General features: G+C 37.7%; 3 protein-coding genes and 1 long non-coding RNA gene across 11 annotated transcripts; 2 read left to right on the forward strand and 2 right to left on the reverse strand.

The window, feature by feature from the left end:
- The first annotated feature begins 3,567 nt into the window (after nucleotides 1-3,567).
- On the forward strand, nucleotides 3,568-5,622 carry LOC307170630. Its single transcript, XR_013823416.1, has 3 exons — nucleotides 3,568-3,610; nucleotides 4,619-4,844; nucleotides 5,567-5,622. It is a non-coding gene; the product is annotated as an uncharacterized lncRNA (long non-coding RNA).
- Nucleotides 5,623-21,985: 16,363 nt separating this feature from the next.
- brd8b (bromodomain containing 8b) lies at nucleotides 21,986-39,248 on the forward strand. Of its 8 annotated transcripts, XM_079892001.1 has the most exons (20): nucleotides 22,023-22,096; nucleotides 22,512-22,608; nucleotides 23,682-23,751; nucleotides 23,833-23,882; nucleotides 24,211-24,333; nucleotides 24,411-24,491; nucleotides 25,192-25,256; nucleotides 25,507-25,649; nucleotides 25,732-25,923; nucleotides 26,826-26,925; nucleotides 27,177-27,302; nucleotides 27,988-28,172; nucleotides 29,071-29,556; nucleotides 30,518-30,720; nucleotides 30,817-30,909; nucleotides 31,022-31,090; nucleotides 32,017-32,299; nucleotides 34,048-34,140; nucleotides 36,648-36,692; nucleotides 38,842-39,248. In XM_079892001.1, exons 1-20 carry the CDS (start codon nucleotides 22,078-22,080, stop codon nucleotides 38,899-38,901), a joined length of 2,583 nt encoding a protein of 860 aa, XP_079748127.1. In that variant the 5' UTR covers nucleotides 22,023-22,077; the 3' UTR covers nucleotides 38,902-39,248. The 8 variants fall into 8 exon arrangements, with proteins under 8 accessions (XP_079748129.1, XP_079748127.1, XP_079748128.1 ...); XM_079892003.1 differs by lacking the exon at nucleotides 34,048-34,140 and having other exon boundaries at nucleotides 21,986-22,096; XM_079892002.1 differs by lacking the exon at nucleotides 36,648-36,692.
- Nucleotides 39,249-39,661: 413 nt separating this feature from the next.
- Nucleotides 39,662-42,028, reverse strand: LOC307170760 (DNA damage-inducible transcript 4-like protein). The gene is made up of 2 exons (XM_079892022.1): nucleotides 41,748-42,028; nucleotides 39,662-40,804 (listed from the first exon to the last, which is right to left on the reverse strand). Exons 1-2 carry the CDS (start codon nucleotides 41,899-41,901, stop codon nucleotides 40,353-40,355), a joined length of 606 nt encoding a protein of 201 aa, XP_079748148.1. The 5' UTR covers nucleotides 41,902-42,028; the 3' UTR covers nucleotides 39,662-40,352.
- Nucleotides 42,029-46,168: 4,140 nt separating this feature from the next.
- On the reverse strand, nucleotides 46,169-58,495 carry sting1 (stimulator of interferon response cGAMP interactor 1). Its single transcript, XM_079892014.1, has 7 exons — nucleotides 58,416-58,495; nucleotides 54,467-54,693; nucleotides 54,209-54,386; nucleotides 50,128-50,236; nucleotides 49,234-49,457; nucleotides 47,064-47,250; nucleotides 46,169-46,672 (listed from the first exon to the last, which is right to left on the reverse strand). The coding sequence occupies exons 2-7, from the start codon at nucleotides 54,691-54,693 to the stop codon at nucleotides 46,425-46,427; spliced, it is 1,173 nt and encodes a 390-aa protein (XP_079748140.1). The 5' UTR covers nucleotides 58,416-58,495; the 3' UTR covers nucleotides 46,169-46,424.
- Between the last annotated feature and the right edge of the window lie 3,208 nt (nucleotides 58,496-61,703).

Raw genomic sequence — 61,703 nt, forward strand, 5'->3', positions numbered from 1 at the left:
ATCATGCAGCCCTAGTTTCTTCGGCTGGGTGGGGTTTTGGAGACTGTATGGTTGTAATTTAGTGGCCAAGTCTAGCAGAAGTTAGCAAAGTGGCATTAATCGCGTCTGGGTTTTGGGGTGAAATATGACTCAGATTTGTTCTTGACAGCTTTTGTGAGATTCTTTTAGATATTGCAGATGGAATAAAGGATAGCTGAGCAGAGAAGGAGAAAATGTGGTGGTGAATGTATGAACAACCGAGAGAGAAAGAGAGAGAGAGAGAGAGAGATAATCAGGAAGAAAGAGAGTAAAAGATGAAGTGATGAGCCAAAGGAGAGAAATGAAAGATGGAGGGTGAATAATGAAGGCCAGAGGACCAGGACAGGATGCTGAGCAAGAGAACCAGACATGAATGAGGGATGAGGAAGGATATAGGTGAAGGAAATAAGGAGAATGTTGCCGAACTGAACCATGCTGCAAATTAGGAATGAGGGGAACGCGAGGGAGAGAGACGGAGATGGAGAGAGAGGAGAAGAAAGCCCTCAGCGATGAGACCATTACATTGGGGATAATGAAGAGGTTCCACTCTGTCACACTGAGCATTAGGCCTCTGTCAAACTGACCCCAAAGTGTCAACAAGTTAATAGCCTGGGTATCAGCTGTATTATGACATGCCACCATACATAGACGCTGACACACTCATCATTTACACACACCGACAACCACATGCAAGACTCATTCAAACACAAACAAACACTGTCTGGCACACTCACCAGAACGAGCTGGGAAAAGCAAACACAAACGAGGGAGGAAAGACAAGCGAACGCAGGTCTCGCAGTGAAAGAGTCCGCGCATGAGATGAAGAATATTAGCTGCTCTGAAGGCGTACATTATTTAAAAGGTGTTGTTGCTCTTATGCACATTGTTAATGTATTGTCTTTGCGATCCGCAGAACGCGCCGGAGCTTTGTTGAATAAATAAAGGCCGAATCTCCTGGGGAATGCCAACTACAGAAAGGCACACGGCATCGAGTGAACATTATTTCATTTTTTTTTTTAAGCTGGAACGAATAAAGCTTTAAAGAAAATGTCTTTTGAAAAGACTCACTCTCACCTTGTTTCGCTCTCTCTCTCTCTCTCTCTCTCTCTCTGTGCCTCTTCTTTACTGTACAGAGTTCATACTGCTGACTGTCTTCAGCTAATGCTCGAGTTCAGAGTAAACAGAAGTGTTATTTACAGTGTTAGTGTACAATAGAAGTCCAAAGAGAAGAATAACAGACAGCTCTAAAGTGAATCATAATGCACCATATGGAGCCTTTTCACGAACTGTGATGACGCGTTTCCAAAGTTTTTAATATTTTCATTTTTTTTAACACTATACTTTGTGTTATATTACCTTGGCAGTAAATGACAAAAAAAAAAAAATAATTGTCAGCTGTGAGGGTGTTTTTAATCTCTCGTTTCCACCGAGCGGTACGGTACAGCACAGTTCAGTTCGGTATGCAAATTTTACCGTTTCCATTGTCAAAAGTTGTGAATGGCACCCTAATTCCGAACCATACCGTACAACTTTTTTGGGACCCTTCCATTGGTTTACCATCCTGAATCGCACTTTACTGTACTGTATTGTACCGTACCCCCTCTCTCTCTCTCTCTCTCTCTCTCTATATATGGTTTGCTCTTGTTTATATATTATTTGTTATTATTACTGTTTTTTATTATTATTGTAAATGCTTGCCATTGTTGGTTTTTGCCATTGTTTGTTAAGCAAAAAGGACATTTTGTTTGTTGTTAATAGTTAAAGCTGCAGTCCACAGTTTTTCCTCTCTGTTCGAAATCTGCAATTGCAGTTATTCACGGAATTATCAACTTTACGTGGGTTGTGCCTCGGCACGGCACAGCGCGGATGAATCCAATGTTTTGAGGAGAATGTGCGGCTGTTAGTCACCGGGCCGGTGTGGATACTGTCATTCACAATCACAGATTCTACTTTTTGGAAGTATGACCAACATAAGAATTTTCACCGGAAAATGTCATCTGAACAAGTAAGTAACATCCACTTTTGTTCTGACCAACTAAGGGGAAAAAAGCATTGCAGAAAATCGCGCTGATTAAATCTAACGATCGCTTATCATCACGTCAAACCGTGCAAATTATACTTTGTTCTCAAATTGTTAATGTTAACAACATCAGCATTGATTGACTACATTTAATGCCCTTCTGATATTTATCCTTGTTTTTGCATGGGCCCGGTTGCAGTCTCTTTTTTTCTCTTTCGCATTTTACAACGGGTGAATCTAGTTGTCACTGGTGATTGTCGTTTGAACCTTTCTGGATCCGCGATCAAATTAATAAGTTTAATTATATCAAGTGCTGTGAGAAAAGGCTATAAATCTCCAACACCAACATCCTCACACGCAATATAGCCTATACTAGCCGAGACTCTTTATGTGTACAGATGTGACGTAATGACGCAAAGACATGCTCGAATTTCCCGCGGAAATCCACCAGTACCACTGGAATTAAAAAACATTATTACAAGCTTACCGTTTAGAATCGAGAAGGCAAGCAGATAGTTTTGAACACTGGCTGGTTATGTACTTGCTCAAAAAATTATTTTGGATCATTTTTAACCCAAAAAAGTTACGGACTGCAGCTTTAAAATGATAATAAAAAAGATCAAATGAATGACAGTTTAATAAAATAGGTTTAATAATAATTAAAGGCTACTTTATATAAACATTATACTTTGTAATATACTTATATTTCATCCAATAATGTTTTGAATATTTTACTCATATTTGTGTGTGCTTTGTGTTTTTAGATTAGTTAAAGGAGAACTCCGGTCAATTTTAACATTGAGCTCATTTTTTTTGTACATTTGGAGTGCTGTCAATACAGAGAACAACGACAAAAATCGGTGTTGCCTACACCGTGTTATCCTCTTTTTAAAATTTGCACCCTGTTGACTTCAATGGGGCAAGTATTAAACCTGCTTTTAGCCTCTTAACATCCTTGATGTGTCATTACAAGTGCCCAGCCCTCTGAGTGATTCCTTCAGAGTGAACACGGGTGAATCTGACTGCAGTAGATGTGAAAGATATGAATAAAAATTAAGTTAATTCGGCCAGCGCACATACCTGTATTTATTTCCTGTTTTAGGTCGAAGTCCATAGTAATCGATTGTCGAGTTCACGCGCGTGATCATAGGTAACTAAGCAACAGTGGAGAACTCGACAATCGATTACTGTGGACTTCGACCGAAAACAGGAAGTAAATACAGGTATGTGCGCTGGCCGAATTAACTTAATTTTTATTCATTTCTTTCACATCTACTGCAGTCAGATTCACCGTGTTCACTCTGAAGGAATCACTCACATGGCTGGGCACTTGTAATGACACATCAAGGATGTTAAGAGGCTAAAAGCAGGTTTAAAACTTGCCCCATTGAAGTCAACAGGGTGCAAATTTTAAAAAGAGGATAACACGGTGTAGGCAACACCGATTTTTGTCGTTGTTCTCTGTATTGTCAGCACTCCAAATGTACAAAAAAATGAGCTCAATGTTAAAATTGACCGGAGTTCTCCGTTAACTCAGCAACATGCCAACAACACCATACTCTGGAATCAATTGTGAGTCAAATCGTCTGTGTTGGAAAGGTTTTTGTTAGGGCCTGTGGGGTTGCACACAACAAAATCAAGTCACTTATCATTCCATTTCAGTTAGGAAGCTGTCTATGTAGGCAGCAGACAGAAAGGCAGCTCACTAGTTTATGAGTTCAGAGAACTCCCAGCACAATCATAACATTTCTCTTAAAACACTTCTGATTTGCACCAGGGGACCATAAGAGCACTGCGCGTCCAGCTGTCCCCGACTAATATTTCTCTAGGCTTTTGTTTAGGCTTGGTTGTCTTGTGTAGCCCACTGCATTTAATGTGCTGCATTGTTTTTGAGTTACTGGTCATTAAAAATTTAGAAACGACATATCAAAACTCTTAATCGAATCTAAAACCCCTCCCTCAGCAGCGACGGGCTCCTATCTGGACCAATTAGAGGCAGGCGAGGCTGACAGTAATGGGTGCTATCTGCAGGTCCCCCGGGGGCGGATGGAGGGAGATAGATAGCAGGAGGGCAGGTACTGTGTACAGTACCCCCCCGCAGCAGTACCTCCCTCCTTCCACCCCATCCCAGGAGAGCTAATGCTCCCTAATGCACAAGACGGACGGAGATAATACCTCCCGATTACAAACGCATCCCTCTCTAATCCAATCAACTGTCAGCGCACACACAAACACACACACATACACGCGTCCTTCTCCGCTGTCCCTTATACCTGACTCAGAATAGAGAAGGACTGAGAAAGAGAGAAACGGTGAGTGGCAGAAAAAGGAATAGCGGGGAAACGAGAGGGATAGTGACAGGAATGAGGAAAAATCATTGACACCTGGGATGAATAGTAGCATTAAAAAAAAAATGGGCGGCTTTTGTGGCGATTATGACATCGTTTTGAGCGCTATGATGTCATTAAAGAATTATGAGGGGAAACCAACTGAAGCGCTTCAACAATGCTCAGTCAGGCAAACAGTTTCCACTCTTATTTCAGAACAAAACCCCATTCATTTCTGTCTGTCCCCACTCAGCCACAAAACCCCCTGCACTCTCGCTCCCTATGATCCAATCAGCAAAGAGATCAATGCGGCAGAGGGCACAGAGGTCAAAGGTAATGCCACTCACCCTGTGGCATTCTGAGGTCAGATCTCAATGCCTCGTTTTATGCAGTGGGCAGGCCCACATTGAATCTGTATCCAGAGAAATCGCAGCTGATGGAATTTAGAACGCTGACTATTCCCAGAGTTCCCCTTGAGGGTTTGTTTATTAAATATTTGGGATCATTTGATAATGCTTTCAGTTGCTCTCTGCTCTGTTTAAAGAGATTCACTGTAACTCCACTATGGCTCTTAAATGCATATTCAAATTTGGTACATCATGATGAATTACAAGATCAATGACAAAACTAATTATGTGTGGCATCATGGATACGATAAATGGACCATATTTGAATATGCACTACCGTTCAAAAGATCCAAAAAATTAATGATTATGAAAAATGTATAATACAAAAGATTTATTTTTTCAAATAAACTGTTCTTTTGAACTTTCTATTCATCAAAGAATCCTGAAAAGAAATTATCAGTTACCATGAATATATTAAGAAGCACAACTGTTTTCAGCATTGATAATAATAAATATTTCTTGATCATCAAATCAGCATATTAGAATGATTTCTGAAGGAACACTAAAGACTGGAGTAATGATGCTGAAAATTCAGAAAATTCTAATAAATGACATTTAATATATATTAAAATCAGAAGAAAGTTCATTTTAAATTGTAATAATATTTCACAATACATTTTTGAACGGCAGTGTATGCAAATGTGAATGATCTTTGAAAGCAGTGCCAGAGGAATAATTCTGCAGAGAGAATTAAAAAGAGCAGAGAGAACATTCTGCTTTTCTGTGTTTCAATCCATTCTCCAGATTTTCCCTAACATCCTCATGGTATTTTTTTTTTTTTTTTACATCCGCAGATTCTGCCTAGGCCTGCCAAGGGTAAAACTCTCAAATAAAAACCACAAAAATCCATGGTACTTTACTCTTGTTGTGATGTTTCTTTTCCTTGAGCACTTTGCCTATCCACTTACACCGTACATAACCCTATATTTATCTCTGGGATTTTTTTCAAATAATACAGCGCTCCTGCAGAGCAGTGCCATGGGTATTTTCAGGAAACCCTGGCTGTAGAAAAGAATTCGATCTGACTCAGCTTAAAAAAAACAGCTTTCAATTATGACATTCACAAGATTGCACACCTGTCCTTGGAAAAAGCTGATGGAACGTCTCTCTAGCTCTTTCTGTTTTTCCCCTCACCATCTTTCTACCTTCGGTCTCTTTCACAAAAAGGTGATGGACTGCCCAGTGACATCGTTCCTTTTTTTTGCTTTTCTCTCTCTCTCTCTCTCTCTCTGGTGTGATGGAGTGTGGAAGAGTAGTATGATTTATCACCAGCTGAAGGCTGAGGATGGCGTCACTCTAAGAAGAGAGAGAGAGAGTGTGTGTGTGTGTGTGTGTGTGTGTGTGCGTGTGTGTGTGTGTGTGTGTGTGTGTGACTCCGTCAGGTCCATCTGTACAGTGAGTTAGTATACGGACAGTTTCAATGTGTGTGTAAAACCAGGCGCGCAAAACAGCTTATCATCTGAGAACAATTCTCAGATGGCGCAGCCCCTGCTGACTGAGGTTAAATCCATTTTACCCCCCACACACATATGTGCTAACATTAGTCAGACTCACACACACATGCTGCTAGTGCACCCATGTTCCATATATCAGAATTTTACACTCGCTAGATCAAGCCAACACATCCAAACCCACACAACTCCCCCTTTTTTTGTTCACACACACACACACATTGGTGATTTGTAGCTGTTACGAGCACGTGTGGGCCCATTGCCTCAGCGAGATGTCATGCTGTGGTGTCACACCGCACAGATAATGGCGAGGTCAAAGGTCGAGTGTGAGCGAGAGGGTGTTGGGGGGGGGGGGGCACTCAGGCACTTTGGCAAATTGGCTAATGTCCCGAGGGAGAGGGGCGGGGCAGGGGAGGGTGACACGGAGACATGACATCATAGAATCCCCCTGAGAGGAGGCGGGAGGAGAAGGTGAGGAAAGAGACATGCCACCTGGAATGGCCAGCGAACTGCTTACTGTGCACTATACACTACCTAGTATTTTTGTGATGTATGCTAAGGTGAGCATCACTATTGCTCATATGTAGGGTTCAAAATCGTAAGTTCAATCGGTTAGAAAAATAATAGTGTCCGTCCACTTTTTCAGTGGCCTTGGTTCTGGATGTATCTTTCCCCATTTATTTTTCACATAATGATTTTTAAAAGTCTTTGTTTAAAGGGTAACTAAACCCCTGGTGAGAGCCTGACTCCACCCACTGGCAATATTTGAAAAATGCTAGAAAAGTGGGCAGACCCCAGCGGAGATAGAGGGGACGAACCGTGAGCGGGAGGGGGCGTGCACCTGAGACCTGCTGTCAGACTCTCTAAAATGGAGAGTGACTCACAGGGTCGCAAGACGACGTAAAGTACATGCATCTGATGAGTTTTATCGAGTTGATGTCAATAGCGCGCGCTCTCTATAGGCATTTTCATATTTTGCCGCTATGTGAAAAAATCCAGCAAAATGCGCTGCCGCGTTTGTCGACCCCAGAGGATTAACTTTAGCCTAACCATAAATTGTGATTAAAATATATATGATCACTCACATCAAGACGCCGCTGCAGTGGTGGAGTCCATGCAGGAGGAGCAGCGTTTGGCACTGCGTCGCTTTTCAGCGCGAGCTGTGTGGAGAAGCCCATTTTCACCTCTATTGCGTTGGAAAAGCATTTCCGCGTAAAATGCAGGTTTCACACTCACGGTCTTCCAGGCCAAGTGCATGCAAACACTGGCGCCTAATTTCCAAGTCTGCAGGAAAGCTATGCAGTCCAGCAGTGCTGTTGCCACTAGCAACACTACACCTACCACTGTACTAAAATACAGATAAATCTATGCTAGCTCATCCAAGGGCGTGGTGAGCTCGTACCAAGGGAGGGCGTGGTGAGCTGGAACCTGCTTACGTCACGCAGTACCGCTTGCGTCACGCAGTACCGCAACATCCAATAGGAAAATTCAACTGCAGTAGCCACCGTTCAACCTGAAGAGGGCAGCACTCAGACGTTTTTACACCATATATTGTAGAATTAAAACACTTTATACCCAAATGTCAAAAAAGTTACTCGAATCAATGAACAGCACTAATAAAGCCCCATTCTTACAGATCATTAACTAAAAAAAGTTGGTTTAGGGTTTAGTTATAAGCCATGAACCAAAACAACCAGCAATGAGGCAAATCACAACAGTACAAACTTTGATTTGAAGCATTAAAGCATTTGAAAATTAGTAAACTGCAATCCCATGGAGCATTGCAACAAAATTTGCTAGAACAGCTCGGTCCTGCAGATTTGCCTTTCACAACATTATAAGGATCAGGCCCTTCCTATCAGAGCATGCTTCACAACTCCTTGTCCAAGTGCTTGTTCTATCCAGACTGGACTATTGTAATGTTCTCCTGGCAGGTCTTCCAGCTTGCACTGTCAAACCTCTGCAAATGATCCAGGATGCGGCAGCGGGACTGGTCTTTAACGAGCCGAAGAGAGCACACGTCACTCCTCTCCTCACAAAATTGCACTGGTTGCCAGTTGCCGCTTGCATCAAATTCAAGTCACTGACTTTTGCCTATAGAACAACCACTGGCTCTGCTCCCTTTTACCTAAACTCATTACTTCAGACTTACGTGCCATCCAGAAACTTGCGCTCTGCAAGTGAACGCAGTCTTGTGGTGCCATCTCAAAGAGACACACAATCTCTTTCTCTGACCTTTTCCTGGTCTGTTCCCTGCTGGTGGAATGACCTGCCCAACTCAACCAGAGCTGCTGAGTCCGTAGCCATTTTCAAGAAACGGCTGAAAACGCATCTTTTTCGGCAACACTTGATCCATTAATACTTTCTATTCTATATCTATCATCTTTATAAAAAAAAATTAAAATGTAAAAAAATTAAAAAAGTGCACGTACTGCGTTAGATTAAACTGGGAAGGGTCATAGCACTTGCATATTGTTGTCCTATTGTTAGTTTAACTGCTTCTATTGTTCTCATTTGTAAGGCGTTTTTAGATAGAAGCATCTGCTAAATGAATAAATGTAAATGTAAACAATTTAAAAAACAAGAAAGAAATATAAAACGCTGGATTTAAAGATGTTGATTATATTATCTTATCTTATATGTGACCCTGGATCACAAATCCAGTCACAAGTAGCACAGCTTTATTTGTGACAATAGCCAACAATACATTGTATGGGTCAAAATTATCGATTTTTCTTTTATGCCAAAAATAATTAGGATATTAAGTAAAGATCATGTTCCATGAAGATATTTTATCAATTTCCTACGGTAAATATATAAAACATTTATTTTTGTGAGTGAATGCAGCACAATCGCCAACATAAATGGACAAATTTAAAGGCGATTTTCTCAATATTTCGATTTTTTTGCACCCTCAGTTTCCAGATTTTCAAATAGTTGTATCTTGGCCAAATATCCTATCCTAACAAACAATACATCAATGGAAAACCTAGTTATTCAGCTTTCAGATTATGTATAAATCTCATTTTCAAAAAATTTACCCATGTGACTGGTTTTGTGGTCCAGGGCACACACACATATACAACCCCAAATCAGAAAAAGTTGGGACACTGTACAAATTGTGAATAAAAAGAGAATGCAATGATGTGGAAGTTTCAAAATTCAATATTTTATTCAAAATACAACATAGATGACATCAAATGTTTAAACTGAGAAAATGTATCATTTTAAGGGAAAAATAAGTTGATTTTAAATTTCATGGCATCAACACATCTCAAAACAGTTGGGACAAGGCCATGTTTACCACTGTGTGGCATCCCCTCTTCTTTTTATAACAGTCTGCAAACGTCTGGGGACTGAGGAGACAAGTTGCTCAAGTTTAGGAATAGGAATGTTGTCCCATTCTTGTCTAATACAGGCTTCTAGTTGCTCAACTGTCTTAGGTCTTCTTTGTTGCATCTTCCTCTTTATGATGCACCAAATGTTTCTATGGGTGAAAGATCTGGACTGCAGGCTGGCCATTTCAGTACCCGGATCCTTCTTCTACGCAGCCATGATATTGTAATTGATGCAGTATGTGGTCTGGCATTGTCATGTTGGAAAATGCAAGGTCTTCCCTGAAAGAGACGACGTCTGGATGGGAGCATATGTTGTTCTAGAACTTGGATATACCTCTCAGCATTGATGGTGCCTTTCCAGATGTGTAAGCTGCCCATGCCACACGCACTCATGCAACCCCATACCATCAGAGATGCAGGCTTCTGAACTGAGCGCTGATAACAACTTGGGTTGTCCTTGTCCTCTTTAGTCCGGATGACATGGCGTCCCAGTTTTCCAAAAAGAACTTCAAATTTTAATTCGTCGGACCACAGAACAGTTTTCCACTTTGCCACAGTCCATTTTAAATGAGCCTTGGCCCAGAGAAAACGCCTGCGCTTCTGGATCCTGTTTAGATATGGCTTCTTTTTTGACCTATAGAGTTTTAGCTGGCAACGGCGAATGTCACGGTGGATTGTGTTCAACGACAATGTTTTCTGGAAGTATTCCTGAGCCCATGTTGTGATTTCCATTACAGTAGCATTCCTGTATGTGATGCAGTGCCGTCTAAGGGCCCGAAGATCACGGGCATCCAGTATGGTTTTCCGGCCTTGACCCTTACGCACAGAGATTGTTCCAGATTCTCTGAATCTTTGGATGATATTATGCACTGTAGATGATGATAACTTCAAACTCTTTGCAATTTTTCTCTGAGAAACTCCTTTCTGATATTGCTCCACTATTTTTCGCCACAGCATTGGGGGAATTGGTGATCCTCTGCCCATCTTGACTTCTGAGAGACACTGCCACTCTGAGAGGCTCTTTTTATACCCAATCATGTTGCCAATTGACCTAATAAGTTGCAAATTGGTCCTCCAGCTGTTCCTTATGTACATTTAACTTTTCCGGCCTCTTATTGCTACCTGTCCCAACTTTTTTGGAATGTGTAGCTCTCATGAAATCCAAAATGAGCCAATATTTGGCATGACATTTCAAAATGTCTCACTTTCAACATTTGATATGTTATCTATATTCTATTGTGAATAAAATATAAGTTTATGAGATTTGTAAATTATTCCATTCCTTTTTTACTCACAATTTGTACAGTGTCCCAACTTTTTCTGATTTGGGGTTGTACATACAGGTGCTGGTCATAAAATTAGAATATCATCAAAAAGTTGATTTATTTCAGTAATTCCGTTAAAAAAGTGAAACTTGTATATTATATAGACTCATTACATGCAAAGTGAGATATCTCAAGCCTTTATTTGTTATAATTTTGATTATTATGGCTTACAGCTTATGAAAACCACAAAATCAAAATCTCAGAAAATTAGAATATTACATGAAATCACACAGTAATTACACAGTGATACCATGGTCATTGAACCAGGTTTTGGTTCTTTTGGCAGTGTGGGCAGGTGCAAATCCTGCTGGAAAATGAAGGAAGCATGTCCTGGTAGACGGCTGCGTTGACTCTGGATTTAATAAAGCACAGTGGACCAAAGTCCTCTTTTCTGATGAGAGCAAATTTTGCATCTCATTTGGAAACCAAGGTTCCAGAGTCTGGAGGAAGAATGGAGAGGCACACAATCCAAGATGCTTGAAGTCCAGTGTGAAGTTTCCACAGTCTGTGTTGGTTTGGGGAGCCGTGTCATCAGCTGGTGTTGGTCCACTGTGCTGTCCACTCAACGCAGCCGTCTACCGGACATTTCCAGAGCACTTCATGCTTCCTTCAGCAGACAAGCTTTATGGAGATGCTTCCTTCATTTTCCAGCAGGATTTGCACCGGCCCACACTGCCAAAATAACCAAAACCTGCTTCAATGACCATGGGATTACTGTGTAATTACTGTGTGATTTCATGTAATATTCTAATTTTCTGAGATTTTGATTTTGTGGTTTTCATAAGCTGTAAGCCATAATCATCAAAATTATAACAAATAAAGGCTTGAGATATCTCACTTTCCATGTAATGAGTCTATATAATATACAAGTTTCACATTTTTAACGGAATTACTGAAATAAATCAACTTTTTGATGATATTCTAATTTTATGACCAGCACCTGTGTATATATATCTTTACAAACAATAACTAGAACGAATACATTTGACTTTTATTATTATGCATTGCATACAAATATTTAAGTAGTTTTAGAGCATAGGGAAACTAACTCTAGGTCATTCGCAGTGCTTCATGTGAGTGGATGAGCGCTAAAGTCTTCTTTTGGTGCAGTTTTCTTCTTTAATTCTCTGATTGGTGGAGATTTCTCTGCATAATCATGGGACATGTTTTTCACCACGAGTTCTGCTGTTAAACATGATTATTTAACAAATAAGTTTAAATAATGCAAGCTGATGGCTTCAACAAAAGCATATACCACCGATTAACAAGCTCGTAGCTCATAGTAAGCCTGTCTTTAAAGGTTTATAAGTTAACATTCAAAATCAATTCTCCTATGGAGAAAAGTAATGGGATAATTCCGGAACGGGACTGTTGCATTCTATAAAACGACTCTGCTCAGCAATCCACATGATTTGAGGTATAGTTCATGTCTGCAGCACAAAGTGCAGTGGTAGGGGTCAGATCGAACTCCATGTATAGTAGTAATAGTTATAAGTGCCTTAGCAAGTGCCACCAATAAAGATATCTTGCTTTAGTTAACTCCGTTTGTGTGTGTAATTCTGGGGCTCAGGTGGGTTCTGCCCTAATGAGCCAATTGAGGCCATCATGATGCATGCCCTGATTTCAGCCAGGAATACCAACACAATTTGGCCCAGAGGACAGATGAAGAACACACACACACACACACTTGTGAGGTTTCTAACCTCAGCTAACACAAAAAGGGGTCGAGTTTATGAAAGCGAAGACAGAAAATGTAGAAAGAGAGAGGGGGACAGATAAAAAGAGTAAGAGGTTGATGGAGTAGAGAGGGCCAGAGGCTGAGAGAGAAACTATCATCAGCCTGTACACCGTTTCAGCTTTCTGTGCTTAATGGACTCAGTGGGCAGAAAAGACAGTGGAGATGAACAGAGAGAGAGAGAGAGAGAGAGTTACAGAAAGTATGACGCATTAATGGCTCATATTAATAACACAGTAGGACCAAACAAAATCATTTTGGCTCATCTCTAACTAACCACAGTGACCAGGCGTTCTTGTTTCCCGGGGCAGTCCTTGTTTTTGGTCCCCGTCTGAAGCTGTCCTGTGTGTCTACAGCCTGAAAAGTGAAATTACACTTAATGAGCTAGATATTGCAAACAAAACATTAGGCCTATAATAACACTGCATGCATACAACGTGTCATTTCAACCTTTCTTACAATTATAGAAAAAAGAAAACAAAACTCACTGAGAATAGAATACAACTAAAAACTATATTGTAAATAAAGGCCCCATAGTTATAACTTACCTGTTTCAGTTTCATTAGTTCACGTGTCGGTGTTCATGCTTAGTTTTGGATTTAATTATCTAACTTTTTTTGTATTTAAATCAGCATCAATTGCTATTTTCATGGCAAGATCAAGATTTAAAAGAAAAGACCAACAAGAGACAGCAGCATTACAGAATAATCTATAGCTTTATTTTGGACGTGTGCTGACGTCAACGACAGTCTACAAGCAAACGAATGAGTTGCACAAGTATGTTGAACAACTTGAAGAGTTCACGATTAGCGATAGACAAAGGCTGCATCTGAAATCGCATACTTCCCAATAGGTGAAAAACAGTATGTGACAAAAGAAGTATGTCTGAATTCACAGTACTCATAAAAGAGTATGCAAAAAGTACCCGGATGTCCTACTTCTTCCTGGGAGATTCTGAAGTGTGCAAATGATGGATACTTTACTATCCCATGAGGCCACAGGAGAGGATATTCATACTATGTAGAACTAGCCGCGGCGCTACCATTGGGCCCGGGTGGGCCTGGGCCCACCCATTTTAGGTCCGGGCCCACCCATTTTCTACTATGGTTTTGTACGTTTCTTCATTCGGATCTATTTGCAATCCATTCCATTCTAAACAAACAACGCAGTTTACATGCTTCGTCCTTGTTACATTATTCATTAAGATAATAATTAATAAATGCACGCATAATTATCAGTGAACTTGATAAATGTTGCAGATATGTTTTACATGCATGCACAAACAAATGCCTTTCAACTTATGTGTGCAAAATTCAGAATAAAATGAATGTGCAGCATTTTGTCAAATAGAGAGTCTGTAGGCCTACTATATGTGTTGTAGCCATTAAATAAGCTCATTTAGTTTCATATTTGTTAAAATATTATAATGTTATTTTTTCATCTATGTTGATTATGAAAAGTGAACCGCACGAGTAAGATAGGATACGCAATATCGAGAGACATGGAGCGGGTCAGACATGATTTTGACAACTTAATTAAGTTTTGTTTTGTAGAAAGCCTTTTTTTAAGTGAATTTCGTTTTGTATAAATTGTACCTTAATTTTAATATTTTTTTTATCAACCAATTGCCTGGATTTAATAAATAAGAAGCAATGCAGACAACATAATCATGGAGGCGCCCGCGCGGTCACTTGCATTGCTCGTGAACAGGAGCGCATCTCATCCTAACTTAACGAAACTCAGCATATGCCTCACAGACATGAAATATATCTTAAGAAAGCTTGAAATGTCTTTTTAACAATTTAAAATGAAAAGAAATAGGCTACTCTCTGGTTATGTAATCCATGATGTGCATTTCTCTCTATAGGCGCGTTCACTACGGAGATGGCGATCGTCAACTTCATCTTTACAGCTGTTGTTGCTGTTAATAAACTAAAAATAATAGGCCTATAATTTTATTAAACAATAAATTAAATTAAATTGTAATTGTATTAAAAAAAGCAACAAAAAAAAATCCTGTTTAATTTTTTTTAAAACCTGCTAATTACGCATTAAATTCAGGTAGGCTACTGAGTCGCTGTCCTCAGTGAAAGCGAAGAAAAGCGATGAAACGGAGATGAAGGGGAATCCGTTTTTTTTTTTTTTTGTCTTATTTTAACAACTCACTGAACCAACTTCACTAAACCAAAAACTGCCTCTTTTGGGCATGTCACAATGAGTCTGTGACCGATAAATAACCTAATAGTAAGAGCATTTGAAGTGTACAGATATTTTACTGAAAATTAAGTTGTATTCATAGCCGAAGAGTAGATTGGCATGAACTGGGATGTATAAAATTAGTGCTGTTAAATCGATTAATCGCAATTAATCACATCTAACATAAACATTTTGTTTACATAATATACTATATACATACAGAGATACGAGCACACACAAACACTTATATAATATATATAAATATAATAATATATACACACACACATATTATGTAAACAAAACTTTTTATGTTAGATGCGATTAATCGCGATAAATCGATTGTAATCGATTTGTAATGTCTTGTATGTCATGACGTAAACGTTTTTTTGAACCGGTTCTTTGAAACAAACTGTTACATTTCCCAAATTCCCATCACTGGCTTTGATGTCTTTGCAATAGTAGCTATATCAGAGTATGATTTACCATAAATCCTTACAGTGCGCCATTTGCCGTGGTCAAAATACACAAAACCAGGATTGATCCCCTTCAAATTATTTAATTCATATATCAGTAGAAATGTAAAATAGATCGCTGAACTAGAAATGTCCCTGGTTTTCATTTCAGAAATCTGGTCACCTTAGTGTGTGAGAGAGTTTTAAACTCCAATTCAATTGTATTGCTGCACTGAAAGGGAAAAATGGGTCAATATCCAACCGTATAGTTTCATTAGCTACTGAAAACAGGTCTTGTGTTTACGCCTCTGAGCTCATGGTCTCCAACATCCCATTTCTTAATCTGTCACTCCTCTCTTTTGGTCTCTATATGACCTCCCTTTCTTTCTCTCTCTCTCTCTCTCTCTCTCTCTCTCTCTAGCAACAGCTGTTGTTGTGTAGCTCTTCCTCAAACCCCCTGCGGGCAAGAGAAGTGAATGCAACAAACTCAACCCACACCACAAGGCTGAGCGCCCAGGTCCGCTGTGGTCCTGTCTGACCGACACATCAATGTGATTACAGGCTGCATACATCAGTGAGGTTCTCCCCAACGAAACCCAGCCACTTACCCTCACACATTCACCTCACATTCTTCTTTCGCCCCGGGCGTTCCTCAGCCCTTCACTGAATAAGATGAGCTCATCAATTCAATGCAACAGAGATATTGATTCAAGTGAATGGTGTTATAACCGTAGAGTTGCCTGAGGACATCGTATTATGCCGATGCGTTCATTAATATTTGCTGTAGAACACAGACAGAGCAGGTTCTCCGGTGGAGTGTTCAGAAATTCAGCATGGATCTGTTGGTCTGATACTGCTGACGAATAAACTTACAGCTCAGTATAGCGCAAACCGTGAAAATGCTGCTATTCAGGAATTCATATTAATTAGTCATCATTTGGCTAGATCTGAAATTCAGGATTGTTTTGAATAATTACTCTCTGATTGGCGTATTTGGCAGGTGTCATTAATAAAAGAATCGTGCAGAATGTTATCCAGGCTCTGTGCGCATGCGCTGAAAACGCAACACTCTTATGACATCTCGTAACTATTTTACGTTTTAGCGAATTTGTGATTAAATGGTTAGGTTTAGGGGTGGACCTTCATGCTTATGTTTTTTATGAAAAAAAATCATAAGTTTACAAACACATTGTCAATTGTTAAAGGGATAGTTCACCCAAAAATTAAAATTCTGTCAGTAATCACTCACCCTCATGTTGTTCCAACCCCGTAAGACTTTCTTTCATCTTCGGAACACAAATTAAGATATTGATCTGAATTAAGCTGGATCACTCCTCCATAGGCTTTTATGGGATCGAAACTTGCAAACCCAGAAAGTTAGTAAAGACATCGTGAAAATAGTACAAGTGACTACAGTGGCTCAAACATAAGTTTATCAAGCGACGAGAATACTTTTTGTGCGCAAAAAATAACGACTTTATTCAACTATTCATTTTCGTCTGTGTAGGCCTGAATAGATTCACGTATAGTGTAACAGCGCAGCGCTTCTGGGTTGTACGTCACACGCATCACACACATGACCAGCGTCGTCCAATTGTGAGCCTACTTGGTAACGTACGTAACGTACAACCCAGAAGTGCTGCGCTGTTACACTACGTGAACTCACTCAGGCCCACACAGGCGAAAATGGATAGTTGGATAAAGTCATTATTTTTGTTGTTTTTTGCGCTCAAAAAGTATTCTCGTCGCTTGATAAACTTGTGGTTGAGCCACTGTTGTCACTTGGACTATTTTCACGATGTCTTTAATAACTTTTCTGGGCTGGCAAGTTTCGATCCCATAGATGCCTATGGAGGAGTGAGCCAGCTCTCAGATTTCATCAAAAAAAATCTTAATTTGTGTTTCGAAGATTAACGAAAGGAACAACATGAGGGTGAGTGATTAGATTACTGACATAATTTTCATTTTTGGGTGAACTAACCCTTTAACATTTTCTCTTGAGATCGAGACCACAATAATGGGCAGAAATCATTAGTAAAACAATGTTGTTCATTGAAAATATGATTCTCATTTAATAAACAGTTGTTGCCACATTAAAATATAATTGCCACCGCAATCATTGCTCTGCAGTACTTGCCAGCTTAGGCCTAGTCTTAAGGTTGCAGGTAATTTCTGCCTGAAAAGGGCACATTTACTACGGTACATCCTGATAAGTATATTCTGCTGACATTGTAATGTTAACTGTTGCTCATCCTGACAAATAAGCACATTTTCTCAGATAAGTATGCCTGCTTAAACTATTAGTGGATCATCCTGTGGCTTGATCATTTCAGAATGATCGCTTTTTGATAGCGTTGCAGATTTAAATGTAAGTATTGCTAATGTTCAAATCACTTCAGAAGAGTAACAGCATGACAGCCTCCCCATATTGCTAGTAATAATGATTTCTCCTTTGGGATCCTAAATATAAAAAAGGTTCCATAACAGGTGGGAGACGTGCTTTATTTCATAATTTAATAAAACATCTTTACAATAAGGTGCATATGAGTATTTCATTAATGGGAATTTTTGAGGCAGGCATCTTCAGGGCCCAGATAAATGTGAATTATAAATGATCTGCGTATTGTAGTGTGCTGTTGTCACCTGGCGGCTGAAAAGGAAACTACAGTATTATTTTGAGCGTCTTTTTTTCTTTTCGATGCAGAGAGGTAACAAACTCCATTTATATATAATACGTGAATTTATTTGTTATGTTTATAAAATGATGAATACATGTATGCATCGGTTGTTATTCAGAATCGGTTCTTTAAAAAAGTCGGATAAAAAAACAAAACAAATACAGGAACCGAACGACGTTCGGTTCATCTAACGATTCAAACCGCTACTGAATCAACATCGTAATTATTTGGATTATTTGGATTTTACTAGCTTACCTTTAAACAACACTTTTAAAATGAATTGCCTGTAAAAGTTGGTGGGCTGGATTTTTTTCCCCTAGTGTGTCATTATAATGTTGCAAAGATCTCTATTAAACTTTCTAATTTTCATAACCAAAAGCTATTGGCCTGACCTCTAATATACAAACACAACTTTTCTCCACACAGATATTACATGGATGGAGCAATAAGGATTCTCTACATAAATAAATCACATTTATTTTACAACTGGTTCAAAAACAATCTTGTTTTAGTTAGACAGCTTTTTAACTCACAGGGCAGATTTTTTTAGCCTAACTAGTATATATTGTAGAGAGTAGGCTATACCTTGGGGAAAAGTATGGTCCTTCATAGCCTAAGTATCTCTAAATTCCTCGCGATTCCTATCTCCTTAAATATGTAATGAATTTGAACTATAAGGAACAGCAACTGTTATGCTACTTGGTAGTTACAATAATCACAAATGGCATCTTCGTCAAATAATGATATTTGTTTTAATTACACTTTTTTAAAATGAAATAAATAATTTTGCGCTACTGCTTCCTACCGATTGAGCCAAAGTAAGCTCAAAGTAAGCCCAAAGTAAGCCCAAAGTAAGCCCAAAGTAAGCCCACATGAGCCAATCGCGTTTCTCTGCTGTGGCTTACTTTTGACCAATCGCGTTTCTCTCCTGTGGCTTACTTTTGACCAATCGCGTTTCTCTCCTGTGGCTTACTTTTGACCAATCGGCGGCCGCTATTATTGTCATCTTTGCAACAGGTAAGGCTATTCTTCATTACTGTATAATCGTTCATTATTTATTCGTATACAGTGTGTATTTTGGGAAAATAAAACATGCCAATATAGCTAGCTAGCATGTATAGCACACGTTTTCTTAAGTACCTGTGAACCTGTAACTTTTCCCATGATAAATACAGTAAAAAACATGTCACTACTGTCAAGTTAATTAGCCGGCCGCTAATTAAGCTATACCCTCCTGAGACCAATTTTATTTATTTTTTTGTTAATTTAGCATTTTTTGTGTCATTACATTATTTTGAGCATAAGAACATTTATTACAAAAACCTTGTTTTTTTTTTTTTATAATGTTTTATTCATATGTTATACTATGTCCTCTGTAGAGGACACCAGGACTTATTATTATGATTATTATTTTATTTAAAAAGACATGAATAGGCAAAAACAATGTTTTTTTTTTAAATCACCAATAATTTTTCAGGTTTCAGGATTTGATATAGGCCTACCAAACTTTGTATAAAGATGATTCTCAACTATGTTATAAAAGATATACCAAAACGATTTGATATACCATTTTACGTTTTAGATCTGTTTGATGATCATATTTTTATGAATTATTATCATAAACGCGTGCCTTTACGTTATATTGTGTGCTTCCTAGTAATCTCTGCCACAAAAGCTAAACAAAACAAAACGATTTATGCATGGCATGATACCAGCAAGATTGTAAGAAGTGTTTTTTTTTTCTTCTTATTAATAAGTTCATCACACTATTTTATGTATAAAATAATAGAGTTACGTCCCGCCTAAAAATATGCGGGTGTATTTTGGGCGGGCTTGATGCTGTCAAGATACTGTGGGTAGTACAACATAGCTAAATATGATAAGATTGTACATATTTTAATAGGGCTGTCAAACGATTAACCGCGATTAATCGCATCCAAAATAAAAGTTTGTTTTTACATATATAATATGTAAAATATAATATATGTGTGTGTACGGTGTATAATTATTTTCTATATATAAATACACACACATGCATGTATATATTTAAGAAATATTTGCATGTATATACTGTGTATATATATTTATATTATATATAATTTATATTATATATAAATATTTTATATATAAATAACACATTTTTCTTAAATATATATGCATGTGTGTGTATTTATATATAGAAAATAATTATACTCCATACACACACATATATTATGTAAACACAAACTTTTATTTTGGATGCGATTAATCGCGATTAATCGTTTGACAGCCCTAATTTTAATATGAATCAATGCTACTACAATTACTTAGCGACTCCAGGGCAGCAGTGAATGATTTGTAAATGAATTAAGCCCATTGTAAGTTCATTGAATGCTGAAAGGTTTTATAAATCCAGTGTTTCAATTATTAAATGATTTACAGTCATATAGGCAAGGCTAGTCAAAACAAGTTTATTTGTAGAGCACAATTTGTACACAAGGCAGTTCAAAGTGATTCACAGTTGTATAAAATAACAATAATGCTGGTAAAATCAATTCATAAAACATATGATCATTAATTAATTACATTAAAACCAAATGGTGTAGTAAAATACTTTCAGTTGGAATATGACAGTTATGTAACGTTCTGTTTATGCCTGTGTCCTTTCAGATTATGTATGCATACCCGGTTTTCCGAAAAACCTCTGAGGGTCGACTCCTCATGGGGCCAACTGAGGAGGCCAATAGGAGTGAGATTGCGGTGGCAGGGAGGGCCAGGTGTAAGGAGGAGGTCCTGGCTGAGGCCACTGCCTTTGTGAGGCAGAATGGAGGGAATCCTGGAGACCGGTTCCTGGTTCTGGCTCACTGCAAGATCCAGTTTGGGACACACCAGGGCCAGAGGTTCCTGTGGCTGCTGGAGAACTCACTGGGGTATGCCGTGTATCTGGTCAGCAGCATTTTGGAGGAGGAGGAGGAGGAGGAGGAGGAGGAGGAGGAGGAGGAGGAGGAGGAGGAGGAGGAGGAGGAGGAGGAGGGGGGGGGGGCAACCCGCTGTCGGCCAACAAACACCTGTTCCTCAGATACACCTCGCAGATCAGGGAGGTAGGCGAGGCTGTGGAGGTGTATCAGAAAAAACAGGCCATGCTGCAGGAGGCCCAGAGGACGGGAGACTCTGGATGTCTGATGGTGGAGTTTGGTGATTTTAAGGGTAGGTCAATGAAGGAGGTGTATGAGGACCCAAGCAAGGAGGCCCAGGCTCTCATCACCTACCTGAAGAAGGCAAAGGCCAGGCCCAACACCAACATGGCCCTTTTCAAAGCATACGTGCTGAAGAGGCAGGCTCCAGCCCACGTGCCCACCACCACTGTGCCCGCTGCATCTGCCCCCACTGTGTCTGTTCCTCCTCCACCTGCTGCCACTCAGAACAGGCCACTGCTGGCTACCAATGTGAAGGCCCTGTTGGCGCGGGGGAAGCATTTATCTGCTTCACATCTGGCACAAAAGATTTTGTCTCCAGCCAAACCCTGTAAGTGATTTGCAAGCTTTAAAATCATTACAGTATATATTATGCAGTATATATGTCTAACGAAAAATATAAATATAAGTTGGCCTGACCTCTAATATACAAACACAACTTTTCTCCACACAGATAGCCTATTACATGGCGCAATAAGGATTCTCTACATAAACAATCTTGTTTTAGTTAGACAGCTTTTTAATTCACAGGGCAGATTTTTTTTAGCCTAACTAGTATATACCTTGGGGAAAAGTATGGTCCTTCATAGCCTAAGTATCTCTAAATTCCTCGCGATTCCTATCTCCTTAAATATGTAATGAATTTGAACTATAAGGAACAGCAACTGTTATGCTACTTGGTAGTTACAATAATCACAAAGAGCATCTTCGTCAAATAATATTTGTTTTAATGACATTTTTTAAAAATGAAATAAATAATTGGAGGATGCGGGCATCGATCCCGCTACCTCTCGCATGCTAAGCGAGCGCTCTACCATCTGAGCTAATCCCCCTATAAGGACTGCAGTGACGGAGTGCTATCTGTGGGACACCTGATGGTTCATGTGGGTGTTACACTACAATAGTACCGGCGGAAGTGAGTAGAACGAGCGCGCGGCCTGTTTCGCATTGGCGAAAATGTCGAGCGGGGTGGGAAGTAAGTGTAATTTATTTCATAAATAGATTAACATTACAGTCTGAAACCAAAAGCACGTTGTAAATTGAATTATTAAGTATTTGATCATATGTGAGAAGAGCATCTAAAGCTCTTAATAACGCCGAGGTGAGCAATATAGTGGTTGCGCTAACGTTAATTGGTTTCATGATAACAAAGGCGATCTATGTTTACATTTTCAACACACATTTCTCTCTATTTTTGAACAAAATGTACTATTTTACGTTCTCTATATGTAATAATAAATGGTTCGTGTCGTTTTAAATAAGTCACTAAGGTCACACTACATGAGTGATTCGCCTTTCTTATTGTAAACAAATTTCCCCCTACACTTTTGTTATAAATTGAACTACAGCGAAATAAAACTCATCATTTGAACCCCTAACTGCCCCTGTAGAACACAAGATGCTGTCGCTGGGTCCGACTGAACCCTGGTCTATTCGGGAGAAACTCTGTCTCGCCTCCTCAGTGATGAGAAGCGGAGATCAGAACTGGTAAGAATAAATAATTAACACACATGATCATTGAACTGTAAAATTAAAGCGTGTTAAATAATTCAGAGCATTATCCTGTATCAGCCTTAATCAAACGTGGGGCTTTTACGTTTAGAAATGAGTGTGACAGTTATGTTAATTGTTATGATCAAGGCAATAAACAGAAATTGGAGGATGCGGGCATCGATCCCGCTACCTCTCGCATGCTAAGCGAGCGCTCTACCATCTGAGCTAATCCCCCTCTGTGGGACATGGAGGTGACAGCTGGACTGAGCGGGGGATCTGGGGAGGCACCCAAAATAATCTCATTGACTGTTATTTGTACTAAATTACACATTTGCATATTTCTGAAATAGAATTACTTTAAAATAAATTAGTGATATTTTTCCTAATTTCAAATGATAAATTGTATATGATCATTTATAACTTAATTGATCATGTTTTAACAATATATATTTATATATTAGTTTAAAGGTATAGTGGAGGATCTTTCCGAATTTTAGATAAGACCCGCCCTCTCCACTTTTTGATTGATTTACCAGAATGATTGACAATTAGGAGGACCAATAGTATAGGTGATCCACCCGGAAGTAAAAAATCCTCCATTATACCTTTAACATAAGCAATGTAGCTTATTGTGGACCTCTTGTGGAAAAAAAAAGTGATGCTTGATATGTGATGTCATGATATTTCATGACTTTAGCCACTAGATGGCCTTGTAGCTCTATATGAGCTGTTCCGCTGGGTGCTAAAGTCATTTCTCTTCCGTGTGCATTCAGATACACATGTAAACATTATAAAATACTTTTGGTAAAGTTTGAGCATTTTTAGGTTTTTCTATGTGTACTGAAGCATTCCTTACATCAAATTGAAAGGATTTACTTTTTTTTTTAAACTCCTCGAATCCATTCAAATTTGTGTATTTGTGGTTCAAGTGCGACAAAAGACCTAGGGTCTTGGACCCCTCTGATGAACACTCAAACAAAGAGTTTCAGCTCAAAATGACCCGAGGGAAGGATGAGGATAATGTTTTACTGTTGAATGTGTCCGATACACTGTTATATTTTTGTCAGGGTGTCTGTAAGCAGAGCCATCAAGCCCTTCTCAGAGTCTGGGCGACCCCCTGACTGGTTCTCCCAGAAGGTAATTCATATTATTGATTATATCCATATTAGTGATCTGCTGAATGAATCATGTTTTAACATGTCAATATGACCTCTGCAGCATTGTGCCTCCCAATATTCTGAGCTGCTGGAAACCACAGAGGCCCCAAAGTAAGTGATTCTCTCTCTCTTTCTCAAAACATCTGCGCTGAACATCTTTACTAAATCTTGCCATTGTTCTTGCAAAACCCAAGAGTTAAAGTCCTCAAACCATCTGGTCTGTGTATACAATGAAAAAGAATAATCAGCAAAGAAGATGTACTTTATATTTGTGCATAGAAAGCGGTAAATACGTGGAGAATGATTTTATGGCTTCTCACAGACTTTGTGCAATTAGACTTCACACTATTATTTTAGCCAGTATCATTGGCAACCAAAACCATCTAATTCCCATCATTCACAAGTTCATTGGCAAGTTTGGCATGTGCTCTCCTTGCAGACGTAAGCGGGGTGAGAAAGGAGAGGTGGTTGAGACCATTGAGGACGTGATCGTCCGGAGATTGACGGCAGAAAGAATCGAGGAACTCAAGAGGCTGATCAAAGACACACAGGAGAAGTACAGGTACGTCTCCTCCTCCTTCTCCCTCTCACTGTCTATATCTGACACTCACATGTGATAAATGTATTCTGTACCTTCAGGAAACTGAAGAAAGAGGTGGATTTAATCCAGGCAGGTCATATGGACACTAAACTGGAGGAGCTGTGGGCAGAGATAGAGCTGTAAGACAATTCTGCACTGTTTCCACATTTGTGCTGTCATTTCATCCTCTTTATGCTAAGAATTAGCCTTTAATTTTCTGAAATGTCTTCTCTTGTTGAAATGTAATTTAATAAACATTGTCATATTATGTTAGCGATATCAGAGATGTTCAGAAATTATCAGAGATTGTATAAAGATTATTTTTATGAAATGAATGCACTATATTTCATTTCAACAATATTTTTCAATACTATTTTGAGAGTTTTTCATGGAATTAAACAATATTCACCTCTAAATTATGCAAAATTTATGTCTATATATTAAGATAAAAAATTTGGTATTATATATTTATATATATATATATATTATATTATATATTATACATACATATTTATTTATTTATTTGGACATTGTCAGTGACTACTTTTTGTCAAAGTTTAGATTTTGTTTTGTTTGAAATGTTGATTTGAAGTTATGTTGGTTTAATGCTTTAATCGCGATTAATCAGATCTAATATGAACGTTTTTGTATATATATATATATATATATACATACACGTTTACTCACACACATATACTTTAGATCGTTAGATATTAATCGATTTGACAGCACATAGAGAAAGCATTTTGTTACCCATAATCTAATTCAAGCATCAAAATTTAATACATATGTGCATTGTGTGTGGGATAATGGGATTGTGTGTGTTTTCATGCTTGTCAGAAAAAAGAAGCAGGAAGAGGAGGAGGCGGAGCAGAAGAAGAGGGCAACTGAGGCGGCCTATCAGGGTGAGATTTACATTCACTCAGCACTTTTAAAAGTTAATGCCTTCACACAAAAAAGTTATTTTGAATTATATTAGTTTAGCGGTTCAACATATTGCTAATGTATTTTCAAATAATATTAGTTCAACATGGAGCTTATTGCAGATATATTACATTTTTAATACTAAGAAAGTTAAGTTATTACTTTGGCTTATTGCTGCCAGTGAAATATTGTTTATTTTGCAGAATTATTTTTATTTCTCTTTCTCTCCAGTTCGTCAGGCAGCTAAAAACACTCCAAAGAGAGTCCCCAGCGTGACGGTACGTTCTCCACCCGATGCTAGCTCTCCCAGCATGGAAGTCTCTCAGCCAGACACATCGCAGCCAATGACGGAGGAATCCTGTGCCGTTCCCATGGTGAGTTCCTGCTCCTTTTTTATTAACCTTTTAACTTGAATCTGACTTAAAGGGGTCAAAATCATGATTTTTTTTGGTCTAGACTCAAGGAGTGACCGTCTTCATGCCTGTGTCAGAGGTCACGGGTTCAGGGCCTAAAGAGCCAGGTTTGGGCGCTCTAGTGGACGACTCCCCACAGAAGAAACACCTCGCTCCGAAAGCCACACCACCTCCCTCCCCGCTGCTGTCTGAACTGCTGAAGAAGGGCAGCCTCATCGCTGCCAGCTCTAGACTGGTGAGAGAGGGGTACTGTAAAGCACTCAAAGTTTAAGCCTTTGGATTTAAGATTTAAGAGGCATGTCACAGCAAACAGGCTTGCTTCTTTCATGTCCCAGGGCCATTTTCTATTTCTCAACCCTACTTTTATGTCTGAATCATATTGTCTTATAAATAAATTCAAGAAAGATTCCATGGTAATCAACATACTCTAATGTTCACAAAGGAAAGTTTCCTCTTCAGCCCATGTATTACTAACTAAACTGCAAACATTAACATTTAACAGCTTTACATTGTATTTGGATTTGTACTTTTGCTGCGTCTCGCACATGAGCAGCATGTTTTTTAAAATGCTGTGTAGTTAAAAGTAGTACAACTTTTAAAAACACACCTTGAGACGTTGCATTTTTCTTCTGCATAGACAGCCAGGTTTTATTAAAAGGCCATCTTGCTAATGATGAAATACATTTTTAATACAGTGGAAACTGTCACTTGCCACCAGTGTTATTTTAGTATTATTTATATACCATTGTAGTTTTTATTATTTTTAATGAGCTATTTTTGTTAATTTCAGTTTTCATTTTAGTTGTAGTTTAATTTTGTGCTTTCATAATTTGTATGATGCTTCTGTAAAAATACTTTTTTATTTTTATTTTTATAGTTTGAGTTTAATAACTAATTTCCAGTTAGTTATTTTTGTGCTTCAACATAAGCTTATTTCAGTTATTTGCCAAGAGTTTTTCATATAATATTTGTCATACAAAAATGTTTTTAATAGTTTGATAACATTTTTAATATTTTCATATTAACTCTGCGTACAGCTAATCTATGAAACCTTGACTCACATTAAAAGTGGAGAATGTGCCTGTAGATTTTGTGAATGGTTTGTCGTATTGTTCTGTGTGTGGGTTTGTCGGGCAGGTGGTTGAAGGAGATGTGGCCACAGGTTTGAGTAACGGATCTCATGTCGAGCTTCACACCTCTGCAACCGCTCTGCCTATTAATCAAGACATCACAGCAGGTAAACACGAAAACACACTTCTATCTGCTTGCTTTAAATGTACGTTTTAAATGTCCCTCTTCAACGTTTAACATTTTCTGTGTCAGTGAACAAACTGAATTTTAAGTTATTTTGACTGCGTCCTGTATGCAACTTTTAGATTTCATGCCCGTTGTATTGCATTATTACTGTGTAGTTTGAGTATTGTGAAAGTAGCTTTGGCTTTAGTGTGCGTGTTTGTAGCGCTATATGTGTGTGTGTCTCTGTGTCAGATGCTCCTACATTATCTCGTCTGTTGGAGAGCTCCACCCCAGCGCAGAAACCTGTCAGTGCTGATCCCCCTAAGTCCCCCACAGTGGTCCCGCCAGCCCCGGGCCACCTCTCTGTGCCTAAAACAGGTCTCTGATGTGATTTCCTCTCTTTAGCTCTCTCTCTGTAGGACAGTCAGTCTGTTTTTGCTCTGGCAATCTGTTTCCTGTTTGTGTCATGTGATGTGTTAGTTCATGCTATCATCCTCATCCAATCACAATTCACTCAGACAGTGCTGGACTTTTCTGATTATATTCTAGAATAAAAGGAAATACTGCAGAGTTGTTCTAGAACTGCAGGTCTAATATAGAACGTCAGAAGTATTTTTATACATTTATTTTTGAATTCCAGGTTTACAATAAAAAGTGAAATATTAAAACAACTTCTTTATTATTATTTAATGCATTATAAAATATAATTTATTCTTGTGATGCAAAGCTGCTTTTTTTTGCATCATTACTCCAGTCTTTAGTGAGACATGATCCTTTAGAAAGGATTTTTGATGAATAAAAAGTTCAAGAGAACAGCATTTGTTTGAAATAGAAATGTTTTGTAATATTATAAATGGCTTTACTGTCACACTTGATCCATTTAATATGTCTTTGCTGAATAAAAGGTTTTTTTTTTTTTTTTTTTAAACATTTTTACTGTCCCCAAAGTCCAAATTCAGCATTTAAAAACCTTGATGTGGTTTTTCAAATCACTTCTTCTTCAGAGCCCTCCATAAAAGAGATGAAGCATAGTAAGAGTGAGTGTGTTTGTTGGCACGCGCAGGAGCCGCAGCTGTCGCTGAAGGTTCTGGAGCAGAGGCGGTAATGGCAGGTTCGTCCACGCCAGCGGAGGTGGAGGGGAAAGAGACAGAGCTGGTGGAGGAGGACACAGTGGTGTCGGTGTCATACATGGCCCACGAACTGGACCTGGAGACTGTTGGAGACATCATTGCAATCATAGAGGAGAAGGTATGCAGGTTCACAAAAACATATACAACCACCTGTGTACAGTTGTGATGATGTGATTGGTTGCTACTTCATGTGGTTTTAATGCAAATCCCCTGTCCTTATTAACTGCTAGAAATGGTTGTAATAAACAAGCTGACAATTAAAAAAAAAAAAAAGAAAGAAAGAAAGTTAATAGTAATATAATTGAGACCATTCCAGTACTTATTTATTTTAATTATTAAATGGTTAGTTCACCCTAAAAGGAAAGTTATGTCATTAACTACTCACTCACATGTCATTCCAAACCCGTAAGACTTTCGCTCATCTTCGCTTCATTTTTAATGAAATCTGAGAGCTTTCTGTCCCTCCATTGACAGTCTACGCAACAACCACTTTCAAGCCCCAGAAAGCGAGTAAAGACATCATATAGTAATCCATGTGACTCCAGTGTTTTAATCTAAATTTTATGAAGTGACGTAAGTGCTTTGTTTCAGCAAAAAAACAACAACATAATTTACCACTTTATTTAAAAAATATTAATCTCCAACAAGGTCAAGGTTTCTCTGGTTTTCCCAGAGAAAACAGACCATCTCCTTTATGGTTAACTGCAAATGCAGAACGTGTAGAAACAAAATGTGACTACTAATTCTTATAATGTTTAATCAAAAACAGTAAATGAGTGTTAAAAGTATGTGTAATGAGTAATGCAAAAGTGACATATATGAAGGTTAGGAATGTTACGTTTAGGATTTAAACTTATAAATGTAACAAATTACTAGAGCTCTCCAACCCCACCAAGTGCTTTCATGGTTTCCTTCAAAACATTTTTTTTAAAAACTCTTCAAACAGAGAATAGTTGAAAAGCTCTTTCTTTCTATTGCCAAATCTGAAACAAAGTAATCAAATGACTCTGTCTCAGGTGGACGACCCTGTGGAGGCTCTGGACGCAGCCGCAGTGGAGGCGGCTCTCTCCCTCTGTGAGGATCCAGCGGTCGGGGGACACCCCCTCACCAGCCCCTGGGAGTCACAGTCTTTTAAGGCAGATGAACCGGAGCCCATCGTCCAGCAGAGCGCCGCCCCAGTGGTCACACAGAGCGACCCTGACCCTGCTGATGTGCAGGGAGAAATGGAGGTTCTGGAAGAGGAGGCTACAGAAACCGAAGCGGTCGATGGAGCGACAGGAGAAGCTGTGACGCCCGTCGCCCCTGACGCAGGGCAGAGCCAGGACTGTGAGGTTAAGATCGAGAGGGAAGGAGAGGGAGAAGGAGGGATGGAGGAAATGCAGCAGGAGATCAGATCCCCAAGTCCAGCTGTGAAGTGTGAGGTGGAGGACTGGGTTCAGCCAGAGACAGTGACGCCCTGTCTAGACTCAGAGGACAGCTCAGCCTCGGCGAAGGACACGAAGGTATCAGCAAAGCAGCACAAAATGAAAATGTTGTTTTCTTATACAGTTCCGTTTCAAAAGTTTGGGATCAGTAAGATTATTTATATATATATATATATATATATATATATATATAATACTATTATTCAAGAAGGATGCTTAAATTGATTGTTTATTTTTTTGTTGAACACAAAATGAGAAAATAGTTCATGCTCATCAAGTTTTTTTCAAATTTAAGGCCATTAAAAGTCTTGTATATGTTAAATGGTAGAAGAAAAGTCTTACTTATCATTTCAAGAGGTCTTAAATTTGGGGACAGACAAACAAGAATCACGGATTAATGGATTAATGTGACACGGTTGACCTCAAAAATTACAAAACACACCCCAAAAGTGGTCTATACAAAACATGTCTTATGAAGTCATTTGATAGTTTTATGTGAGTAAAAGACCAAAATGTAAGTTATAATTCACTGGTAATTGTACCTTTGGTTGCAACTCTCAAATATTTTACGCAATTGAATTTGTGCCCCATTCAGATATAGTCAAACCTGGTCGAAATGAGATAAATAGGCCATTTTGCAAAAAAATCTCCTGTTATCCGTGAAAGAAAGTGAGTTAAAGAATTAGGGTGAGGAAATAATGACAGATTTTTAATTTTTGAGTGAACTACTCCTTTAAAACAGCAAATCCCTAACTTCTTTGTCACTCGTACCCTTTTTGTTGTAATTTAACAACACCTTTGCATGTTCATGGTTCTCTCATGTCAGTTAATGGTAACATAACATGCTGATAAACAAATAATCTATTTAATCTTTTTTTTCTAGTAATTGTTTTATTTAGATTTTTTATATATTTACTTATTTTAATGTTTTTTTTACACTTCATCAACTCTTGAAACTGCTTTGAAAGAAAACAGTGAAACACTGTTCTAATAATTCATTACGTCTACTTTTTTTTTTGTTCTCTTTCACATGATGTAGGAGGTTAAAGAAGAGGATGGAGGTAGTGAGGTGGATGTGGATGAGGGGATGGAGATGAAAGAGTGTGGCGATGTGGACGGAGAGGGTGCGTATCTCTCGGAGGTTGATCCTCCTGCCAGTGAGAGTGAGGATGGATACGGCAGTCACTCCCAGCGCTACACTACTGCAGACTCCACTGCCAGCAGCCCTGCCTCATCACAGTTGTGAGTGTCTGAGTGCATGTTTGTGTGTTAGCATACACTGCTTTCTTTTTTATCTTTCACCTGCCTTTAACAATGTTCTCTCTCTCTCTCTCTCAGCTCAATGTGTAGTGAAGATCAAGAGGCCTTGCAGGCTCAGAAGATCTGGAAGAAAGCCATCATGCTGGTGTGGCGGGCAGCAGCCAATCACAGGTGAGCTTGGAATTCTTACTTAACACAGTTGCTGTTTTATGATAGCTAATGACCTTTAGATAGAAATGTGTTTGTGTAGTATGTGTGTATCATTTATGGTTTTGTGTTTCAGGTATGCAAGTGTGTTTCTGCAGCCTGTGTCTGATGACATCGCCCCTGGTTATCACAGCATTGTGCACAGGTACCAAGCTTAGACTGCTTTAAATATAAGAATCTCTCATTTTTTTGAGTAAGTAGGGCCTATGAAAACTTGAAAGGAATTCCGAAATCCAGTCATAAAAATGGAATTTATAGCATAATACCGAATGTCACTGAATGTGGCAAAATTTGGATGAATTAAGCGAAAGTATGTCTGTACAATTAATTAAATTGTGATATGGATGAGTGTCTGTGAATATCAATAATAAATTGTATTAAATCATAAATTTAAAAAACTGAATTAACTAAATCATAAACCTGAAAACTGAATTAACACAGAATTTCTATAAAAAAAATCAAACATTTCATAGAGCCCTATCATTGTAATGTTTATAAATTATTCAATTGTTAAAATATTATGAATTCAATTGATTAGACATGCTTTTGATTATTTAAATTTAATTAGACCATTAAAACAAAATCCAGAAAAATTAAAATGCAAAACATGGAAACTGGGAAAAATGTAACTGAATTTAGGGGGATTTCATCATGGAATCCCCCAAAAATGTTTTATAGAATCCAAAAGTATTTAAAATAAATAATAATCAATTATTAAATTGTTAAAATTGTATTAATTCAATTGATTAGACATGCTTTTTGATTATTTAAATTGAATTAAACCATTAAAACAAAATTCAGAAAAAATCAAATGGAAAACATGGAAATTGGGAAAAATTAAAAACATAATTGAGGACATTTTTTTTATAAAAATGGATTCATAATAGAATCCAGCAAAAATTTTAATGGAAAAAAGTTGATTCTAGAAAAAATAAAACAGAAATTTTTGAAAAAAATAAAATGCATTTCATAGGGCCCTAATTAAGGAGTTTTTCTATTGGCTCTATATAATAATATAATTTTAATTTTCTAATAATATCTCTGTATTTCCTGATTTCTCCACCTCCTCAGACCAATGGACCTGTCAGCCATCAAGAAGAACATTGAGTCTGGGCAGATCCGTACAACTGCGGAGTTCCAGCGTGACATCATGCTGATGTTCCAGAACGCAGTGATGTATAACAGCTCGGATCATGACGTCTACCACATGGCCCTGGAGATGCAGAGGGATGTTCTGGAACAGATACAGCAGTTCTTGGCTACTCAGCTGATCATGCAAACATCAGAATCAGGCATCAGCACCAAGAGCCTGCGTGGAAGGGAAGCCAACCGCAAACAAGACCCCAATGAGAAGGTTAGAGACACACATGGATAGACACACACACACACACAAACATGAGTGGAAACAAGACACTGTGGAGAAGGTTGGAGGAATAACAACACAAACACACAGTGAGCACCATAAGGAGACCCATCAATCACACTATGCTTTCAGCGCTAATTATTTGGCCAGTGACATTTAATAGTTTTTCAATGGCTTAACAAACTTATATTGATGCATTTCCTATTTAGTTTGTTGTTGGTGCATTAGAACATAAAAGGAACAGGTCCGTGTCACTATAGCTGGTCATTTCATGATATAAAAAATTAGAGCAGATCATTCAGTGAGACAAAAGAGAGCTCAAAGAAGCAGGAAGATCATTAGAATGTCTTTAAGACTGTTATTTTAGTATTATTTATATACAATATAGTTATTTAAATTTGCTTTTATTTAGAAATTTTCAGTTTTTATTTAATAAATACTGTATCTAATCTTTCAATTCTTGAAAGTTATTTTTAATAATTTTAGTTTTAGTCAACAATAACACTAGACTGTTGAGTGAAAAGCATGTGCAGTTATGAAGGAAAATTGCATCTCTAGAACAAATCAAGATCCAAGACTGGGTTTTTTTTTAGAGAGCAAGGCTAGAAGCTTCAAACGCCTCAAGGACAGGACATCAAAGTACATCAAAGAGTCTGTGGACATCTGAAGTGAAGTGTTGTGGACAGTGAAACGGTTTAGGAAGATCGAGAGTCAAAGAAAGGAAAGTGAAAATCAGCTTCCTGTGCGCCACAGCATGGAGCTTTATCTGGGAGGATGATGCTGTGGGGTTGGCTCTTATTTCTGTATCTGGTGAAGCAGCATGAATTCAAGTGTGTCCTGAAAACACAATTTTTACTTGGATAAAACCTTTTGCCTCCAACTATCGGTTGACAATGCCACCAAACATACGGTTCCTGCAACTTGACCTGATTTCAGTCCAAGCTGAGAAAGAATGAGAAAGCACAAACTGAAGCATCATCAGAAAATATAACTCATGATGTCTTTAGGCTGCAGACTTAATGGCCGTCAGTACACTCAGAATGGATTTGCGGCCATGAACTGCATATGACGTTGTTGTAATACTCACAGGTAATCTGCACAAATTGATTTTCTGGCTCTTAATGGGATGGCTGCGCTCAAATTGTCGTTTCAGCACTTTGTCCCTGAGCTAAGTTTTATTTAAAATCCAAAAATGCTGAAATGCAGGAAAAAGTGTCACTGTCCAAATACTTTCTGTATAAACTTGGATGGTGGATCTCACAAAACCTGTCAAAAACTTGTTCAGGTTATATTTTACCCCAAAACGAGAAGAATGAAATTAGAACCAGATTTTTAATTGTCATGAAAATGTCACAGACTTTTTTTTAGTCCCTTTGTCAAATGCATTCATAAATTTAGACACCTTCAATTTATTTTGTTACATGCTTTACATTACCACATATTATGACAATATAAGAACCAGATCTGTGATAAGAAAAAACTGAAATGTGAAAAAAAGGAGTCTGAATACTTTCTGAATGCACTTGACCGTTGATTTCGGACTAAAATCTGGCCGGATATGTTTTCGTGAGATTGATTCAGAAGCAATTTAGTTTCCACACACTCCACATAGATGAAACACTTTCTTATAGGAAAGGATTTATTTGTCCCTTACCCTCACTCACACACACAAGTGAACTGCTGAAGTCCCTGACAGTAAGGTTAGCGTTACTTGCACTAACACACAGTCTCGTATGTAGACCCTGAGTCCTGCACACAAAGACCCTCATTTAGAGCCAGAACCACCTGCCAGAAGGAAAAGGAACAACTCCAAACAAGAAACTAATGAGAAGGTCAGTGATGTACACACACAAACACACTCACAGGTGAGAATCAAGGGCAATGACTACTGCACTACTAACCCATAATGAGACTTCTGCACAAATACTCCACGTGCATCCAAGGTTCTCTTCCAGGTTTCCTCACGGCACTGGATTTGTGGCTCTTGTTGTTCTGTAAAAGACTGAATCTATGGTTCTATCTATCCGTCCGTCTGTCTGTCTGTATATACACTACCGGTCAAAAGTTTGGAATAATCAAAAAAATTTAAAATGTTTTTGAAAGAACGAGGTTGCATTTTTTTTCATCAGAAATACAGTAAAACTGTAATATCATTACTATTTAAAATAACTGTTTTCTATTGTAATATATTTTAAAATGTAATTTATTCCTGCGATGCAATTCCAGTCTTCATAAGTGTCACATGACCCTTCAGAAATCATTCTAATATGATGATTTGCTGCTCAAGAAACATTTCTCATTATTATCAATGTTGAAAACTGTTGCGCCACTTAATATTTTTGTAGATTGTATTCTTTGATGAATATAAAGTTAATTTATTTGGATAGAAATCTTTTGTAACTTTGTTATAAATGTCTTTACTTTTGCTGAATACGTGTTAATTCATTTTGAAAAATCTTACTGACCCCAAACTTTGGAACGATAGTGTATATCATCTTGTGTGATTATGAACTTGTATTGTAAATACAACTTGATTATTGTAAACAATTTATTTGTGTATGAGGTGTAAGGGTTGGGTTAAACAGTCTTTTGGTGTCATCTGTTGTTGAATCTGTGTGCCATTTTTATTTTTTAACACACCAGACCAAAGTTAAGTGAAAGTTGTTTTGTTTTTTTTTTGTTTTTTGCATGGTTTGTTCAGTGATGCTTTCACACTGAGTTGTGTGATCAAGATCATTCAAATGACTGGACGCTCATTTCATCACCATCTTTTTGAGTTTATGTTGGAGTGCTGCGGTCGTCATGGAAACAGTTACAACACACTCTCACTTACATGAACACCTCATGTCTTCATCCGGCTAACACACACATAGACACAACTCTGTTACTCATCAACCCCACAGATCCTCCCTTTAGTATCTCCAGTTTTGGATTCTCCTTTTTCCATCTTTATTTCATTTAATCCTCCTTTTCTTTCTCATCTGTGTGTGCCTTGTATGTAAAGAAGCTTTCCAGGGTGACCAGATGACCATGATAGAAAACTGCTCCGTTTTTCAACGTGTTTTATATGCAAGAGACTCTAGTTCAAAACCAGTGTGAAAGTCTTTTTGCTTGAATTCACAACCATCTGAAAACAAAATCCATCAGAAAACTGGATTCGTGGATTCGGTTTTGTTGACCTGAATTCATCATAAGATGTTTTTAAGATGACTGGCAATGTGAAAGATTTATCAGATTCCCAAAAGTGAGTCTGCTAAATCACCTTTATTTATAAAGCACTTTATACAATACAGATTGTTTCAAAGCAGCTTCACAGTAATCAACAGAAAAAAAATATCAATGATGCAAACTTCATCAAAAATGAGACTACTGTAAAGCAATCATTATTCAGCTCAATTCAGTTCAATGTTGATTCAGTTCAGTTCAGTGAGTGGCATCGGTGTTGCTAAATGAATTAATCATGAACCAAAGTCGAATCGGCTATAAAGCAGAAAACTGCATAAATAAAAATGAATAATTAATATCATGAGTAGGTTTGTTGTTATAAGCGATTAAATCAAAAATGTTAGAACAATAACATAAGAGCATCTATTTCTACTTAAAACTAATGTCAATCATTTTGCTCATGCATGACAGATGTGTTCAACTTATCTCTTCATATTATGAAAGGAAAGCAACAGATGATTTCCCATACACTTGTCATTTAAGGCTAGATTGAATCACTGTAGTATCAGCATACGCATGTTTATTAATCACAATCAAACTAAGATTAAAAGTCAAGTCACCTTTATTTATATAGTGCTTTATATAATACAGATTAGTTTCAAACGAACAAACACAGTGTGATTATGATTCAGGCTGCATCACACTGTTTATTTTGGGAATTGGTATGTTTTGTCAGGGCATGAAGAAATATGAAGCCGAGTATCATCAGCGTATAAGTGAAAACTAATGCCATGCTTCCTAATGATATCTCCCAAGGGTAGCATGTAGAGGATGAAAAGCAACGGTCCTAGTACTGAGCCTTGCGGTTCTCCATACTGAACTTCAGAATGATCAAAATTACACCTCTTTCTTTACTGCTAAAACTAATTACATCCTGAATAGAATTCCCTCAAGATACGGGACTCGTAAAACGTCTGGTCATTCTGGTCCCTTTGCACATCTCTGATGTTTTCCGTCTCATGATCAGGGATTTAGATTAGTATACCTGCTGTATGCTCCCATAACACCTGCTTTTGCTCTGTTGTACATGTCTGTCTGTCTCTCTGTCTGTTTCTACGGTAGGTTTTAAATAGTGAACTCTCTTTTTCTCACTGTGCTGTTTGTCCTTCTACAGGACAGCCTCTCCATGGCCTCTCCTGCTTTCCTTCTCTCTCTCTTTGTAAGTATCCAGGCCGAAGATCACAAGATATTTCCCGTTCCCTCTAACCAAACACACACACACACACACACACATTTCATACTCTGACTCTGTTCTCTGATTGGTTAGATCTGATCGCTCGCTTCATGATTGAGCAGCATTTGCTCCCTGTTATGAACTCGTCCAGGTTTGTATGCTGAAAAGGGTTGTGAGCTCCATGATATATTCAGCCAAATAATCCATTAAAGGGGTGATGAACTGAGAAATCAAATTTTCCTTGAGCTTTTGACATATAAGAGATCATCATACTATAATAATATCCTGTAAGTTTCAGAACTGAAAACTACCTTGTTAGTCCAATAAAAGCTTTTATAGACATCAGGCTCAGCAAACGACTCGTTTTTCAAAGTGGGGAACAATGACGTCAAAGAGGATAAAACACCGCCTCCACAAAAGAAGATAAACGCCTACTTCAACACGGCCTGTTTAGCCCCGCCCACCGATTCGCCCAAACATGCTAAATAACATAGGACGACATGATAATTGCTACCGGATCGAGCTACTTCCAAGCAATAAACATGCTGTTTACTAAATATTGTGCAGTGCCTGTTTGTGGAAGAAGACAGTCTGCATAAGCTTCCTTCGGATTCCAGCATGGTTAAACTTTATTAAATCAGTCAATCACAATTTCCCGACGGATCTGCCAGCAACATGTAAGTAACCATGTGTATTCTAATGCCTGATCTGCGATCAGTGATTTCTGTGTAATTATTCAAGTTCAGATATTTCTCTTAAAATCGTTCAATACTGTTTATGCATCAGCGACTAAACGATCAACTTCACATAATTTCTCGTAGTATTATGAAAATAATCTTTTTTTAAACTGTTATTAAATTATATAGCCTACAGAAAGCGATCAAAGAACGATCCCTTTCGCCCAAGCTGTCAATCAAACAGCACAGCGCGAGCCGCGAGAGCTTATCTGGACACTTACCAAACTCGTGATGAAATAATGACACTGTTACACTACACAACGAAGCTCTTACTGTGTACTCACATCGTGTTTGCATTGTGATTTGGTGTAAGCATTTGTGAGAGTGCAAAAATTGCGTTGCAATGATAAGATCTTTATTCACGCGATCAACAGACTGTCTGTCATCTGCTCAGTCAGTGCTCATCATGCTGCAACCTTTCATGTGATGGAATAGATTTAAATATAATGCTTTAAACGATACTTTTCACGATTTGTTAATCTCGATAGCTGTATTAGTAAAAACGTAGTACAAGTTTTCGAGAGAGTTCCTGTAATACTAGCTATTTCATTGCAAGCATGTCAGCCTATCACAGCAGTGGGCGTTTGCACTGCAGTCTCACAGCAGACACGCCCCTTAAAACAGAGCGTTCAAATCTGAGGCAGAAATCAGGCTTGGAAAAATGGCTTTTATTTATAAATTATGACAATTTTTTATGTAAAAATCATACTAACATTATAAGGGCACCCCAGGCAACATTATAAAATAATAAAACAATCCAGTTCATGACCCCTTTAAAAATGAGTATTGTCATTATTTATTCACCCTAATGTTGGTTCCAATTCAGCTTTGACATCACAGGAATAAATTACATTTATAAATATATTACAATTGAAAACAGCTATTAATATTGTGAAACATTTCTGTTTTCACTGTATCTTTGATCAAATAATTGCAGCCTCGGTAAGCATTAAAAAATATGTGTGTGTGTTTGTGTGCCGATTTGGAATAACATGAGGATGAATAAATAATGCACATTTTTCCTTCAAATGTTTTGGATTGCTTTTTCCTTTTTTTTTTTATTTCTCTTCAAGAAACTTCAACTCTTCAGTGAGCAACTCACTTTTGACTATTAACACATTCACTCTTTCTTTACTATGAACATTTTTTTTATGCTGTTTTACTGTTGTTTAGCTGTTATGTTGTTTCAGCTTGTAGTCTGCAATTTCCTAACTATGTGTTGCAGCACTTCCGAAGTCACTGTCTCTTTAAGATGAATATCTCATGTTCTAGTAACACACACACACACACACACACTTCCTGTTCTCAGGTAATAGCTAGTTAGTTTGGGTCTGGTGTGTTAGGGCAGTGGATGACAGGCATTGGCTCACATCTTTCCTGCTTCTCTACTCTTCCAGGACGGAGGCACTAGAGGACGCCGCAGTGCCATTGAGGCCGACATGAAGATGAAAAAGTGAACTGAGTTGTTTCACTGCAGCTGTCACGGAAGTTCAATAGGCTTTATTTCCCTGTTTCTTTAAGAAGTTCTGGCTACGTTTAGTTACTCAATGCCTGGGTGGTTTGATTCAGCAGTTCAACACAGTCTAATTACAGCTGGACATAAAGGACAAGAAAAGAAGAGACTTTTTAAGGGCTCGACCCTCCTTTCACCTTCAGTCCTAGACCTGAAGAACTGGTCCAGTGTGCTCTGATGGTAGACTCATGGGACAGGGCAAACTGACCATGTTTATTTGAAGTTAGAGGAGTTGGTTAAAAGTTTTTTGCTCGATTGTCACAAAAAGTGAGCCGTCATCACTGGTCTCTTCAGTTGAATGTACCACCATCATGACCACTAGATGGTTAGAAAGCAGAATGTCACTTTCTAGAGACAAGCCATTGTTCAAGACAAAGATTGCTATCGCCTTATCACTTTGGGATGATGTAAAACGCTGAGGAAAGAGCAATAAAATTATTATTTTTTCTTCTATAGGAATGAAGAAGGATCCTCGGTTTCTTTAAACTTGATTTTTCCCTAGTCAAGATCATTGATGCTTTGGTTTACAGTTTAAAGGCCTACTGTACTAGCTTCGTTCTTAAATAAGTGAGACTTAATTTGACATCTGTATGTTTAGAAAGAACATATAGTTTTGTACAGAGCCTTCGTGTACAGTGTTTTTGTATAGTGTCGTGAAATGTTTTAATAAAACATGAGAGTCTGCAAATAAACAAGATGTTCATGGGGTTATTTTAAGAATAATTTATTCCACTTGTGCTTTCAAACAAGAATACTGTTACAAACGCTTCACTGGGAGACAATACCAGCTTGTCCCGTTCGTTTCAAAGTCACACACACACAAAAAAAATAAAATAATCGATAACTATTAATGGCTTCAACATATATTTCCCTGAACATCGGTAACAGTAGTGAAGAATCTGCAGTCACAGTCATACAAACATGCCACTGATCGTATCACACATGCGCAGTCACCTGACAAATAATACAACTAGTTACAAAGTAGTGTTTGTTATTCGTTGATGAGCTTTTACAACATTATATAATCCCAGATTATACATGATTGTTCAAAAGTTTGAAGTCAGTACGATTTTTATACATTCAACACTTCTTTCATAACATTTTAAAAATCTTTCCGACCGCACACTTTTGAACGTTAGTGTATTGGGTTTCATGTTTTTATTTATTTGTATGTATATTAATGATCTTTTAAGCATCATATAATGCAATATTATGACAGCATAGCTGCTAGAAATGTCAGCTTCTTTAAGTTTTAAACATCATTCTGTAAACTCTGAAATATACTGATGTAACAGTGAGAAATAATGTGCAAAATGAACAGTTCCTAAAGTTGCCCTCGTCCTCTATATACCTCAGGCATTGCCTTCTCCTTATTTTACTCTTAATACCACAAGTCTAATAAAACTGAAGTACAGTAGGAGTGGCGGATGAGTAGAGCTTCCGTTTGATCAGCCGGTATTCCCGTCGGAGGCTCAAGATCTTCCCGGTCCCGAACAGGATCTTCAGCGGAGGCCATCCGCCCAGGTCAGGCTGCAGGACCACTGACACCTCGAAGGTCGGCGTGAGACTCTGATCGGGAATGACGGTGCCCAGCTTCAGTAGTGTGCCCTTGCTTTCCATGAACATGTGGATCAGTGCGCCCCGTATCCCACACGGCTCATCCGTGGATGAGCGCAGGATGTCTCCGGCCACGCGTGTGGTCATGTGCCTGGGCAGACGCAGCTCCTGACAGCGCAGACTCGCTCCTTTAGCGTCATAGAGGCACTTCTCTATGCGTTTGGACAGGTCGAGGTGAAGACACAAGTCTTCTCTTTCCTCCTCTTCCAAACTGCACTCAGATCCCAGACCTGTGAATGAGTAAATGGGAAGAATGTGTCAGGCTCAGCTGATCAGACAGAAACTTTACGCCTCAGCGGTTTGAGAGTGACCAATGGCTCATTAGATTAGGATCAGGAAACTAACACCGTCAGTCTGTACAGTGTCATCTGATGATCTAAGCTGTTGGACTTCAGCAGAATTAATATGTTGCAAGTTTGGAAAACTGGAACAATGTACATCCATGGTGTCATCAATAAAATAATCACGTTCTTTCAAATTGACCTTAATGAGAAATCTTAGGGCAGACAATTCTTAAAGTCTTGATACAGGAAAGCTTTTGAACGTTAAGATACATTTTTATACATTTTGTTGGTGCACTACAGGCTATATAAGTTGTCAATGTGAATATTCTGTTCATTGTATAGTAAAATAACAAAAAAATGGACAGGGTAACAAAAATGTCAACTGATAATGAAAGTCAGGTTGGGGCAAGTTGGTTGATGTGAATTATGCCATTCAAACTAAAAATAAAGCTTTTTTGTACACAAAGAAAATCACAATGATATAGCCTACATTACAATCTACTTTTCTGTAGATTTATACAATACAATATAATTAATATATTACGTAAATATTAGGTTTTAATATAATCAATATAGAATGTTGTAAAATATTACACTAATTTGAGGCCAATATATTGTAATAATTTTAAAAATATAAAAATAAATTAAATATAAACATATATAAAACACGAGACAACTTGCCTCAACCGTTTATCATTCAAAAAAGATCCTAATTTAACATTTTTAAACTAGACTATGACTATCTAAAGCCAACTAGGAAACCAAAACGGAGACGAAGCGTCTGTGACAACATGCCCCGCTCTCCCCCACAATAGATCGTTTTACATTTAATCATTTAGCAGACGCTTTTATCCAAATGAGGAGCGCAATAGAAGGATGAGATTCTTACTTGATAAGCTGTGTGCTTTCATGAGTCTGCCGCCGTGTTTGAGCTTGTGTCTGTCGGATCTGAAGCACTGTGGGAAGCTCAGGTCCTCTGGGCTTTCCTGCTCGTTTCTGACGGTCATCCCGTTACCGAGCACGAGAGCTTGGGTATAGACCATTTTAACGTGATTTCCTCCGAGTGTTTCCCCGAGAGCTCGCCCAACTCGTCAAATGAGTGTTTCTTTGTTCCTTCCATGAATGCGAGAGGTTGAAATGTGTGGCTCTGACCCGCAGTCTGTATTTATACTGAGCGCTGTTGTTGTTGCATCAGCTGAGGTTTGTGGGATGGGCGACATGACGAAACCCCGTGAGAGGTTGCTTTAGTTTAGTACATGCAATTGCAACCTAACCGGCTTCTTGCGTTTATACGTTTAGATTAGGTTTTATAGTATATTCAATTATATTTAGGCTATATATATAATATAAAGAACATTTCAGTGATCCCTAAAGAACATTTCAGTGATCAGTTCTTAAAAGAACCATTTTTTTCTTAGTGTGAAGAACATTTCAATAATCTTAAGAACCCTTTAAGGTTCTTCATGAAACAATAGATTGCAACAAAGAGTGTATTATATTATATTATATTATATTATATTATATTATATTATATTATATTATATTATATTATATTATATTATATTGTATTGTATTATATTATACATAAAAATAATTTTTTATTAAATGTTGTGTATTTATATTATGTAATGTTTATATTTTTAGATGCTGTGACTGATCACTATATCTTATTACAAAATTATATATATATATATATATATATATATATATATATATATATATATATATATATATATATATATTATAATTTCTTTTTATTATTATTCATTTACATGTAGTTTCTCAATTGACATAAGGCCATAAACATGTCTAAACTACTTTCATTTTAGCATAATAATTGTGGGTATATTATAGCAATGTTTGAGACACTTTGATGTTTGGAGTTACACACTGAAACAAAACAAAAATGATTATGCTAATGATGAAACAAAGACATTTAGAGTAAAGCTTAGCGACTTGTAAATGCACAGAAATGGCTTTATATCTTTGAATCATTGTGTCAGATGACTCAAATTGTTCTGACATAACACATGCAAAATGCTGGTGAACAGAAGAAGGATGTAGGCTTCTGTAAAAAAGAAAGTGATTCAGACAGTGTGAGATATTAGATTATGCACAGGTGAGACTCACATGACCAGAGAGACAAACAATGCAGCCAGTAAAATCCAGTTCTGTAGCCTGTCAAACAAGCACTCTTAAAGGGATAGTTCACAAAAAAATCTGTCATCATTAACAAGTGGTTCCAAAACTGTATGAATTTATTTCGTCTGCTGAACACAAAAGAAGATATTTCGAAAAATGGCGGTAACCAAACAATTGATGGGCCCCATTGACTTCTATAGTATTTTTTTCATGGAAGTCAATAGGGCCCATTAACTCTTTGGTTACCAACATTCTTCAAAATATATTTTTTTGTGTTCAGAAGAAAGAAAGTCATACAGGTTTGGAACAACTTGGGGGTGAGTAAATGATTACAAAATTTTCATTTTTGAGTGAACTATCCCTTTAAGAGCGAAATGCTCCTCATGACCCATAAAATATTTCTACACTCGTGCAATCCCTCTTTAAAATCGAAATATTTCTAAGATTTAAAATTTGATTTAATAAATGCAAACTACATTCAATTTACCTGCTTTTTAAAACTGCATTTGCTAAATGTAAAACTTTAAAATGAGTTTATTTTTCATGGCAAATCAGTTTGATTCTGAGTTTGATTTCATTCATTCCAAATGAAAATAGATGTGTGACTAAAGTCTGTCTGATTTGCTGATCTAGGAAGAGCTTTTACAGTCTTACTGGCATGTCTGAAATCATCAGCTTCTGTCTGTTTGCCGTCTGTCTGTCTCTGAGTCACGATGAGGGACTTTTCCTCGTGACCTCACCTTTGTTCTCTGTCATTAACCAACCGGTCGTCACACTGCACCACTGAAGAAATGAACTATCTTACGATATTATATTGAGGAAGTAGATGAGACTTCTTTAGAACCACCTTCGAGAAGTTACATGTAAATGAGGAAAGAAGAAGTGAACCACAGATCTGGTGTATGTATTCCTGAGTGGGCCAACAAGGAAGGAAGATTAAACTAATGAAAACCTTTGACCATGGAGGGTTTTCATAATGTGTTTGCATGTGCAAAATGTGATTGTGTGTCTTCACTGAATCAGCTGTTAGTAAAATACATTCATGTGACCTCAAATTAAGTCAACAATATATATTTAGCTTATTCCTTCTTTCCATTTCACGGCTCCTCAGCAAAGCAATGAGAGGAGCGTCAGATCAGTCTGTTGATTTTGATTTAAACTCATGATAGTTCATCCATCAGTGTCAAAGCAAAACCTGACGGATGTGTCTTCTCAATCAGCTGCTTAGATGGAGAGTATTGATTCATGGGAAAACCCTCAGTCTATATACTGAGAATATATTTTGTAGTAGGCTAAATATCACAATAATACATTATTACACCTAATAAAATCTCTGAATATCATTTAAGTGATTGTTTGAGGTGGAGATATCACAGTAATTGCCTAAAAGTCCACAGGTTCATCTGTTATTTAACTTGTTTTCATGAAAAGAAAGTATTTGACCGAGTAGAAGATCTATTGTATCTCAATGGGACCTTCCTGGTTAAATAAATAAATGCTTTTAATGTATAATGACTATATTTTTGTTACAGATCAATCAAAATATTTGAGAATGGAAACATTTTACTGATCAGTTTCAAGAACTACAATCAGTACTCTTTCCATAACAAAAACTTAAGAAATTGAATAAGTTAGACATGATTAACAATTGCGAGCAAAGTGAAAGTGAGGAAAGTCTCAAGCAAAGAGAGTAAATATTAAAATGAAGTATTATTTGTGTGATTTTGCATAAAAAAGAATATAGGAGGAAATCTGTTAGTGTTATGTTTGAATTTAGGGGCTTCAATAAATAAATATATTAAAACATATATATAATATAATAAATATAATACAATTATATATATATATATATATATATATATATATATATATATATATATATATATATATATATATATATATATATGTATTTTATATATATATATATATATATATATATGTATTTTATATATATATATATATAAACCTCTTAGTTTAACCTATTTTAATAATAATAATAATAATTATTATTATTTATTTAATATAACATTTTAAATACATTTTCACACATAATTCATTGGAAATCGATAGCAGTCTGAGTGTAATAAAAATGAATCAGTTTGTCAATCCACCAGTGAAATTACATCAGCTCAGCTGTTGAACCCTTTGTTGAACCCTGATGGACTAGTTTGCTCAGCTTCATTCACTTTAGTGGAAGGGCTTTATAGTGTCATTTCAAAAATGTTAAAATTAGCTATCAGCTGATCTGTGGATAAAAGTTAGATTAAAATATATTAGTCATAGACAAGCAGTGTAGTGATTTAGTCTGAATCTTCCCAGTGTTACGAATCACCTCCGTCACCATGACTTGTTTAAACGTGTTTCTCTCATTCAGTGTAATTGTTCTGCCACAGGACATGGAAAATAATGCAGCCAATCAGAAGAGAGCTGTTCACCGGAAGAGGCAAGGAATTTTCCAACAACATTGAGAGTAGTAATTTTCTTCAGTAACAAGGAAACACCTTTCATTGGAAATCTTACCATTTCTGTATAAGCAATAATTTATTTAAATTTCTTGTCAAATCTTTTTAGAGCTAATTTTAACATTTTGAAATGACACTCTATGAAGTCCTTCCACTAAAGTGAATGAAGCTGAGCAAACTAGTCCATCAGGGTTCAACAAAGGGTTCAACAGCTGAGCTGATGTAATTTCACTGGTGGATTGACAAACTGATTCATTTTTATTACACTCAGACTGCTATCGATTTCCAATGAATTATGTGTGAAAATGTTTTACTTTACCAAGTTTTGTAACATTCCAATTCTAAAAAAACGAACATAAAATTTTTCGGCCAATAATTATCGAACTACAAACTAAAACTAAAACCAAAAATAAAAAAAACATTTCCATTACTGAAATTAATTAAATGTTAATTTAAATAAAATATAAAAATATAATATGATACATATATATATATATATATATATATATATATATATATATATATATATATATATATATATATATATAATTTATTTATTTATTTTTTAAACCCTAAACTCACTTAACTTACTAAAACTTTAACTAAAATTAAAGTGAAAACAGAAAATCTAAAAAATAAAATCTAATTCAGAAAATATTAACAAAAACTATATCAATGATCCTAAAATAACACTGGTCTCAGGTGTGTGATTCTAGAGCAATTTATTAGCCATACTTGACCTGTAAAAGTGGCATGAGCACTATTGGGTGTGTTCTGTGTTGGCAGATATTTCTCACTGAAAGTGTCCATGAGAATTGCAAGAAAGGAAAGAGAGAAACTTATAAATAACAGCTGATTTAAAAAAATTATTTATTATTATTACATTACAAAGTCTAAATAATTACTGAACACAAGCAACCAAGAAATCGCGCAGAGCACGCATCTCCTGTTAATAACTTCTGCTAATAATCAGAGGTTTCCACTGGTTCCGATCTTAATGATTGAGGTAGGCTGAACATGAGGGTGGGTTCCCTGCTCATTTGGTCTTCTGGGAAAGTGGCAGACAGCGCACCCTTAAAACTCCTAATCTGACCCTCCTCTGGAACTGGATAGGCTTCCTGGATGGGGTCCATGTGAATCTCTCCGTCCTGCTGTTTCAGGTGCTGGATGATCTCTCTGGAGAGGTGATGAGGGTCACCTGTGTGCTCATCTGAAAAACAGATGTATCAAATCAGTTTTACGGACACTATAGGAGAATGCTGCAAGAATAACATCCAAATAAGCTTTTACGAAATAAACTCTAAAAGATTGTATTTTCAACATTTCCAGGACAAGACTTTTAGGCCTGGTTTCACAGATAGGGCTTAGATTAGGCTTTAGTTCAATTCGGGCATTTAAACGTGCCTTAGAAAAATCATTACTGGTGTGGATCTTGAGACAAAACAATGGCAGTGACCTATTTTAAAATATGCCAGTGCAAGTTGCTTTCAGTTAAAACAGCTCAAACATCAATTTTAGTCTAAGACTAGGCTTAAGTGTTGTCTGTGAAACCGGGCATTAAAGGCCTTGCTCATTTTATTGATCTGAATGGAATTGCTCACCGTCGAGCAGGATGAGCCGGTAACGGTTGCGGCACTCTAGAGAATTTTCCAGAATTTGGCTGAGGGTTCTGTAGAACAGCAAGACCTGCTGTTTTCGTTCTCTCTCTCCAAACCCTGCGCTGCTCTCCTGGGACATCAGATACAGCGTCCGCAGCGGTGTGGCATATTCCAGAACACAGCTAAAAGTCTAGGAATAGAAACACAGAGAGAAGGTAGGACCTTGCATTTATGTTCAGTGCCAGTACAGCTTTTAACCACAAGGAGATGCTGTTTTGACAGCTAAATGTTGTGTTGCCCTGCATGCCAATTTGCATATTATCTATCATTCTATCTATGCTATTTAAGTGCAGTTCATTGAAAACGTGTGACAGTAATACCTGAATGGTATGCTATTTATGTTAGATTTTATAAGTATCTTAATGTGTGCATGCATACTACACTATTAGAACACTATTCAAAAAAAAAAAAAAAAAATGACTAAATGTAAATGTAAATTAGAAGAGAAGGTCCATAAAGGGTTCTACCAGGTGTTTCATACCTTTTAGAGGTTCCCATCATCATTTTATGGATTTAGTTTTAATTAATTAATTAAGTTTCATTTCGTTTTTAATTTTAATTAAATGTTATGAATTAAGCAGCTTGTATACATACTTTATCTCCAGACAAATTTGAAATAACCTGTTAAACAAGAAAGTATTATGCAATCATTTAAGACATTTCTCCTTATTGAACCTTTTTTGCATAAAGTAGAACCCCATTAAACCTTTTTTAAGTGTAATCTAGCTAAAATTGCTAATCACTCTTGCAGATATTTTCCATTGGTGAGGAATCAATGCAAGATTAAACATAAGATTTCAAAGTTTTTTAATCTAGGAACAATTAATATTTGTCTTCAAAAGTTATTTCAAGCATTTAAGCAAAACTTTAGATTAAAACGTTTTCATAAACAGAAAATTAGAAACCAATTCATTTAAGTATGTGCAAACTTCTGTCTTAAAGGTGCAGTAAGCGATTTCTGAGAAACAACCTTAATATTTGAAATCAACCCAAACCAACACGCCCCTTGCTCTTCCCCCAAAATGCACAAACACACAATGCAAGAGTGGATGTCTCTTTAGCTGAAGCGAAGCAAAATAATGCTTTGTGAAAAAATAAAGCAAAGGAAATAAAACAAAAATGGAACATACAGTACACAAGAGTATCTACAAGCAAGAGTTGGTTGTTAGTTGCCAACAGCACACCAGCTCCAGACCAACAATGACACTCAAAACTGTCCTGTTACTACAGCTAACATTACAACAACATCATATCTTGGTTGTGTGAAACATAGCAAAACCGACATTGCAACCTCAAAATCAATGCAACCTCGTCGTCCGTTTTCAGTCCGTCCCACTTAAGCACGGGAAAGCTTTTCTAATGTTAACGTGGGATTGAAGCTCTGGCCTGATCATAACCCTTATTTCCAACAACCCATACCCTTATTTGATATTCCTCGGACCTTTTCTCTTTTGTAATGTTTCTCAGCCATCTTTCTTTCTACAGTCTTTCTTCAGTTCGAATCTCCCTCTTGCTCACTCTCTCTCCTCCCCCATCATGAGTGGACACGCCCCCTACTGCTTATTAGCTCACTCTCTCTCCTCCCCCATCATGAGTGGACACGCCCCCTACTGCTTATTGGCTCACTCTCTCTCTCCTCCCCCATCATGAGTGGACACGCCCCCTGCTGCTGATTGGCTCACTCTCTCTCTCCTCCCCCATCATGAGTGGACACGCCCCCTACTGCTTATTGGCTCACTCTCTCTCCTCCCCCATCATGAGTGGACACGCCCCCTACTGCTGATTGGCTACAAGTGTGTTGTGCTGCTTGGTCGGACCCACTTTCAACAGCGTTTCTCAAAAATTGCTTATTGCACCTTTAATACTGCTACTTGCTTTTGCTTATTGCTTATTGCAATTGCATACCACATGCTTAAAAGTATTTACTTTCTCAACAACAGAGAATTACAGACATGAAGCATATGCATAGCATGCAACATAGCTCTTCTCTCAATCAAAGTAAAACACCATTTTATGCTAGCTCTTCATATCATATTTTTGCTTTTTCTGAAAAAGTACAGGGCTTCTTCCAGTATCAAAGAACTAAAATGATCAGTAATTAGCATTATCCCACCTTATTGTTCTGGGTGATCTTGTAGACGCTGTTCTTGTAGCTACGTTTCCGCACACCTGCTATGTCCAACTCCAGTTCTGGAAGGTTCTCGTGGAAGACCACATTAGTGTCCTCCTCTTCAGGTTTGCTTGGGACCACGGCGTTGAGTGGCAGAAGGATATGTAGACGTGGAGAGCTCAGTCTCGCCCCCGTGGAGGAATATCGGCTGATTTTGTTTTGTAACTCTGCAAGTGAAAGAACATAAAAGGGAAATGAAAAGGGAGCAGAATCTCTCAAATGATCAAGTGGTTTTACAGGTTGGAGCTCAGGGTCGTCGTTTTGCATTCTCAAGTCATTACAAGCTTGTATGACCATCTATCTGCCATGCAATACACAACCAAACAATTATGAAGAATATTCACACTGCACATTTCCAAATGAAAGCATTAAGAGATCAGGGGCTGCCATGCTTCACAACCAAAAACACCACAATTCACTCATATTCACTAATATCATGATGTACGCACATACTAAACTAGCCTTGTTATGACCAAACGCAACGCATCATGTTTGAATATGTGGGCATGTGAATAATATTTGAGAGCTATGGCAAATTGAAAGATTTTCAAAGTAAAATGAGCTCTGTTAGTTAGTCAAAACTCATCGTATGCTTTCAGTAGACTTGGAATATTGTGCAAGAGTCATATGGAGAAATTGTATTGTAGTTTTTGTCCTTTTTTGAGATTCCCAGCTAACTGGAACTTTGGATAACGTTCTGGCAAGGTTCTCTCAAAGTTGTGAACAAACATTTTTCCAAATAGAATATATTTTCATGCACACATCACGGTGCATCATTACTGCCCTCTAGAGGTGTCAACAAGCAGTGGCTCACATGTGGACTGCAAATAAATGTACCTGGAAGGATCAATTTGAGGTAGCCGATATAGAAAGACCAGGCCAAACCATGAGCCACATTCATCTTCTTCACTTCACAGATTTCTGAGATCTCCACTGGAGTAGGGCCCTGCAAACACAGAAATATAAGAGAGCTGAAAATCAAACAGAGAGATCTGTTATTATTTGTTATTATTATTTTACTTGACTTGCACTACTTTTAATCGTCCATAGTAAAGCTGCAGTACTAACACATAGTTGTTGTAATGGCAATAAATTATCATTGAAATTGAGTGAGATGCTTGTGCATAGAGACAGGATTTTACTAAACAAAAATGAATTTATACAACACTTTGATAGGCTAAGTGTGCATCCCGTTGGCTAACTAAAGGTTATAAAAACACTTTATGACTGTCTCTTTGGCCAAATACAGAAAAATGTGTTATGTAAGTGTCAAGTGCAAAGTCTGGGTATTGAGTCAGGCCCGTATACTTGTGAAATCTGGTGATGGCCAATGTCTTTATATGACAGAAATGGCAGTGCGTGTAGAATGCTAGTATGCTATTTGTCTCTGATATCTGAATGTGATTATCTGATATTTTTGAAGATACTTATCAATCAATCAATCAAACTTTATTTATAAAGCACTTTAAAACGACCGAAGTAGACCAAAGTGCTGTACAGAAGAATATGCAAAAACAGAACACAACAATTCATAACTCATACAAAACATAAAATACAATCTAAAACAAATTAAGAAACAAAACATATGAAAAACAGCCAAACCATAATAAAATAAAATAAACAAAATGTCAACTTCTGGTGTTAAAGGACAAAGAAAAAAGATGGCCACTTATCTACTTGGCCACTTGAAAACCGTAGGCTAAATAAGAATCAGCTTTACCACATTTCATATTCCGTTGGCATCAAAGTAACTGAATCAGTTGAACAAATATATTGAATATCATAGCTAACAAAAATAAGTTCTAAGAGCGTTTTGCTAACATTCCCATTAAGTTATAGAAACGTTTAAAACGTCTTTTTTTGTGAATGTTAGAGAAAACATTAAAGGGCCCGACTATGCTTTTTTATTTTCAACTTTCTTTAGTGTGTAATGTTGCTGTTTGAGCATGAACAAGGTCTGCAAAGTTAAACACAAACTCCAAAGGGAGTTATAAATTCTCTATATCAGTGCGCACTGTTTCTGAACTCCCTGGCTGAATCTGAAATCGCCCCATAAACCCTCAATCACTATTCCCTACATTAGTCCACTAATACAGTTCACTTGAAGGAGTGAATGAAAACGAGTGAGCTAATTCAGACAGCCGTTGAACTTACATCGGCTGTAGGCTACACTCGTTATGGATAGATGCAACCAAGGATTGAATGAGTGCACTCAGTAACGTCCACTAGTCTCGGACACCACTACAAATGGCTGTCCCTTCAAATAATGCCCTATTTGAGGGTATTGGGGTCAATTTCGGATTCGGCCCCTCAATCACCATTGTAGTCTTGAGTTTTCTTCCAGGAACACGTCACAATATTCCTCATTAAATAATTCCCACCAAAGGAATTCGCAAAAAAAGGGGGGCGAGGCCTGGTTGAGTTGCATTAGCCTAGAGTGTTGAAACCATAGACTGTAAAAAAAAAAAGGATGGACGACGCCCCACGCATTCACCGTGAGAGACACGCATTTCAAACAGTTCAACCAGCATTACTCAACATGCACACACGCTGAGGAAGGGATAACTTGTCCTGCTATACAATTAATGGACGAGGCGCAGGCAAACGAAGGTAAGTTCTCTGCAGAGTTCATCTGCTGTCTCGAGATATGCCACCCACCAGCCAATAAGAAATTAGAATTAGTTGTTTCCGGGAAAATTACATGTTCCCGCTGCACGTTCGTTCACTTACTAGGCAACATGGAACAGATAGACTATGCTTATTTAACTTTTTAGTGTTAAATAAAAAGTACCCTCGTCAGATGAAATCCTGCAGGTGTCAGTGCGGATTTCTAGTGCATTTACTTGAACTTCTTAGGTAATATCTATGTTTTTGACCCATTTGAGAGGCAGACAAAATCAGAATTTAAAATGGACTGAATAAAGCTCTCTACGAAGTACGAACTTGACGTGTGATGCCGCGATGACATCTCACGACGCATGAATCACTGTCGCAGGCTCAGAGCAATATTGTAAGTTGCATAATATATTTTTTACTAGCAGAATAATACAGCATCACGATACACATAGTCTCAATTTTAGTTATGTCTTTTAACTATTATAGTATTTCGAAGGGCAAAAACATGAACTTTAACTAATGGCTTTAATTCTTCAAGTCAGCTGTCACTTTAGCGCAAGGCAAGTATATAGCATTAGCTCCTTAGCCTGAGCTAACTCCATCATGTTGAGCTAGGTGGGCGTGGTTTCAGCAACCAGGACCTCAGCTCCTCCCACGTCCCGCCTCTTTGCCCATTTTCAGTTATCCGGGAGTGACGCATGGTGACGTGCAGCCAAGATGGCGACGGCCGGCTCCGCCCACTTTAGGCTTCAAAAACACTCTTCAGAAACCTACGGTTGACGTCATGGACACTATGTCCATATTTTTTACTGTCTATGGTTGAAACTCGCAGTTAAGGGGCGTGATATTTCCGAAACACGCTGGAAGTGGTTGACCAATCACAGCACACTGGTCCAGCCAACCAATCAGAGCTCATTGCTCTTTTCAGAAGGCGGGGCTCCATAGAGACAGGAACTAAACAGAGCTTTACTGACAGACTGGGAAGAGAGGTGCTGCAACAATATGAAATGCCTGAAAAATAATGTTTATTTTTTTTAATTCAAGCATGAAAACCTATTCTAGTAGACCCAAGGGCATAATAGGTCTTCTTTAAAGTCCCCCTGCCCTTTTGTCAATAATTTTATCCCTTTAAACTCATCTTTGATCACCCAAATTACATATTTAAAAAATCTTCATGCCTTAAAATATCTTGAATGTAACTCTACACCCTTGCCTCATTTAGTATACGCGGTTCTATGAATATACAAATTAGCCCCGCCTCCACTCACTCACAGCAGCTCAGAGATCCACTCATTTATGATCACGTTGACCTGATTGGTTACAAGGTAGTTTGTGACGTCAGAAACACCAGCGATTTCAAACCACATTTTTGACACGGTCTTTGGTTCACTGCAGTTTTAAGAAAAAAATACTCAGCAATGGTGCTGACTTATGACTTTGCATGGCTTGTCTTAAATAATATTAAAAGCTTGATTTTTCACCACAGTGGGACTTTAAGTGAATATTTTCTTGAATGTTTTATGAAAACATTAGCTATTTTTTTATGTTCTCTGAACCATCTGAAAAAAGTAGTATATAGGCTAAGTAACATCTAAAGAACATTAGATGAATATCCAACTATGTTTCAGAAAAACATTCCATGAATGATGTATAAATTAAAAAAATTGTTTGATAACCTTAATAAAGACCAGATAACTATGAATGGATACTGTGCATGGAATTTTTAATTAATCATAACTAACATTTATTTTTCTTTCAGGAATAAAATTTATATGCTTTTGAAACCAAATGTTCCCAAAATCTTTGGCAGAAGTCAGTGTGTGTCTGAATCATGAGGAAATGAAGCTCAAGATGTCTAAATATATAAACGCATGACTGAGCCACAAAGTGAAGTAATCAAGAAATCAGGATTTGATTTGACCTACTAACAGAAGGGTTTGCTGAATTATACGTAATGAAGAACCAATCATATTGGAGAAAAATGATGTAATGACTCATGTAACCTTTGCAATGCTCCTATAAAAACAGTATTCTTTTTGTTGGTCGGATTCTCTCTGAAATTGGTCTGAGATGATTATAGCATATTCAAAGGCATAGTCTGGAGTCTGCCTGGTTAGTGCTGCGTAGTAAATATTACCAATAAATATTATTGGACATCGATCAGAAGATGTTTAGAGTCGTCGATTAGGAGACGAGGTAAACTAAGTCAGGTGTGCAGGGGAAAAATCTACAACAATTCTCAGAAATATTTTTGATTTGGACATTGATATTGTTCTCCTGGCATGGATGGGATAAATCTTACCAGCACCCCCAGGCTGTTGAGCAGCAGGTAAACGGCACACATGATGGCCATGATGCTCCACTGTTCGTGAGAGAATGAAACGCCACCCAACATTAGCATCAGGAATACTGCACACATTCCCAGAATGACACGTCCTTTAAAGCAGGCCTGGAAGATCTCATTTACTCTGCCGTGATACCTGGAAAAGAGCACATTTTCCTGAAACAATACAAAAAACACTTTCATACCAGACTGAATCTTATTCCATTGGTTTCAAACCTTTGCCTTGAATGGAAGAACCACTCCTCTGCAAACAAACACATACTGTGAATAAACGCTGCCACTGTGAGGCAAAAAGCGATCATTCCTGCTCTCTCCATGAACCTGTCAGCATCCAGCAGCCACACAAACACCAGTGTGAGAAGCCCCAGTCCAGCATCACACACCACCGGCAGCCTGCTGCGCGCTCTGGGGACGAGACCGTCCTCTCCAATCACACCAAACATCTGAACACATCACATTTACAGTTTAGACATATGTATGGCTTTCCCACTGTTGTGACATAATGTCCATAACACCCAGTAATTTTGCCCCTAAAGTTAGTGCACTTGTTTGCCAAGGAGATAACAGTATCAGCGCAGAGCTTGAGATAAATATGAGACAATTATGAATTTTTATATTTTTATAGTTTGTCATTTTCAACAAGCTGCAATTATTTTTTATTTTATTATTTTTTTATATTTAGAACTTCACTTATAATTAAATAGAGTAAAGGTTATGCGTATTTGCAGTGCTTTCCTGGGGAGGGCTATGAGCTCGGAATTTGGCCCGAACTCAAGAGTATTCTCCGCATCCCAAGTTGGAATATGAATACGGTAGTTAGAAGTGAGGAGATGGGGTGGTGGAGGAATGCTGGAAAACTGTCATGGGGTCTCTTATCTCGTTAATTGAGTTGATTAACTGAATGTGCTCCTCCAGTGTTAATTAGTTATCTGAACGTGCTCCTCCTGAACTTTGTTAATAAAACATATCTAAAATGAAATTAGCCTTAGCAGGACAAAGGAGTAGGCCATTTTTTTCCAAACTTTGTTAAAAATGTCATTTCATCAGTGTGAATTCACCTCGCAGAACCAAACATTCCAATCCAAACATTCCAAATCAACCAATCTGATTTGAGGGACAAGTTTACTGTTTATGGGCCCTATTTTAATAATCTGCGCAAGGTCTAAAGCGCACGGCACAAGTGCACTTAGGGCGTTTCCGAATCCACTTTTGCTAGTTTAACAATGGGAAAATGGTCAGCGCACACAGTGCATGGTCTAAAAGGGTTGCCCATATTCTCTTAATGAGTAATGGGTGTGTTTTGGGCGTAACGTGCAATAAACCAATCAAACCAATCCAACAAAATTGCCTGCAATTGAAACGGTAAGACTGTGTTTATATTGCTCTACTGTGTGTAACAAACAGCAGCTAACTGCTAATGCGGCTATTGTATGCTATTGCGTCTGTCACTAGACAAATAAACGAAAGACTCGAGGTGAAGTAATTATGTTCCCTGTAAAACGATTTTTGACTGCATTATAATGATTTCTTAATTCAGAATATGATCAAGATTGCGTTGGTGGATGTGTTCGGGGAATCTGCCAGTTAATAGTAACATTTAAAGCCCCTTAAATGAACGAAATGACTCGAAAAAAGATTTGTTCATTTTGATGAACGAGATCGAACAAGAGAGTCAATGGACACTGGTGGCTGGTGTTGCCAGATTGGGTGTTTTTCCGGCCAGGCCGGTTTACGGTGGGTTTTCGCCTGGAAGGCTTTATAGAAATCTGGCATCCTACTGAACGAAGTTAAACTGAGAGAGCGTGGCGTTCACAGACTCCAGAATGAACGAGTTCACAGTAACGTTCATCAGGCAGTAATGCGGTACGTTCAGTTCACGTTCGCCCCCAAAATATGAACGAGTTCATGAACTATCGTTCAATGAACGCGTTCAGGCACAACACTGGCGGGAGTATTAGCTTCGAGGTAAACATGGGGAATGGCTGCTAACGTTACTTTGCAAAAAACAAATGACTGAGATCATCATGAACTCGGCTATTGTATATTGATTGCCTAACGCTTATACACTGGCCGGGAAGCCGGTCGCGGCCAGGTCGGGTTCATTCACAACTTGCGCCATGATGTCATTCTGGAATGATATGCTAAAGCGTTACCTGCGGTGTCAACCCCCCTCCTTCCTGCAATCAATCAACACGCCCCTCATTTGCATTATTAAAATGACCGTCCACGACAGCCAAAATATCGCATCAGATCTCGCGAGACAATAATGCCTTCAGAAATAAGGGTCTGAGGAGCTCTGTGTTTTTTTTTTTTCCACTTTTCTTTTTTAGAAGGGCCTGAAAGACTATAATAGAGCGTGGGTATCCAAGGTAATACTAGGTTATGACTCCTTTAAAAGCCATTTGTGATCGCACCATGGCGGATTCGCTATTTACATAGTGAAATTTGCAAGCCAAAAAAACTAGACGCTTCTCTATTGAGGAAAAGGATCTGCTCGTGTGTGCGAGCAGACTATCTACAGGACAAAGTGTATGTGCGTTGTGGACCTATAGACACACATTACTAACACACTCTTTAAATAACAAAAAAAAAAATAATAATATTGCGCCATTGACTAGACCAGGTTTTTGTTGGCCAATGGTGCAGTCTATTTCAGTTGCCTCAAAATAGCCACGAGCCAACAATGCGCCTGAACACACCTCGGTTTCAGACCAGCTCACCCATGGGCGCGCAAATGGCCGCATTTGCTATTTAAACAACATGGCGCAGGACGTGAAAATGATAACTGCGTCGGACTGAACCTAGCAAAAAACACTTGCGTCGCGCCTGGTGTATGATAGGGGCCCCATGTCAAGTTCAGGCTTACAACCGGTCTTATTCACAAATCATTTCCCTCTGATTTTAGGGATCATTTATGGGTAGGGTTAGGTTTAGGGGTAGGGATAGGGTTAGGATTAAATTTTCAGACAGGAATGTTGTTCCAGGGTCAACCAAATATAATCGGACATACATTCACCACAGAATGCTTTTTAAAATGAATACATAATTTCCACCAGATGTGGTGGAAATGTTCATTATTTTCATAAAAATGATATGTGCATAACAGAATTCCCCTGTGACATGTTGGGTCATCCCTTAGGGTGGCCCCGCGATATAGACCGAGGTGGACCAGGAATGCAATTTCATGCACGGAGCCTCGGATACGGCCATGGATATGTGTATGTACTGTTTGACATTATATATGCTATTAGACTCCAGCTGAAAACTCCAGTCTTCTATATCTATTGTGTTGTTACATGAATATCAATATGAAATAATATGAATATCAATATGAAATTATATGAATATCAATATGAAATCACTTATTTTCAGTTCTGCATTGGTTCCTGTTTTGGACAATTTTTTTCATGCGTTTTGTACAGCTGTGCACGATAAACATGTGGATTTACTGGAATCGCAGGTTTTACGATAATGAATGCCACTCCTTATTCCACCACTAACGTCTCTAAAGCTTCATTTGGATACAGGTACTAGTTAGTGGAGCTCTTTATTTAGCCAAAAGACAAAACCACAAGCGGTAGAGATTCACAGCACCTGCTGAATTATTATTTTATTTCCAAATGTAACCACAGAAATTACTGTGACGCATACAAAGAATCATATACATATGAAACATTACAGCAACACGACAGTTTCATCACTGTTTATAGTACCAATTATGCTAAGGTTACTGTGTGCTTGCATGCATCCATACATTTTTCCAAGAAAAGGAAGAAATGCAAGTGAAACCAAAACAGCAAAGCACTGAAATACAGCTAAGCACAGCAGTGCAGTTCTCTATTCCCCTTTTTAAAATGTTTTGTTGTCATACCACCAGAGAGGTAAGTTAGCATATAAATGGAGACATTTGAATACAATATTAAAAGTAAAACTATATTGGGGAATTTAAACATATACAATGGTTCCCAAACATATTTAGACTCTTAAGCCATATAATGTATGAATGTCATTGGATCAGATCAAATATGTTACGTTAAGTATGCTTATGTCATCTTTTACCTATTATGCTGCTTGCTTTGATATTTCCCCCTTCAATACTATAGTCATACATTCAAAATTATAAGAAGGTTGATTATAAGACATTATAATACTTGTTCAAGCTTACCTTGAATTAGCTTTGATGGTGACCGGTTTTATTTGTGTTCTCTTTCTTCTGCTCTCTCTCTCTCTCTCTCTCTCTCTCTCTCTCTCTCTCTCTCTCTCTCTCTCTCTCTCTCTCTCTATTGGTTGGTACTGTCTTTTACTGTCACTGCCACACCTAATTTCTTTTTCTGACAACATTCAGTTTCACATTTAGTAAATGAATAATGCCCTTCTCCAATAAATCTTGGAGTTTTCTATAGGTTCTATATGTGCTTATGGCACAAATCTCTACAAATCTATGTTGCTCTCTGAATAAAAATTGAGGAGTATAGTAGGCTATACAATATAGAACATACCTGATGAAAATCTGGGACAAATCTACAAACCTTCAAATGTTTTAGGATTTATATAGGCTATAGGTCATTCTTATGAGACACTGAATCATTCATTCAGCTGATTCGTTCAAAAACACTGGTTCATTCAGGAACAAAATGAGTGACTGTCACTGACCTAATGAACGAATCACTGAATCGTTCATTCAATCTATTCGTTGGAAAACGAAACAAGGAATAAGTCAAGTGATAACTACTGTGTTTTGCATGTTGCAACAGTTCTGCTGTGTGTCACGGTTCATGGATCCGTGTGTTCATTTTCCATGTATGTCTGGTATGTTTGTGGGTAGTATGGAAGTAAAATAATGTCAAATGTTTTTGAAACAAAAAGCCTGTTGAATTGCACTACTTGAAAAAAAATAGGCATTGCATTAACCATGCTTGCATTTTAATGCATTGTATTTTTAGGGCTTGCATTTTTATGGGCTGAAATTCAACATGGTTGAATATTTAAGCTGTGAATATTTCAATTAAAAACATTTCAAACACATTTTTATTATTAAAAATTCAATAATCCATATTCACCTTTCATATTTCACTTCCAAAATATTCAAACTGTTTAAAAATACAACCTATAATATTCAACAGGCAATTTTCGGTCCATTTTATTTCACTTTGAAAATTCGCTTCCACAAATTCGGTGGTTCAAATTCGACAGAAAATATTACGTTGACATGAACTGCAGGAAGAGCAGTAGATTACCGAGATACTCTCCATCTGCTGTTACTCGATCTCACCAGCAGGTGGTGCAAAAGCGCGTGTTGTTGACGAAGACCAGCAACAGTTAGAGCAAGCCATTCATTCATAAAATGAAAATGATTATCTGTGTCAGTATATATGCGGAAAAGATGATAAAGACACAAAAGCTGTGTTTATGTTTCATTCAATAACTTCATTGTCACTTTCCCTGTGTAGCCTACATGTCATCAGCTTTCTCTACCTATGAACAGGATTATAATCGGTTTCCCTCAATACCTCACACTCGAGGATTCCCCTTCTGTCGGGACAAAACGCTTAACGTAGTTTATGGACTAATACAGTGATATAAAAGACCAAACTCGCACCTTATTGGGGATGTAGGCTGTAGGCTACTATATAGGCTCGATGGACTAAGAATATGAACGTAACGCGCAAAGTTTCATGCAGAGCGTTTCGTGATATACTGGCATAAAATCAACACTTTCTCTCTTCTCTTCTCTTCTCTTCTCTTCTCTTCTCTTCTCTTCTCTTCTCTTCTCTTCTCTTCTCTTCTCTTCTCTTCTCTTCTCTTCTCTTCTCTCTCTACAGTAGGCTATAGTATAGTATAGTAGGCTATGCCTACGTGTATTGCATTAGCTTAAACTGGGAAGAGATAGCACTTGCATATTGTTGTCCTCCTATTGTTAGTTTAACTGTAAATCGCTTTGGATAAAAGCGTCTGCTAAATAAATGACTAAATGTAGCCTAATAAATGTAAAATTGGCTTGACATTGGACATTCGCACATTTAGGGACCGTCTCAAAAGTTGCATAAAACACTGGCATACACGTTTCTAACTTCAATAGCAAACTTTAATTGAATAAATATAAAAAATCCAAAGGGTGCGCATTATGCCTGACACTACATGAACACTTTATAGTTGGTTTTTGACTGTAAGTCGTTCTATTCAAATGCTATTGAAGTTAGAAACGTGTAAAGTCGTATACACTTTAGAGACGGTCCCTAAATGTGCGAATGTCCAACGTCAAGCCAACTTTATGGGAAACGCTCAGCATTAAACGAGTTTGGTCTTTTATATCACTGTAATTAGTCCATTAAGCTATACGTTAAGCGTTTTATATGTCCAGCTGGTGAATCCTTAAGTATTGAGGGAAACCCTAATAGCTTGCATGCAGCACATCGCCACAATATAAAGTTAAGGCAACTAAACAACCAAGAGAAATATATGTCAACCTCAAAAATGTAATATTGGATCTGTATATCCGCATCGGGGAATAACATTATAATCTTGTTCACGGTAGAGAAAGATGCTTGTAGGCTACACAGGGAAAGTAACTGTGAAGACACTGAATTTAACATAAAACCGCCGTCATAATAATCACAAATACACTTGCATTGCTGTTAAATGAGTTTTATGAATGAATGGCTTGCTCTAACTGTTGCTCTGTCTTCGTCAACAACACGAGCTTTTGCACCACCTGCTGGTGAAGCCGACTAACAGCAGATGGAGAGTACGCTCGGTAATCTACTGCTCTTCCTGCAGTTCATGGATGTCAACGTAATATTTTCTGTCGAATTTGAACCACCGAATTTGTGGAAGCGAATTTTCAAAGCGAAATAAAATGGACCGAAAATTGCCTGTTGAATATTATAGGTTGTATTTTTAAACAGTTTGAATATTTTGGAAGTGAAATATGAAAGGTGAATATAGATTATTGAATTTTTAATAATGAAAATGTGTTTGAAATGTTTTTAATTGAAATATTCACAGCTTAAATATTCAACCATGTTGAATTTCAGCCCATAAAAATGCAAGCCCTAAAAATACAATGCATTAAAATGCAAGCATGGTTAATGCAATGCCTATTTTTTTTTTCAAGTAGTGCAATTCAACAGGCTTTTTGTTTCAAAAACATTTGACATTATTTTACTTCCATAGGGTAGCCTATGTGGGTGTGTCTATGGGCGCGTGTTCGTTGCCTAGTAACCACAGCTTGATCAGTCTAATCAGAATTCACAGCTGTAGCTTATGGCAAGCCGTTTTAGCTTAAATTGTACCCAGCGTTACACTCGTCGTAATTGCATTTTTACTAATAAGAATTCAATTAGAGAGCTCTACAATTCAATTCTTACTAGTAGCAATTACAATCAGAGAGCTCTCTAATTCAATTATTACTAGTAAGAATTACATTTACAGAGCTCTCTAATTCAATTATTAC

This window comes from Squalius cephalus (genome assembly GCF_949319135.1).
Source record: "Squalius cephalus genome assembly, chromosome: 14".
NCBI classification, from domain to species: Eukaryota; Metazoa; Chordata; class Actinopteri; order Cypriniformes; family Leuciscidae; genus Squalius; species Squalius cephalus.

Excerpts from the sequence above, each read along its gene's own strand:
- brd8b (XM_079892001.1), top strand. Across the intron at positions 27,303-27,987 it reads CCTCTCTGTGCCTAAAACAG|GAGCCGCAGCTGTCGCTGAA; the intron begins GTCTCTGATGTG and ends TGGCACGCGCAG. Across the intron at positions 30,721-30,816 it reads AGCCCTGCCTCATCACAGTT|CTCAATGTGTAGTGAAGATC; the intron begins GTGAGTGTCTGA and ends TCTCTCTCTCAG.
- LOC307170760 (XM_079892022.1), bottom strand. The coding sequence starts at position 41,901 with ATGGTCTATACCCAAGCTCTCGTGCTCGGTAACGGGATGACCGTCAGA. Across the intron at positions 40,805-41,747 it reads GAAAGCACACAGCTTATCAA|GTCTGGGATCTGAGTGCAGT; the intron begins GTAAGAATCTCA and ends ACTCATTCACAG.
- sting1 (XM_079892014.1), bottom strand. The coding sequence starts at position 54,693 with ATGTTTGGTGTGATTGGAGAGGACGGTCTCGTCCCCAGAGCGCGCAGC. Across the intron at positions 54,387-54,466 it reads TTCTTCCATTCAAGGCAAAG|GTATCACGGCAGAGTAAATG; the intron begins GTTTGAAACCAA and ends GCTCTTTTCCAG. Across the intron at positions 49,458-50,127 it reads CCTCAAATTGATCCTTCCAG|AGTTACAAAACAAAATCAGC; the intron begins GTACATTTATTT and ends TTTCACTTGCAG.